We start from the raw sequence: 72089 nt of genomic DNA, 5'->3' as shown, positions 1-72089 counted from the left end.
AATCGAAAGAAAATTATACTGAAGTTTAAAGTTTTAAGATATAAAATGACGTAATACTCAAATTTTGAAAATTAAATAAGTGCTAATGCTAAACAAATTTGGTATACTAATAAACTCGGTAGAATTAAAACAATCTAAATAAAGAAGCGATAAAATTTTTAAATCAAAACTATGCTTAAAAATAAAATTTAACAACAAACTAATTACTTTAAAATTACTAATATAAGGATTTAAAAAGTCTAGTTTGGTAAACGAACTTTTTCTGCTTACATAAACTAGGCCTTAAAGATTGAATACATAAGGCTTCCAGAATATGCAATTGAAAAGAGTTCTCCGCTCTCACTAAGACTGAAAAATTATCCTTTTTATAATTTTTAACACACTCAGGATTGTCCAACAAATGTTGCCCAATCGCCGAGAAGTATTTTTTAGTTGGTTTCTCAGAACGGCCATCAAACCACTTTTTCAAGACTTTCGGAACATGTTGATCGATTCTTACATGAAACCTTTGAGATGTTTTTCCCACGTAGTCACTACCACAGTGACACTTCTCACTACTTCTCGGCGATTGGGCAACATTTGTTGGACAATCCTGAGTGTGTTAAAAATTATAAAAAGGACAATTTTTCAGTCTTAGTGAGAGCGGAGAACTCTTTTCAATTGCATATTCTTGAAGCCTTATGTATACAATCTTTAAGGCCCAGTTTATGTAAGCAGAAAAAGTTCGTTTACCAAACTAGACTTTTTAAATCCTTATATTAGTAATTTTAAAGTAATTAGTTTCTTGTTAATTTTTAGTTTTAATGATATTTTTGATTTAAAATTTTTATCGCTTCTTTATTTAGACTGTTTTAATTCTACCGAGTTTTATTACTATACCAAATTTGTTTAGCATTAGCACTTATTTAATTTTTAAAATTTGAGTATTACGTCATTTTATATCTTAAAACTTTAAACTTCAGTATAATTTTATTTCAATTTGTTTACATTCCGATTCAATAGGAAACTATTTCTGATGAGTCCTACTTTGAAAGTACTTAAACAAATTTAAAGAAAATGAAATGTATTCTGTTATATATTTTTAATAAGAATATATTATCAACTTTATGGTGTGAAAAGTTAAGATAAAAGAGACCCATTTATACGTAATGTGTTACATTTTTTAATGGTAAAAAATAACATTGCCTGGGTTCAACGTGCATGCATACCTTATCATGTCCCCACTGTATATAGGGTTCGATTTCAAATGGTGAAAGATTTGAAGGAAAATTTTTAGTTAGTAAGTTAGTCCTGGTTACAAAAATCAGCTGGCTGCAAAAATGTGAATAACTGAGCAAATTCTTGATATGGTTACTGAATAAGCTTAAGTTGCAATGCAAGTGGCAATTACAGTTTGTGCAATGCAAATGGCATAAGTTAAAATAAATCTCTTAAAAAAGTCATCACAAACTTTTATATACCACGTTACTAAAACAAGTCTGTTCACACAAGATTGCATTTTTTCTTTAATAATGAGTTCTGATGTTTTTTTACCTTAAAAAAAACTCAACTACTGTTCTAATGATTTGACTTTATTTATTAGTATACAACATATATCACACTTCAATAAGTAATTGAAAAAGTTTTGAAAACAAGATAACATTGAATGTTTAAACATATTTTAAAGAAAAATTTATTTTTTTATAGATGATTGAAATATTAAGTAAAAAATTTACAATATATTTATTATTTGCAGTATTTATACTTCATAAATTTTAAGGAAAAATTTAGGCCACAATAGGTAAGAGCTGATTGCATAGGGGTTTCAATGAGAGCTTTAAAACCTCTATAATTGAATGTTATAAGCTTAAAACCCAGTGGTTGTAGCATATAAAAAAAGTCCTTTTCTACAAAAATTAAAATAGACTAATTTATAGAAGCTCAAAGCACAACCTTTATTTACAAGTTTTTCAACAATATGAAAGTTATAATTAAGTTTTGAGACATAATAATTTTTATTAAAATTTCTAAAAAAAAAGATTGAACCCAGTTTTCTCATTGTCAATTTTCTTGTTCATTTAAATCAGAGTGGCCACTAAACTTGGCATCCTGGAAAAACAGGGAATTCAAAAATTTGAGCTAAAAACCTAGAGTTTTGAACATTTTTTGCATGTTAAGTAGTGAAATTTTGATACAACACAAAAAATCTATTATATAGATAAATTTTTATGTCGTCATTATTTTTTTTTATTAAAAAAAAACATTAAAGTAGCTATACAGTGTTTTTTATTGTTTTTATACTTTTTAACACACTTTTTTACCTTAAACTTAACTTTAAACTAAAAATAGACCCAAAAACAAGTACTTTCAAAAACCTCAAAGAAATTTTGAAAACTTGAAAAATTTTTTCCAAAAACAGTGGCCACCCTGTTAAAAGTTCATTAAATTGTTTTTTATTAGTAAACCGAGAAAACATAAAGTTTCCAGTAACCTATCCTTCATTGGTTAAATTCTTGCTGTAGTTTTTTGTATACTTGAAAGAAGTTTGACTTTTTATTCAAGACTAAAAAAAATTGGTTTTGTATGTGGCTTGTATGATACAACAATTATTCAAATCAAATTAATTGTCAAAAATCAATATAACATAGTTTATAGTTTTATACATTTAAAAAGTTTATTGTTATTAGCATTTGATGTAATGAGAGTAAAAATATATCCAGTAGATTTAGCATATTTTCAGAACACTTGTTTTAAACTTTAAGTAGCCAAAAACATGTTGGCTGCATTGGTGATTTTCATTATCACCACATGTCTGTTACTGTATGCTATCTTTTTCAAAAAGAAGACAAACAACACTCCCATCTTCAAAGTTCACCCAAACAAGCCACTGAACATTGAACTTGACAAGCTGAAAAGAAAGGAGCGGCTCAAAAGAAAGTTCAATAAAGATGAGTTGGATGACAGTTATGACGTCATAGTGATAGGAAGTGGAATGGGAGGTCTGACTTGTGCCGGGTTGTTGGCACGAGCGGGTGAAAAGGTTCTGGTGTTGGAAAAAATAAAGATTGGAGGTTGCACACATACCTACACTAAACAAGTTTGTTGATGTTTTAGAAGTTTCAAAACTAATATGTAAACTTTTTTAATGAAATTGTTTTAGACATTTACTATCTAAGGTGGAACTTAAAGTTTTTCTTTAAATACAAAGTTATGCAATTAGTTGTTTCTACTTTTGGTGTTCAAGTTAAAGTTTTATATTATGAAGGTCAAGTTACTTTGTTTAAAGTATTATAATAATTTATGTCATAGTGCGTTTCAACATGTTTTACAAAAGTTAACATTGCCTTCAAAAAGCCTTGAAAGTTTTATATATACTATAAAATAAATTTTATAGATCATTTGTGTTTTATTTAACTTTTGAGATATTGTCAGTTTTGTAAAAAGTTTTTAATACAAGTATTGGGGAAAACAATTATACTTGATTTTCTAAGAATTTTGAAAAAATTTCTTAAACTTTATCTTCTTAATTCATTCAATGATAAATTTTTAAAATTTTATTACAATACAATGTTTCACTCGTTTAAAAAAACGAGATCTTCAGTTGTTTAAAATCTGTAAAAATTTATGTGATAACAATTAGGAAGACATTAGGCTAAACTTGAAATAAAAGAAGTTAAAAAGAAAAAATGTATAACAAAAAACTGAGTAAAATCTAATTAAAACCTATAGTTTAAAGTTACTAGGGTATGATGATTTTAATGTTGCTAGGCTAAATTTAGGAAAATACACGTTACTTAATAATTATACAATCTTAAAACTTAAACAAATAAATAAAAAATATACAATAAAAAATAATTCTACTAACATTTAGTGGCCTTGTGAAATCTGTAGATAACTAACAAAGAAAAACATCTCTTTAACTAAACCTTTAAGTTAAGTTTACTTGTTTAAAAAAAAAGTTTGGCTATTGTATTATGATGTAATTTAATATTGGTTTAAATACTTGTACAAATTAAAATAGATATTTTTTTATCAAAACGCTCTTAAGTTTTGAAATAAAGCTTCTTAAAGTGTATACAAGAGCATATTAACTCGTTCCTTTTATTTAAAGATGTTTCCCCGTCAGCGTTTGCTATTTCCATTTTTTCATAGGAGCAGGTCCTGCAGATTCTCTGCGGTTTCCTTATGTGTCCGATGTGGTGTAAAATTTCCCATTTGATGTTGTAGTTAGTGTTGTTGCGTTTTAGCTTCCAAATATATTTGGATAGTTCGGTTCCGTTCTCCTTGTAAATTTTTATATCTCTTATGTGGCTATACCACCTTTTCTTGAAAGTTCCTCCTGTGCTTCCTACGTATTGCTTTAATTCTTTTTTCGTCGTGACCGTAGCTTTATTCATTAAGTAATTTAACTCAAATATTAAGTAATTGCTTCTTAAATTAAACAAAAAAAATACTGTAAGAATTAAAAAATGAGAAATAAAAAATATGAGAATAAAATCTGTAATTAACAATTTTTATATGATAAGAAAAAACACTTTTTTTTTCCTAAAATTGATAAATATCCTGCACTAGGATAAGTTGTTATTTAGTTAAGATTAAATTGAAAATGTTTGACAACAACTACTTGAAAATTTTAGAAGATAGATTTGTTTTTTTTTTTTTGATTTTTCTTCTATTGAACATTTAATATATCCAACTTTGACCTTATATCTCAAAAACTATTTGAATTTAAAAACTGTAAAATGTAACTTTTAGCTTCTTCTAACTTTAAATAAGATCAACTTGTATAAAAATGCTTTAAATCATTTTGACTTAACTATTTTTTTACAAAACTGATTATAATTTAAAAAATAAACAAACTTATATATCATGTGAAAAGTATATTATAGTATATACTCAAAGCTTTTAAGTCTATCTTATAGTTGCCAAACTATTACTATTGCAAGTTTATTGTCCATATGATGGACGTAGGCATCAAAACCCAGGCCACTTAAGCAGAAAGACACATAAAAAATAAATCAAAAATAAAAATAACACAAAAAGTTCATTTTGTTTAAAACAAAGATAAAAACATATTTTAATAAAATGTACATAAGTTAGCTATATCATATTGAACAAAAAAATTTTTTTGAATATTAAACCATATTTTTAAAAAGTGGAAAGTTTTTACTATTTTCAATAAGAATTTTTTCATAATTTAATCTTATTTTATGATTGTTAGAGTAATAGATATTCATATTTTCATAATTTTACCAAACAGGATTTTGAGTTTGATGTTGGGGTGCATTATGTTGGCAATGTGGAACCTGGCTCCCTGAACAGATTTCTGCTTGACAACGTAACTGATGGAAACCTGAAGTGGGCTGACATTGACCAGGTACTTTGGTACTATTATGTAAAATTTTTATATATTATACAAATATTATTTGAATCTAAAAAATATTAAGTATTTTTTTACACTACGCTTTTATCTTAACCAGGTATTTGACACTTGTGTCATAGGAGAAGAGAAGTTTGATCTTTTGAATAGCTATGAGGGGTCAAGATCATCTTTGAAGAAGCAGTTTCCTGATGAAACTAAGGCAGTTGATGAGTATTTTGATATACTCTTCAAACTAAGGAGGGTTGCTGCTCAACTGGCTATGTTGAAAGTTAGTTTTTAAAAAAGTTGTGACTGTTATTTTTTAAGGAGTTTAGTCAAAACAGTTTGTAGACGTTTAAAAAGTAATTTATTATGAAAGTGGAAAATAAATCCATAAAATATTTGTCTTTTGTTTTACTGAAAGGTTTTCAAATACTTTAATAAAAAAAACAATGTTATAAATGTGATTTTTACAATATAACTTCAAATATTTAAAGCTTTTATTTCTAAAACAATGTTTCACTCAAAAAAGAAATCGTCAGTTAACAATAAAGTCGTATTTAAATAGAAAGATTTCTAAATAGAGTGACTTCTATAGATAATTCTATAAACAGAGTGATCAAAGTATATAAATTTCCATGTTAGTATATTTACAGTTAAAAGAATTTTAGTTACTAAGTTCATTTAAATTATGTTACTATTTTCTAAATTTCTCATTTAAAAATTCAAAGAAGTTTTGAAATAAATACAAAATATCTACATGAGTCATAAACAAAACTTATATAACTTAAAGGTACTACCAATGTGGCTGCTAAAGTTACTAAAGTTCACCGGACTTCACACTTACATGATGGGTGACTACATAAAGTATTCTCAAGTGTCAGTGCAGCAAGTAGTCGACAAGCTCACCACAAACGAAAAACTTCGCGCTGTGATGGCTTATTGTTTTGGTGATTACGGCACCATTCCCTCTCAGACACCATTTGTTATGCACGCCATACTTATGAACCACTTTATCAGGAAGGGAGGTAAGTGTTATTAATTTAATTTTTTTTTTCCTATATCTTATTCAAATACTTTGTCATACTGTAAAGTTGAACTTAAAACTTTATCATTCAGGGTTCTACCCGGTAGGAGGAGCGAGTGAGATAGCATTTCAGATGATACCTGCCATTGAATCCGCTGGAGGCGCAGTTGTGTCAAAAGCGCATGTAACCAGGGTACTGACTGATGCGTGTGGAAGGGTACAAGGTGTAGAAGTTAATGGAAAAACTGTTGTCAAGTCAGTTAAAAGTTTATAAATTACTAAATAATAAACTTAAATAATTTTTTGTTTCTTAATTTATTTTTGGGTTGTAAATTGTATTTTCTTAATACTATGTAAAAGTTATTTTAAATCACTTAAACTGTTTTTCTTTTAAATTCAATACTTGAAATAGTTTATTTAAAGTATCTTAACATTATTGGTACTTAGATTCAATTTAGAAGTGTCTCAATAATAAAGTTTTAGTTTAAAATGTAATAATAATATGTTTTTTATTGTTAGTTACAAATGAAACTTTTTTTAAGTTTTACTTTAAATATTAGTTTTTCTTAAATACAAAAACTAAATTTTGTTTGTAACTGTATGATATATTAAATTAACCACAGATGTTTTTGTGTCAAAACTTTATTCCGACTAACGGCGTTTCATAAGTTTAGTCGGAATAAAGTTTTGACTCAAAAACACCTGTGGTATATATTCCAATAAGCTTAGCTTATCAGGATCTCCAGGATTTAACGCCTTTTAACGTTACATCTTATATGAAATTAATTAATTTTTCTGTCTTTAGGTCAAAAAAAGTGGTTTCAAATGCAGGTATATTTAATACTTTTGACAAACTGCTCGATGAAAAGTTGGTTGAAAAATTGCAGTTGAAGAAGAATTTTGATAAAGTGAAGCCTGCTACTTCATTTATGCAGGTTTTTTTTAAAAAGCTTATAATAAATCCAAGCAAATTTATGCAAAACTAAATTCTCTTTTAAATGAATATGTTAATTGCATGGTTTTTTAGTTTTATTTTAATGGCAATAGATATTAGTTTTATATTTTCAAAAGTTATGAAGGAGAATGTACCTTATTTTCTTAAGGATTAATAGCTACTAAAGTTAGAATCAGTTAAATTGAAATAAAAATATGTAATTCAAATTGTAAATAATTAAAATATATAGGCTTAATTAAAACAAAAATTTTTACAAGCTTTTTTTTTGTTTAAATCAAAGTTGATTTCTTTTAAGGTTTTTAAGGCTAGTTTTTACAGAAATGTTTTCAAAATAGTTTGTTATGAAAAGAAGTTAAAGTAATTAGAAAACCAAAGCCAAGCAATTTAAAAGGAAAATAATTGTTTAAGAAAATTATTTATATACTATAGAATTTTCTTCAAAGCTACGTTGAAGTAAACAAATGTTTTTAGATACTTTAGTTTAAGTACAACTTGATATACTTTTTATAAGTTATAATTTTTATGTTAAATTATATAAAATTTCACTTTCAGGTGTTTGTGGGATTGGACGGCACATCGGAGGAGCTCGACCTGCCGAAGAAGCAGTTTTGGGTGTTCACCACTCCCCAGCTCGACGAGGAAGCGAGCGGCTACCTGAAGAAGGACAAGCTGGAAGCGGTGAACGGGGAAATTCCCCTCCTCTTCATATCGTTCCCCTCCGCCAAGGACGACACTTTCAACGCGAGACATCCGGGCAAGTCCACCTGCGCCATCGTCACCTTCTCCAACATTGATTGGTTCGAAGAGTGGAGGGGACTGCCCAACAGGAAGAAGGGTTCGTTTCAATAACACTACATTTAGTAGAATGTTAAAGTTTTATTGATTTTTTTAAAATTTGAAATGAAAGTTAAAAACAAAAACTTTAGTTTATAATTAATACTAAAGGTAAAAATTAACAGTTGTTTCTAAAGTAATGACTTATTCTCATGCAATTGTCTGTTTATTAAAACCCACACATTGAATGAAATAGTGTTTCCTGTTCCCTATGCACTGTTGTTGAGCAAGTTAGTTTAGATAAAATTAACATTATTTGTTTCTAAGTTTAATTCTACTTTTTTTGATAAAAGTTAAAATGTAGTTTTCTAAGGAGTTAACTTTTAATGTATATAAAATCAAAAAAAAATTGTGTATAAACAAAAAAGTACAATTTTACTTAATTTATTTTAAACTTTTAAGTACTTTAATTTAATTAAGTACTTTTTATTAATTTAGATATAATACCCGATAATAATTGAATTAAAATTTAGATTTGTACTTAAAGACAATTATTGTTTTTTATAATTTACTATATTTCTCTCTAGTATAATACAAACGAAGTAATAAAACTTTTAAATTAAGTATCTTTGATTATTTTTGTGATTGCTTTTAAATTTTTCTACAAATTTGGAAATCTTTAAATTAAGGTTTTTTTAACTGTGGAAATTTTTGACTTCGTAAAAATGAAATAAAAAAAGTTTTTAAACACTGTTTTCACAACTATGTTAGTTTAATATATTTGTCATTACAATTAGTTTTTAATTTTATAAAATATTCTACAGTTTCGATAATTTCACCAATAAATAAACAAATTGTTTGACTATTAGAAAAAATGCAAGTCACTATGAATTAGTTGCGTATTTTACGTATATTTCATACTAGCTTTATAATATTTTAGTTTTAAATACCAATTCAGTAAGAAACACATTCTACGTTTAAAATTTATTCGCATGACGACGTTTTGACTTTCAATAAGTCATTATCAACAAATTACTGTGCAAAAATAAATAAAATTAGTGATAAACAACTAAGTATACAAAAAAAAAAATTTCTAAGTGATACATTATATAAAAATTTTATAAATTAAGATTATAAACTCTAATACAAAAAAACATTTTACATAAGTACTAACAAATTGTTACACTAATATATATCAAACTAATCAAAAATTCTTAATGTATGGGTAATACCCGGTTTAATTAATTGTTTATTTAAAATTGGATTATAGCGTTTAATTAGTAGAGCTTCACTTATTAAGGTCTCAAATTTATTTCTACATTCTTTCAAAATTCCAAAATTATTAGCAGTTATTTTTTCATTTTTACAAACATTACAATTGCTAATATGGTCCGATACCGATGTTTTGCCCTTTAAATGTTCTTTAATTCTTTCTACTAATGGTCGTGAAGTGAATCCAATATATTGGATACTCTTATCATAAGAGCATTTGTACTCATAGACCACGTTTGATTTTAATTCATGGGGTGTCTTATCTTTATTACTAAAGTAATTGCTTACTTTTGTTGTGGTAAAAATTACTTTTTTTATTTTAGTATTAGTCTAAAATTTTTACCATAAAATGACTATCCAAATAATTTAAATTTACAGCATTAAACAGCAATTCGAAGTTTTTAATTCCAAACTTTTTTTTTTTAAAGAGAAATGTTAAAAAAATAAATTCACTTTTTATTTTTTAACTCTAGATTTTATAAATTTTAGTTTTTTATTACACTTTATTAATAAAAGCGATATAGTTTTTATTTGCTTTTACCGTAATGTTTTATATATCTGCTAAAAAATGCACTTATTAGATCAATAAGTTTTTTGTATCATCTTTATTTAACAAAAATTGTATTTTTTGTGAAAAGCTTTGATATATGACTATAGTTGAAATATTTTTTGTATTAGTTCTACCTTACATAAATGAGTTTGTTGAATATATAAGTGTTTAGCAACAACTGACTCAAGTTACACTCTTAAAGATTTTTCTAAATATTAGAATAAAATCGTTAAAAGTGTACTTTAAATAACAGGAGCAGAATATGACGAGTTGAAGAATTCGTTTGGCGAGCAGGCTTGGAGCCAGGTGCTGAAAATCATGCCTCATTTGAAGGACAAAGTCGCTTACTTCGAGGTTGGAAGCCCGTTGACCCACTCCCATTATATTACCTCGCCCAATGGAGAAATATACGGCATTGACCATGACATGGGCAGGTATTGAAATATAATAGTTTGTTTTACAACAGTAAAATATATTAAAATTTATTATGCGGATAATTAAACAATCTTGTATGATGTACCGTAAAGCTTACTTTTTAATTAAATTTAAGAAAAAATAAAAAGTGTCAAAAAGTTTTACAAAGTTTATTCTGCGTTTCTTAGTGATATATTATTATTATAACTGTTAACACTATAATACTTTGCATGGCCTAAGCTTTAGTACCTAAATCTAACTTTTGAAAAATAAAAAACGTATAGAGAGATGATTAAAATATAAAATAGAAATAGTTTTTAAAATTGTGTTTTTAAGTGAGCTAATATATACAGTAAATTTTAAAGTCCTGATTTTGTTGTAAACTTTTGTAATTTTTTATTTAATATTTTGTTTTCTAGTTAAGAAAAATGTGTATTTGTTTTAGTTCAAAAAAAAAATTAAAGTTCAAACGTTAAGGGTAGTCGTTTCAACTATAATAATATAAAGGTAAAAGTTTCTGACGTTAAAGGTTACGTTAAAAGTAAATATAGATTTAGTTTTTTATTTAGCTAAAAGTTTATAGATTTATATGCATAATTTTTTATAAACTATCTATTAAAATAGTATCTTAAAATCAAAGTAGTTAAACTTTAAAATAAAGTTAGTGAAAATATACTTTATATGTGAAATTGACTTTAATTAAAAAAGTTCTTATAGCTTCCGCATAAGTTTTCAAAACAAAATCTTACTAGTATTGTTTGTAAAATACTGCAGAAGATAACTACTTATTACTTATGAGTTAATTCAATAAAATGGTAGGTTTTCTTATGACCAAGCAATGAAGTTGAGACCAGAAACACCAGTTGAAGGGTTGTACCTGACTGGTAAGTTTTTATTTGTATATTATTCTAATAGTTTTTAATGTTAGGTAAGTTTTTGTATATAGATAATGCATTATCTAAGTTATTGCAGTTTGAACATATGCAATAAAAATAAACTGCAGTTTTATAACCGATATCAATCTTTTTAAAACGATGCCTACTTTAAGAAAATACAAAAGAATACTACTCTTTTATGTACTACGGATCTAATACTTATTGGTTATGTTTTGTTTAGTAATGCAACTCATAGAATTTAAAGTTTACAAAATGTGTAATTAATAAGTTTAGTTGTCTAATTCAATATTGTTTTAAAACTGTATAAAGTAACTTTAAAGCAATAAGAAACCCTAATTTTGTTTAAACATATCTTGATAAAAAATGTTCAGTCATGAAATGAAATAATTTATTAGCAATTAAAAAGTCGTACAATAAAAACTCTATATACTTATTTAGACTAGTCAACATTTAGTATACATTTAGACTTACAACTCGTAGCAAGTGTCGGAACAAGTATAACCTTTTTAAAGCAAAAAAAAGTGTTTCTTCTGAGACATATAAGTCATTATGCGCAGCCCATAAGCTTTATATTAGTGCCGACAGTCTATAAGCAGTTGTTATTTTTTACGCTATAATCACATCATAATACAAATCACGCAATTGTCACAGGTCAGGACATATTCACTTGCGGGTTCATAGGGGCGTGCTTCGGCGGCCTGCTCACCGCCGGCACCATGCTCAACAGGAACTTGCTGTCCGAAATGATGGGCAAGATGCCCGAGTACAGGAGGCAGCTGAAAGGTTCGAGCAAGGATCAGTAAGTGCGATGAGGTTGGATTTAGCAACGGAAATTGTTGTCAATAAGAAATATATGAGTTTTGATAGTTGCAACTTTATAACTACTTAAAAATATATTTTTTATATTGATTATTTCTTCAAGTATAAGTATAAGTGTATACTCACAGAAATTTATATTTATCTTAGTTGCTAAATTTATTTTTTTCAAAGTCTTCAATTAAAAGTTTAATTGTTTTTAACATAAATAGTTTAGTGTTAATGTTTATGCCTTATATTATTATTATTGGATTTTTGAGTTTTTTGAAGTAATTATTTTCAATGTCATTTGTGTGTCTTTTGTATCAGTGAGATTATAATACAAAAATAGTAATTTTTATTTTCATGTAGTACTCAAACTATTTTTAAGTAAGACATTGTTTACCATTTTTTTTGTTTTTTTCCCATTTATGGTCTGTTACTAATCATAAATTAGTCTTAAATATTTCGAATTAAGTTTTTACAAGTCTTTTAGTTTAATTTATTTTAAATGGAGCATCATGTATTTTATATCATTAGTAAACAATTTTATATAATTGACATATATTTAACTATTTATATTACTTGTACAGCTAAGCCTGTTTTAAAACAAACATTTAACAGATTTAAAACATTAACAAATATATTTATTTACTAAACACATATATACTTTTTGTTACTTATCCTTCAATTAGTCTATCTTTGTTGCTGTACATATATTCTTTTGCGGCTAACTTTTTTCTAACTCTCCGAAATTAATTGAGAATAAAATATTTCGGTATTTGTACATATTCTTTTTAAAATTTATGCAACTAGTTCATAATATAATTAAGTTTAAAGTTTTGTAATATATTTAAAAGGGTAGCTGTCAAGTTTGCACGAGGGGACAAAGTTGCACGAAGACACTTTTGCACAAGCAGACATTTTTACACGAGTTGATTTTTGTTTAATAACCATTTTATTAATTTTAATTTTTTATTTAATTTTTTTTACTATCACTGTAACCCCTAACCCTCACCCTCGATCGGTAGCTTTTTTAAATTAATTTATAATCATTTATTCGTATTTCCTTATTTATTTTCATAATAATTTCTACTAGTTATTTTTTTATATTTATTTTTACTATCACTGTTACTCCTAACCCTTACCCTCGGTCAGTAACTTTCTTGTTTTGGTTTTTTGGTAATTTATTTATATATTTTTTCCTGTTTTTTTTTGTATATTTTTCTATTTTTTCTTACTCTCGTTCAAAAATGACCCTCTGTGCAAAATTGCCTTCAGGTAGTTTTGTTTTCGTGCAATTTTGACCCGTTCCCTGTTTAAAAATATGTAGGTTTGTTGAAAATTTACTTTTATCTACTAAATAGAACAACTTAAGTTAGGTCATTGAGTTTGATTATTAATTATACTTTATTTTATTTTAAAGTTTTTAAAGTTTATACTTAAAGCGTAGGTACTAATAAAGCTTACAACTAATTTTCTACTTTGTTATTTCTAAATTTAAAAATATTAAAAACCTGATAAATAATGTTAACCATTCGTTTATTACATCAACTTAGAATGTTTGAATTTTTGTTTTGTGGTAGTTTTAGTAATTATCAAGATTTTTAGTAATGTACTATCTATCGTACAAAAAGTTTTATATTGGAATTTTAAATAGATTTCATCTAAACTTAATTATAATATAATGTTTAGTTGACAAGTATATGATTTAAGAGCATTCTTATTTGGAATATTTAAAAAAATATTGTCCAGTTTTTAGACTACAATATTAACACTACATAAATTCGTTTCGAAATTTTTCTATGCTGTTATGTGATTTCTTTACAAAACCATACTTTTTGCTATTGTATTAAAATACGGTCCTTTACATAGAATTTTTATGTGTGTAGATAGGTGTATGCGTGTACAAGAATTTACACCAGAAGTAGTTATCCCATTTTAGCAAGGTAACCGGGTTAAAATAAAAAAGTTTTTAGAAGTAATTACAACATCCTTACTTGATGCTATCAGTTTTTTTTTGCTGTAGTATTTTGAGATTTTATCAAAGTTGTAGCTTAAACTAGAAAAACTATAATTTTATAATTCAGTTTTATGTATATGTTTTACTCAGAAACTAACAGATTTCTGACTCTGGCGCGTTGTAATTTTAGACTCTTTCTACAAACATTTTATATTGGGTACGGAATTAAACATTACTAAGATGTTAAGTAATGATTTTCTATTTTCATTTGTGATTGAAAACATTACTTCAAGTATTTTTTGTACGTTAAGCACAAAATATACTTTAAGTTTTGAGAAACTTTTATTTCAAGTTGACGAAATCTGAAAAATGTTCTAAAGACATTTATTATAAAAAAAAAAATTCATCTTTAAAAAAAAAAAACTAAATAAGTTGTTATCCTTGTATTAGTAAAAAAATTCAACAATGTTTTTAAAAGTCTTCAAAATTTTTAATCACTAAAAAAGTCGTCCAAAAAACTACTTTTAATTCAAAAATTAAATTTTTGTTTTGTTACGTATTTGTTTTTATACGTTATATTATTGAAAACAAAAAAAAATACTATTAGAAGAGTTATATTTTCTTGTATACTTTCATAGTTTTTATTTTGTAAGTACTATAGAAATTTTGATTTAAGTTACTGATTTTTATTTCTTCTAAATTTTTTACAAACTAACAATATGTTTTTTAATTTTACAACTATTTCTTGTAACTAATTTTGAAAATAATAAATACTCTATAAAAATTTTCTGTTATAAAGTTTTACATTTTTTTAAAATGTAGATAATGTTCTTAGCAAGTAATTGAAAAGTTTTTTTTTTACTTTAATTGGATTGTTTTTCCCGGATGAATAAAATCAATCTTTTTGATAACCTAACTTGCTATATATAAATCAATATAGTTATTTGTCTTAACTAAAGAATATTGCTTTATTTACTGTATTGTAAAGTACTAATATAAACAATAATATTAGTGCAATTTAAATATTTTGTTCACTACCAGGTTTTGGTGGTAAAAGAAACTACGACCTTGTCAAGTATAGTAAACTAGTAGACTGCACTTAATAATGTTGCTTACCTATAGTGTAGATATATCCTACTATACATTAATGAATAAGAAGTTTTTATTAAAAGACACATTTTTCTTATAATGTTTTTTGTTAACTACTGTAAGTATAACTAATTTCATACTTTGAAGTTTTATCAGTTTTCCTCAATTTTACAATTTCAGATTTTATTTTAGTTGGTTTCGTATATTATTAGTTTTATAAGCCTATGATTTATAATTCTTTTACCGAGTTATATACTTGTATTAAAGAAATTACAATAAAATACATGTTTAAGAGTCTATTAAAATTCAAGTTTTTATTTTACAACTTAACCTTTAAATAAGAAAAAAAATTAAATCACTTTAATATATGGTCTTTACTCACACTATTTTCTAATTACTTTAGTGATAAAACTACTCTGAAAAACAAAACATAACTTAGTTTAAAAGTAGAAAAATATTTTTTATACAATTATAAAGTAATGTAGATATGTTTGTTAAAAAACAATCTATTTTAATAGATTAAAAAGTTTTTGGTTAAAATGAACTAAAAAGACATCTTCACAAATCAAGATTATCCATTAAGGATTTAAGTTGACATCCAATCACACATTTTTCCAGCATACTATATCAACCTTCTACTCTTACATAGTTCCATACACAGTATTAAGCTGATATTGTGCGTTTCGTTCAACAAACTTTCGAAATCCTCCATTCTTGTTGTAAACTATTGCCTCCAAATGATCCGCGATGAGAACTTTCTCGAGGATTTTCGTCAATTTTTTAGTCAATGCATTATCCTCGTAATCCTCTTTCAATAAGGACTTTTACCTGTTGTACGTACTCAAAAGTTGACATTTAAATAACATTTGTCTCTGCAATCTTTCTGAAGTATTCGTCTGTTTGCTTCAATAAATTCTCTTCAAACACTTCTTTATGACAGTCTATTCTGTAAAGAGTTTTACAAAAGAGCTTTACTGTTTTGTTGTCAACATCAGTACCTATTTTCTGATGGTAAGTAAAAGTATTTTTCTTCTAAAACAATTCCGTTTCAAATGCACTCGAATCAAATTTTTCAATTCCATACTTCGGTGTTTCATCTTGGAAAACATAATCAATTCTAAGTTTCTAACATTTGAAAAGCTCCGAAAACGAATGAATAGTTTGCTTATAAGTTTCCCAACTGGAGATCAGTACTTCCAAAAACTTTACATATTCAACAGATCGTAGTTTAGGCAAAATGTTATCTTTGATGTGCCTGCAAATTGCCTCGTACAAATTATACCACATGTCGTCATCACCGCCACTAAACTCTTTGTCAGAAAAGTTGCCTTGTGTCTTGTCTTTGGCTCTCTAACACGCGTTTATGCCTGAAATCTCTGTACTAGTTCACGATGCCAGTGTTACTTGTTAAAAGCTGCCACGTCTCCTACTGTGAAAACGATTTCGTTGAGCCGTTCATCATTGCAACTTTCATACGAATTTCCTGCCATCAACCCTTTGTGAATACTTTTAGAATAACTAGTAGCTGTTGAAATTGATTTGTTTTAAATATGTTTTACAACTTGATAAGGTATAACAGTTTTAGTTTAAAAATATTGACAAACTTAAAAACATTTTATGTTTGAAAAAAGTACATAGTGAATAGTGTATTACAAATATAAATAACATGAAGTTAAATTATGTTAATATGTTTATAAATTAAATGGACGATTAAATTTCCTAAATGGTATTGTTTTTCTTGCTTTGATAAGTTTAGTAAAATTATTTTAACTGACTATAACTTATTTTGAAAAAATAACTATTTTCTTCGTATTTTTATCATTTTAGTGAAGTGCTATAAAAATTAATAAACTTAATTTGTGTTTTTGTTTGTTACTGCTCAGTCGAAAAAAAATTGTTAAATGTTAAAGTAGTTATCATTTAAAACTAATAGCTAAAAGTTAGAATTAGCTTTATATTATCTAAAATCAGCGCTAAACTGTATAAATGAAAATGTTTAAAAATCTATATGTAGCAATAAATTAAAAATCAAATTTATTTTCTCTAACATTTCAAATGATAGTAAGATTAGTGTAGAACATGTTTAACTATTTTTATACCTACATGGTAATTTAAATTTATTTTGATGACCTGAAAAAAATTATTATTTGAAGTTACACAAAACAGCGTAAATTATAAAAAATTTCTTTGTTCAATTTTAAGAGAAATAAAAAAAGTTAAGCACATACAGTTTAAAAGAACATACCTATTCAACTTTACTTATTTTAAAATACAATAAGTATATCCTAATCTTAATTGAAAACTTTTACAATCATCAATTCATGTAACTATCAAAGCTTTTTGTTTTGGTAATTTGTTTGTAAAAGTTTAAATGTAACGTATTTCACTAGAATAAAGTGTAATAAAACTATCTAACTTAGAATTTAAAAGAAGATCACATGATGAAAGTTGTATCGTTCCGAGGTAAGTTATTAGAGCAATTTTAAATTAGAGTCAAGATTTATCACCAATAGAATCAAAGACTTTAATAAAAATTTAAAAAGTTAATAAAAGCTATAGTGAGTGTATAAACAAAAACCTCTTCAAAACACTTGAATTAATTTTAAAAGGATATAATGGTACTAAAGTATAGAATGATACAATAAATATTATTAACTTAAAACTATAAAACATCTTGTATGTTGCGGCTCTAAGTAACAAAATCAATGATTTGATACAGTTTTAAGTTTTTGACAAAATCGTAGCCACTTTCATTAAGGTTTAAAGAGAAAAAAAAAAGAACCTAACTTTTAGTCTTCTTTTAGTATCTACTACGACTATTTATAAGATATGTCCAAAAAATTGTTAACTATAGATATAGATTGAAAACTTTTAAATGATATCTTATTTCTAAGAGCTATAACTACTTATAAAAAAGGTAAAAAACAACAAATACTTAAAGTTATGTTTTAGTTTGCTTTTAAAAAGTGTGGGTATTTTTTTTTTTAAAATTGAAATAAAAATCTCTTCTCATTAAAAATATATTCTAAGGTTTGAAAACTATTCAAACTATAGCTAACATTTTATCCTACAACTAAAAGTTGTCGTAAAAGCTTTTTATTTTATACATATTTTCGAATACTTAAAAAAATAACTTATGAAAAAAGTTGTGTACAAAATAATAGCATATGACAATTAGAACTTTGCATAAAATATACTAAAAAAAAAATTATCTAGATTTTAACAGTTTTGAATAATAACTTATTATGCCAAAAATTTTTTGAGTATAAAAATATTAAAAGTATAGTCAAAATTTAGATACCGATATAAGTAAGTTGAACAAATTTCGTTAAAATTTTATTTTAAAACTAGTTTAAATTTAAATAAGGTTTTTTTTAAGCATATCATTGTAAGTTGTAACTCTTTTTTTGAGTACAGTCGTACTTTAAGTTAGCTTAGTTTTATACAACCGATGAAAAATTAAAATTAATATAATTGACTTTACTTAGAATAAAAATACTTAAATTTTTTTTATAATAATTATTTTCAATACTTAAATTATTTACTCAGCACTGTTTTATAAATTCACTTTTACATTAAACTACAGAAAAAACAAAACATTAATTTAGCTTTTAACAATACTTTTGTATAAATTTTTTGAATTTTTACAGTAGTTTTATAGATTTTTATGACATTAACATTTTTGTTTAAATCAGCGGTCAGCAAACTGCATCCCTCGAGCAAAATGCTGTTCACCAAGCAAAAATTTGCAGCTCGTCCAGCGATTGTTTTTTTTTTGCTTAAAACATACTTTTTCATAAAAATCAAAAAAAAAAAAAATTGCGTCAGAATCTTAAAAATAGGATCTTATCTTAACAAACAGATAAAACTAGTGTTGCTAAGTTGTTTCTTACTTTATCACATTTTTATTTTAGCATAACACTTTTATTGACTAGTACAATCGATTTAGATAATTACGGTTCACGGAAAACCTTTTTCGTATATTTTTCATTTTTTTAATAAAAAGATGCAGATTCTTTTTTTATATATTTGTTTTTGTGTTGAATTTTTTTTTTTTAACTTCAAGTATTTGGGTATTGTAATTTTTTCGTTGGCTAAGAAACTTTGGATCACATTTAGTCGTTTTTCAATCTTGTCTAATGAAGTTGGCTTTCAAAAGTTCTTTGCATCAGTGATTTTAGTTACCCTGGATATAAATGTAGCAATTTGTTCTAGAATGACTAAGATGAAATTTACTTTATTCATTAACATTTGAGGAGATACTTACATATTCTACATCAGTTTTTCTGTGATACTATTAATAAGTTTATTGTTCAACGTTTAGATTTGTTATTAAATGTTTATTAAAGAGCTTTATAAGTTATTGAGATAGTAAAACACTACTTATAATCTAAAAAAGGCTCCTGTTTCAATCTTTTTTTAATTTTCAACATAATAAATTTCAAAAGTTTCTCTTTTAAAATTATGCTGTATAGTTTTTAAATTTTTTTAATATAATTTGTTTTAGTTTGAGCAAAAATAAATTATTAATTTTTATTTTCTAAGAATCACTGTATAGTGTAATATCTAAAATTAAACTAAACTAAAATGTAAATATTTATATATATAAAATATATGAAGAATATATATAAAATATAGTAAGTATTATGATTAGATAAACTAAATCACCTTACACAGAACCCACTTGAAAGGCTTTTAAATAGTTTATTGCGAATATTTTAATTAAAAAAAACAGTATATATGTTTCATAAAAACAATAAAAACAATACCTTTAAAAAAAGTTTATCATTGTAGAGGGAAGAGTTAGTCTGATGCTTTTCTACCATTTTTTTTTTTTTTGGTTTTTTGTGTAATTTTTGTATTAATATTAAGTAAAGTGCAATTCAATTACTACAGCTGAGCATTTAAAACAATTGTTTTGTTTCTATGAAACATATGCACTGTTCTTTTTAAATTCAAATTTTCATAATAAACTATTTATTGCTTGACCTTCAAAAAATGTTTATTGTTGCAGAGGGAAAAGTAAGACTGATATTTTTCTGCCTTAAAATATTCTTTTTGTGCTGGCCATAGGTTTTTATCTAGCATTGTTGAATTCATAGAGTTTTCTGAGCTGTCATTAGGACCCCTACACTATCAGGCCACACATTTTACCATAAATTTAGTACATAATGTTTATTATGTTCCATTTCAAAACTTTGAAGTAATTAAAAGCTGGTAACCATACTTTCAGGCTAACTATTTAAATATTTCTTGAAATATTTACAAAAATCTATTGAAGAGAATTAACAAAAAGCTTATTAAAAAATAGTGTTTGAGACTTATGATTTTTGTAAAATGTTTTTTATTTGAATTTTTTTAATATTTGAATATTTATTAAATACTTAACAACATTTCCTAAAAGTTTGAGGTATTTGTTTATAAATGTAGGAGAAGATAAATTTATAGTGGTTTCTATTTATTTGCCATTTTCAGGAATATTCCTTGCTATATTTATGAAACTCTGTTGCAATCAAGTTTATAAAAACTGATATGAAAAAAAAATACTGCACTAGTCATCTTATTTTGCACAATTTGTCACTTTTTCATATAGTTAAAGTTAGGGTTAGAGTTAGGGATAGGGTCAGAGGTAGGGTCGGTGAATATGTGAAAAATGACGAGTTGTGCAAAAGTGACGCTGTGCTAAAGTGACTAATGGTGCAAAAGTGACACAGTGCAAGAGTGGCCACTCGTGCAAAATTTCCACCTTGCAAAAGTGATGAATCATGCAAAGTTGATAGTAGGTCCAATGTAAAAAGGTGAAGAATAATTTCTAATTAAAAATCTATGTTATCCTACAGTTTTTAAGCAAACTTTCTCATTCTCTCAATTTATTCTTTACTTAAAAATTAACAATTTTTTTATAAACTTTTTTAAGTTTTATTAAAAATGCTGTTTTTCTTTATAAAAATATTTTTTTTATTTTGTCTTATTTGAATACTAGTTACACTGCTGTTCCATTTAGTTGAATACTGAATTATGTAGAATAAAGTTACAGTTAGGAGGAAATGAGTCTGATAAATATTTCTTAGGCTATGTTTAGCTATATATATATATGTATATACTGAGTTTGAGCAGTGAAATCATTCTAGCCCAGCCTGCTGCAGTAAACATGTTATGCCAGAATAGACATTTATGTTGATTTCTTGTGTTATATAAAATACTCTTATAGTAATGTTACATTTTATGAGTATTTTTTTATTTACATTTTAAGTAGTTAAATCTCATTTTGTTTTATACATTCTTAAAGTTTATTCCTGTTAGATTAAATTTTGTGTAAAAGTTTTGACAACATTTAAAGTATTTTCTAAAGTATGATGTTTTTTTATATATTTGTTAGTGTTTGCAATATGCTCATTCAATGTCATATCAGTTTTATATAGAGTAGCCCTAAGTATTATTTAATATTTAATATCAGCATTTGGTATAAGTTAAGTTTAAATTTAATCATGGTTTTTAGTGTGGTTGTAATTTACAATAGATATCTACATTGTCATAAAATTCCAACTTTTTTTTTAATAATTGTTAATATTGGAATTTATCTTTTTATGAAAGGATTATTTCCTAAAAGTTTGAGGTTAGTTGTATAAAAAAGAACATTTTTAGTAATCTTTTGAAAGTCTGGAAAAATTAACAATGAAAAATTTCTTCTTCATATGCTAGTATTGGAAACTTTTTATAGAACTGACTATTTCAAATAGTTAATTTTTTTCTTTTACTTTGTAAAAAGTGTCTTATAGAATAAAATTTTAACTTTCATATAATGGCCAGTGTTCATTTATAAAAATCAATTTGTACCTTCTTATGGCGTTAACTTTAACCTTTCTTTTCAAGCTTAAAGTACAAACTACATAAAAAAAAATGTTTTTACAGAATTTTTTTTTATATTTTTGCAAGTTTGCTTTTTTATTCAAGTACTTATCTTTAATTGTTTTGCTTGTCAAACTTGTATATGTTATTGTTGATTTTGAAAAGTTTTATATTACTTATTTCAAAAGTTGCTTAGTTAACAAGGTTGTCTTTAAAATAGTTGAATAAATATATGGACATGGTTGGTGCTGTAGTTTCAAGCTTTTCTTGTATTTTAACAAATTTTATTTTGTTCAAGTTTTTGCTGTAGTATTTAAGTATTAAATAAATTCAATTTAACTTTACAATTATTTTATTATGTTTCTTTTTGATATTATAGGGATTAGCAACTGAATAAAAATGAAGTGAATTATTGATTGATTTAGTTTGTTTATATTTTTTTAGTATACTTAATCATATTATGTGGTAAATGGAGTTTTGTATTGCATAGAAGATTTGCTTTGTGTGGTTGAATATAAGGTTTAATTCATACCAATTCATTCATCAGACCACAAGACTTTGGTAGACTGAGATATGTTTTGTTCTTATTGAAACCTTAGTCAGTCACTGCAAAAAAGCCGGTAGCTGTCAATCCACAAATGGTTTATCATTTTTCACCATGAAGGTACCGTTTGCTGATATTGATACATAAGATTTGATCATACCAATTTGTGGCCAAAGGAATCTTTATTGCTTGATAGTTTAATTAGTATTTTATTCTTTGTTATAACTTTAAGATTTGTAGGAGCTATTTAAGTACTAGAGCTAGATAGAAAAAAAACTATTATGTTTTAGTGCAAAGGTATAATTCTATATCTAAAAAGTTAATTTGTACCAGGGTTACTACACACTCAGGTTACTTAGGATAACTCCAAATATTCTGAAACTTATGAAAATCTCAGGATGACTCAGGGTATTAATTTTTTTAACTCAGGATGACTCAAGCCAGTTTGGTTTTTTCTTTTTAAACTGATGATAGTTTTAGATTTCTGAAAATATAACACCACATTTTTTTCTAAATTATAAATGAAATCTAGTTGGTTTTGTATCAATATTTGTTATTTTATAACCAATTTTGTTGAAGATCCTGATTTTATTGATTTTATTAAGTAAACATTTTTTTTAAAAAACTTGAAAAAACTCAAGATGACACAGGACAGTTTAAGGTAACTTAGGCTTTATTTGGTCACTAAGGACAGTTTTTAAGAGTTAAAAAGTTGCAAAATTGTTGTATTATTCAAGCTTGTATTGATTTTTTAAACCCAAAATATTTAATATTCAGTTTACTATTTATAAACAATTATTAATATCATTCAAGGTCTAGAGCGTTTAAAATAAATTAACTATGACTTTAGTAAATAAGGTTAAAGTATAAACTATTAGTTAGTATCTAAAATTTTCAATTATCATTTGAGATATGTAGTTTTTGTGAAAAGTTACCAATGCAAAGGATAGAACCATAGTTTATTCAATAAAGCTTTTCTAATAAAAATTTAAGTTCTTTAAAAGTTTTTCTACTTTTCAGTTTTTTGAGCTGAAGACCATAAATTTTCAGGATGTTTTTTTTGCAATACTTGAAAAAATCTCATAGAGATACTTAGTTACAACAAATATCTTCTTTAAATAGAATTCTCAGTTATAAAAAATAGTTTATTTAAATAAAATTCTATTGAAATAAGATGTTTATAACAGGGTGGCCACTCAACCTGGAATGCTGGAAAAACCTGGAATTTTAAACAATTTTTACATGTTAATTAGTAAAACTTTGACTTGACATAACAATCTATAATATAGATAAAAAAATTATATTGTCATCAAATTTTTCTATCAAAAAACACATTTAAAGAAGCTCTACAGTACTTTTTCAAAGTTGTTATACTAATTAACAGATTTTCTGCTTTAAACTTATCTTAAACTAAAAGTTGACCCAAAAATGTGTACTTTCAAAAACCAGGAAGAAATTCAGAAAATTTTGAAGAAATTTATCAAAAACCAGTGGCCACCCTGTTATTATAACTTGGATCTCATTTAGGCCATATGGGGGTGGGATTCAACATTTTTTTATAAAAACTAACACTAGACCTTGTACAAAACTATAATTAAATGCTATAAGATATATTTCACAGAAAAAAACGTTTTAGATATTGTATGTAAAAAGCTTCCAATACAAACATGTGGGAAAATTTTTTTTCATTGTTGATTTTTTTCTGAATTTTGAAAAATACACTAAAAATCTATGTTATACTTCATTTTAATCAATTGTACTCAAATTTTTAGGAAATTTCTTTGCATTAATAGAAAAAACCCTATTGTAAGAATTATAAAAAAAATAAATTTAAAAATTATATGAGAAATTTCAATAATGTAAAATTTTTACTCAAAAAATTCTTATAATAGAAATGTTTGTTATTTAATTAAAGTGAGAAAGTTTCAAAAGATTGCTTAAGAATTGTAGGAGAAAATAGATTTTTAATGAAATAGTTTTTTCTGCCTTTTTACTTTGGTCCTTTCATAAGCAGCCTAATTAGCTACCATTGTATATAAAAAAGTTGTTTGAACTTTACAAAACAGTAACAAGAAACTGCTAACTAAGTTAAACTGAGATCAACATGTTGAAAAAGGTGACTTAGCCCCCATTAACCTTTATATATTTTGATAATGAATAAAACATAGTTTGATGAATAAATTCCTTAATCAATAAGTTTGGAGTAAAAAAATTACAAAACATAATTTTACACACCAAAAAAAAGTTTTTTATAAACAAAACGTTTTTAATATCAAAAGAATTATCTAAATTTATAAATGTTAGACTGATAAAGTTCTAAGAGGATTGCTCACAATATGTGGGAAATATATTTTTATTGAAATTCTTATGTCCTTATATTATGATAAGCCTAAAATATTGTAGTGAATATACATTTAAAGCAAAAAATAACTCAAACATATTTTCTTTTCAATAATATGTTTAAACAAAATATAATATTAGTATATTTAATTAACTTCTGTAAAGATCCTGTCTTACTTAACTTTTTTATATAGTCATGAATTTTAAACTTTTATTATGTTTTAGGCAAGTTATAAATTGCTTTTTTTTGTAAACTAAGCAAAGATTCAAAAATGTCAGCAATGGACTACATTCATGCCAAAGAAATCAAAAACCCTCCACCTGCTTCAGCAACCATTTTCAGATTGAAGCACATTGCCAACCCTGTGGTGAACAACAGCTTGAACAAGGACAAACCTTCAAGCGCATCTTCCAAACAAAAGTCCCTGCCTCCAACCAGACCTAACACCTCAGCTCTTGCTTCAAGGTTTGGTGCATACAGCAAATCTTCCTTTTTCACCAGGCACAACCCACACCCTTCCAGAGTGCGCCACATTCGCGGTTTGAATGGGATACCAATTTGTGTTGTGAATGATGAAGGATCCTTTCCTTCTCCCAGGTACAGCCTTGATCCTTTGCAGTTAAACCATCAAAAGTTTTTGATGAAGAACAGACTTCAGAGGAGATCGTTAGGGTTGAACAGCTCTCTTTTTCCTGTTGACATAATAACAGGACTTCAAAGCTACCCATACAGAGAAAAAGCCATACCAAAGTTTGGTTTGATTCCAGTGACTGAATCTTGGCGGGACGAACTGAAAGAGTTCTGTTACAAAGCTGGTCTGATTGAACAGGAAGATCAGCTTTCAAAGCCTCAGAAAAAGCCAAAATCTGCTGCTCCAAAGAGGCAGACAGTTTACTCAGCCAAGACAGGCCGTTTGGTCCCCGCCAAGTCAAGGTTGTCAAGTAGGGCAAGCAACAGGTCCCTGCCAGCTTACAACCCCCTTGCAAACCTCAACCACATCTCAGTTTTTCCTGATTCTGAAACAGTGATGCTGCAGATGCTGTGTCAAATACTGCAGACTGATTCAGTGCACGACATTCAGCAGTGGCTTGTTTCGGCTGGTGACAGGGAAAAGTCTATTGTGCTGGATCTTATCAAAGAGGGCATAGGGGCTCCAGACACGAAGGAGAAATCTGCAGACGACGTGCTTTCAAGGGCTGGCACTGCAGCTTCACATAGGTCAAAGCTTGAAAGCAGAGCTGGGAGTGTTTTGAACGGTGGCTTGGTGCTGCCTGACATAAATGGTGACAGATCAAGTACAAGGGCCAGCTCAAGGGCTAGCAGTGTGAGGAGTGTAAGGCCACTCGGTTCACTGCCGGCAAGTGCTAAGCCTGAGCTTGTTGTTATTGAAGAAGATGATTTTGAAGAGGTTCCTGTAGAAGAGTGAACTGTAGTGGTTTGTCAACATAAAAGTATCAAATTTGTCTAACTTGAGTTTAAAAGTATTATAATATCCCAGTTTTATGAATTTAACCTACTTTTTTTTTAGTCATTGTATAATTATTGTTTTGTTTTGACAAATACTACTTTAGTAGTTTGTACAAACTTAAAGTAAATAAAGATGAATAAGACTTTTGAAATACTCCTAAAATGAGTTAGTTGTAAATAAATATGTTATTTTGATTTTTTTTAAATTTGTTCTCAACTAACTATGATATATTGAAACCTTTTTTGTGCCAAACAAATTTACTTTTCATCAATGTACGTTTTGTTTATGCATCATCATTAATTTAAATTCTAATTTTTGTATTATTTTCAATCCATTTTGTATTTTAAATTGTGTGTGCAGAAAATAATTTCGTTTTAAATTGTTGTTACTTTTTCATGTTTATTATCATGTTTACTTGTGTACTTGCGTTCCTAATAGTAAGTTAGTGTTACGGTGGATGTGCTGGTTCTCTTTTTCATACTCTGGTAGACATTCTAGCATTTTATTATTGATTGTACAGAACAGATTTTATTTTATTAATAGTTATGTTTGAAAAATTGTGATTTTTTTTTTAAAGTTTTTTTGTCTCTTAAAGTAAAAAAAAATGTTCTTACTCTCATAATATTTACACTTTGTATTAGCACTGTTATATTTCAATACACTGTCTTAATGTTCTAAAGTCTTGCTGTAGCTTAGCTCATAGTAATTACCTAAACTAAATTTAAAGTTTCACTGTCATATACATATTTGCATAGAAACACTACCAATTTTTATAATTTTTTGGGGTAAATTTTTCATTTTGAAAGTATCTAGATTTGCACAATTTTTGTTAATATCACATTTATTAGCAATGTAACTAATTGAAATATTAAGTATAATTAGTATATGAACTAAAACTTAATTGTTTAAGTTGTTATATTCCTTTTTGTTTTTAAACATTACTTTCATGTAAGTTAATTTCAAAGTATTCTAAGGAGAATTTTTATTTTCATTTTTACATAAATAACCTCATCTAAAAGTTTTAGGCTATATACATGGTTTTTGTATGTTTGGATTATATATAAATTGAATAATAAGTAAGGTTTTAACTGAAAAAAAATGTGTATTTTACTTCAACCTGTTAAAAAAATTGTTTACAAATCTTAAGTTTGAAATATAAAAATTCCAAGTGTAAATATATGTATGTAAGATAGATCATAGATTTTCATTGAAAATGTTTACCAAATATTTATACCTCAAAAATTTTCACAAAATTTCAAGGTCTTTATTAAAAAATAAAGATAACATTTGTCTTAAAGGGTCATATTGTAAAGTCTGCCTTATTCTACTCAAAACAAAAAACATTTTTCTGAAAACAGACAGAATTTATATAAAGTTTTTTCAAATATGGTACTATGGTATTATACTTAGTTTTTCTAGATATTAGAATTTTATAACCTTTTTATTACATTAATTAGTTTCTATTTAAATAAAAGTAATTTATTGTAAGTTAATAAGAAGTAAAAGTGTTAATCACTTAAAACCACTTGATTATCAAATTAAACTAGATAAATGTAAGTTACTTTATTAGTATGGATATTTTATACTATATTTTGTCTTTAAATAAAACTGTTGTTAAAAAGTTGTAACAAAACTGTTTGCATAATTTGTACTATTCATTTCATACTTTTGTATACAGAAAGCTTGAAAATTTTGTTTAAAAGTCTATCATTCTATTCTTGTATGCGTTGAAAAAGTTCATTAAAAAAGGTTGTGTGTTAATTTTGATTTTTGGATTTATACTTTTCTGGTTATTATTGAGAAAGTATTGTCTTTATATTAAGTAAAAGTTTGTTTCAAATCTTGTTTTTTGCTTTTTTTGTTAACATATACTTTAAAGATTGAAAATTTAAAAGATGTATAATCAGTTAGATTTCTTCAATATAAATAACAGTTTTCTGTATTTATGTTGAAAATTCAAGTATAAAATTAGCAAACTTTTTGGAAGAAGGTATAGTTGATAAAATTTTATTTTACTATTACTTTATGTTTTAAGTTTTTATTATTCTTTATTTTCATTTTGAAAATTATTATGTTTATCTTTACTAAATCGTAAAATTTTTCAAAGACTATATTTTAACCCTTGTTTTTATGTTTTCGTTTCAACAGTATATATAATTTCATGTAACCAGAATACTAGTAGAGGTTTTAATGCTTAAATATGCATATTTTGTTTTCATTAATTTAAATAAAAAAAGTTTTCACATTACACAGTATCACTGTTAATTTACCATTTTACAGAAAAAATCAAAAAGCAGTACTTTATTTGTATTTTGTGTGTCTTGTAATTGTGACGTAACAAATGGAAGGCCAGAACGAAGCGTCCGACGAGCTTTTCTCCCTCATCGAAACTGGCACCTACCAGATCAAGAGCAAGCTGAAGGGGCAGCCCCTAAAAGAAGAACTTCTTCTATCCACCGATTTCCACAGGTTGAAAGAAAACGTTGGCAGTGAAAGTAAGGAAGAGGAGAAAAAAGCTGCCAAGTTTTCCCGGTTCAGGCCGGAAGAGGCTTTTGAAGCCGAAATTCATCAAGTCGATTTCCACAAGCTCATGAAAAGAACTGAAGTTTGTTTTGTTTGTACTTAAAATTTTTTTTTAATAATGTATAGACAATTATTAAAAATTGTTTTTACATTGTTTACTGTATAGTATTCTTGCTTATTCGAACAAAATAGACTTCTACCTAGTTAAGAAGACTTCTGACTTTTTTTAAGCAATAAAAGTTTAACTAATGAGTTTTATTTACTTGTTACAGCATTATTTTAAAAATTTTGTAAATATTCTGTTGAAATAATCACTTTTTGTAATTTTTCTCCAATTAACAAAAATCGCAGTTAGTTTATGTAATACAACTAAATAGGTTTTGCACAAGTTGTACAGTAAAAAATATTACTCAGCATACACCTAATTCTCACTCCAAAGAAAACACACGGCGTTTGTTATTTTCACAGGACCATTTTTTATTTTTGTCAACAGTATTTATTTATTTTCACAGGATAAGCCGACACCCGAGCTGCAAGAAATCGAAAGCGGCCTGTCCGAACTCAGCTGCGACGAAAAAGCCCCCAAATCGAAGCAGGCGGTGAAGGGAATAACCAACGAGGAGCTGCTGCTGGGTTGCGCCGCGGTCTACATGTCGTCGCTGGGCGAAGTTGACGACGAAACCGCGCTGGAGGCGCTGACCTGTGAAGGCAGCAAGACGCTGTTGGTGGCCCTCACCATGGGAACCGCCAAGCAACACGTGTTCGCTAGACTGCAACGTTATGAAAACACTGGTTTGTTTGTGTTTAGTTTTAGAATATTGGTATGTGTTTTTGAACGCAAACAACATGAAATTACCGTTTATTAGGGGTATTAATAGACAAAAAGGTAGACAGTTGCCAAATTGTAGTAATTTATTATGATAGTTTTTGAACAAAAGATCAGAACATAGTTCTTTTGAATAGTGCGAAACAAAACATAAATGTTTAAAAACCCTTTTTTAAATTAAAGAAATTACACGATTTAGATAAAAATGTTATATAACAATTAAAGTTTTAAGGAAACAACGAAAATGTTCTTGTAAAGCTCATCCACGAAACCGACTCCCAACTGATCGCCCATGTGCCTGGTCATGTAGAACTCCACAGCGTACATGCTGTTCAGTCTGGCACCACTCAACAGCACCTTAACACTTTCAATGAACAAGTTCTTGACGAACCTGAACCGCTTGTCGGCTTTTCTCTCCGCGCCGAGGTTGCTGAAAACCGCGTTGTACAGATTGTGCGACATCTCAAAGTACTGAGAGCCGGTGTACTGGAAATCGTTCACTATGCCGCAGTCCATGGCCTCTCTGAACTGATCGGTGTACGTTTCGACCAGCGCTGCCGATATGCTGTCGGTGCTGACTCGTTCCGGTGTGTGATCCCTCAAAATTGTTAGTATTTGCGCCAGCGCTTGCATCAGGCTGTCGTCGATTATTGTGTCGTACTTTTCCTGTAAGTAGATTCTTTCCATTGGTTTGAACACCAAGTTCCTCTGAAACGTCCACTTGCCGTCTGCAAAGAAATTTTTTACATCTGAGTACCTTTTCATTTTGGTTGGACACAATTTTGTAAAAATTTAAATGGATTTAGGTTTTTGAATACTATATATAGCATGCCACATAATATAGATTAAAATTTTGTGGTCTAATCATCAATTACTTTTTTAGTTAGTTAATGTTTAGAGCTTGATTATTTTAATCTATATTAATGCTTTTTATGTTTTATAGCTTTATCTACCTGGAATGTAGATCAAATTATGTCGTTTTTAATTTTAAAGCTAGATATTAGCTAAAAACACAAATTAGAACGTCTTAAATTTTCATTATCATAATAACTTAAAAAAAAAACTGTCTTAATCCTTTAAGTACTACTTTTTTAGTTTTTTGATTTCAAACGTACTAACATTGTATTAAATTTTCAAACACTTTAGTTTATTAAAAATGATCTCTGGCATTAAGCGTCTGAATAAGCTTAAAGTATTTTTTCAGGTTAGAAAATTAGTTTGCATTGTCAGTTTTTTATGTTATGCAATAAACTGTAATGTACTGGGTGGGCCACCTTTCTGTAAACTCCTAGAAGTAAAACAATTTTACGCAGCTTTTAAACTAGCAGGAAGGTTCAGAAAGACGTCTTCATCATCCGACAGCGACGACTACCTGACGGAAGAGGAAGAGGAAGAGGAGGAAGTTGAGGAAGATGATGAGAACGTGTTCAGCGGAGTCTTCTCGGATTACGAAGGTTCATCTTGCGATGAGGACAGCGAGGATGAGGATGGTGAAGACGCGGACGGCGTCGAACTTCTCACCAGCATGATCGAAGGTTTCGTCATCAGCTGCAAGGAGCGCAAGGATCGGCTTGAGAAGTTTGTTTCGTTGTAAAATTGACAGTTTTTATAAAAATAAGAAGTTTAATAAATTGCGAAATGGAAAATTTTATTGTAGAAATTATTTAACAAAATATATACATTAACGTAATTTAACTTTATTTTTAAGTATAATTTTTTTTTTAAAGGTGGTTTAATGATAAGAAAAGTAAAAACTTGAAACCAGAAGATATTCCTGATGATTTAATTGGTTAGCTATAATAATTTTTTTTTATTATTATTTCATATAACTATGTACATGGTGCAGGTATTTGGTTTTAGTATTTTGGCTTTTAACCCATTTAAGACGACAATTCATTTAAAAAAAGTACAAGTTAGAGAATTGTTTTTAGCTAACATGAATCTTTAAAAGGAGATTTTACTTTATAGTTATTAATCAGCTGTAACAGTTTTAGTTTATTTATTATACATACATTTAAACTTCATAACAACAAAGCATATGCAAACAGGAGTGGAGCAAAGACTGGTGGCAGCCATGACGTACGAGATATCGCCTGAAAGCTGCAAGTACACGGAAAAAATAGCGGTCATCTCCCTGCTGGCCACCAGGAGGTGGTACCAGGGAATGGGGTTGGCCAACAAAATTGTCAGCTTGTTGTGCGACTGCCGGGTTTGCGGTGATATCGACGTCATAATAGTCAATGTTGATGAAGGGGCGTTGGGGTTTTACCAACGGCAAGGTTTGTTGTTTGGTTCTGTTTTTGTTAGTTTTAAAAGTTTTAGCTTCTTTTGTTAATATTTATTGTTTTTAATTGATCGAGAGCAACTTTAGTATTTACTTTTAAAGAGACTATGGTAGACTGTGGTGAGTGAAATGTAAACTTTTATTTGATGTTGGTAAATTATTAGCTGCACAGTTTATTGTAATAAAAATATTTTGATATTAACTTTTGAGGTTTTATTCTTTGTAATGATGTTTTAAGTGGGTTAACATTACTTAAAATTATAATAACTATTTCAAAGTGGGATTTAAAATTTATATTTCAAAACTAAAAACAAACAAGCATCTATTAATTACAAAAGAGACTTTAAAACAGGTGGTCTTTTATTAACAATTATTAAATTTATTTTTTAATAAATTTTTCATAAATTGAAAATACAGTCTTTATTTTTCAATACTATTATTTTTTCCTTTCTTATCAGTGTCCTGAATCAGTTCAATAATTAAAAGCTATTTTAGTGAATGTTAAGTAAACATTTAGCATACTATTTTAAACTATTAATCATCTAGAAATGTATAAACTAATTTTTAACAGGATTCACAGCAGATGTATTAATAAACCTGCCATACTCCACTATACACAACGGTTGGTATAACACCACCAGAATGATTAAGTTCCTGTGTGATAAAGTCAAGTTGGAACAACTTAAGTGTCACGAAATCAGACCTCTCAAGCCTTGTGACTTGTATGACATGAAAGTTGAAATGAACAAATTAAAACAAAGTGATCCTATTGTTAGTTGTTTTGTTGAACAGTATAATATAAAGTCAATATCCTAACAAACTGATAACGTCACAAGCATCATAAACAATAAACATCTACTTCTCAAGTAGAATTGACAGTAACATTTTACAACTGACCAAACTGGATTGTTTTCTATAAATTTTACAATTTTCGACTCTGTCTAAAACAATTTGGAATTTTAATTTTTGAATGTTTAGAAATGATGTTTTTCTTAAATTTAAAAACAATGTACTTTCCGCAAATAGTAAAAAACAATTCGGGTAGCGATTTGCACTTGACAAATTGACCACTTAAAAGATGCTAATCACTCAGCTAATTACTCTCCCCCTTTTCATAATAGAGTTCAACTACTTGTGCTGGCCACTCTTGTTTATAGCAAGTGTGTAATGATTGCTTTCAAAACCAATTTAACTTAATTTAAGTTATGTTTATACTTATTGTCCTTTACAGCTTTTGTTTGCTTTTTTATTAGGAGCTTTAAGATATAATTGAGGCAACATGTTTTTAAGTAACTAACTTAATCTATTTGTAGTAAACTTGCAAAAAGAAAGTTTTTTACAAATTAGATATTAATTTGTATATTCTTAATAGTAATTTAATTAGTAAGCCCATTAAAATTATTTTATGCCAGTATATACTTTTAATTAATAAGAATAAATCAATAAATTAAAAAAGTTTTGCACAAAATTTTACTGTAGTGAATATTATGAACAACCGCTAATATTTTAGTTATTTAACGTTTAAGTATTTTTTAAACTTAATTGTAAGTTTATTTATTGCATCACAGGTGTATATTAAGCCAAAATAAAAAGCTTTTACCTTACTTAGTTCTTATTTTTCATTTTTTTTCTGTTGCTAGTGCTTCATTGTACACGTTAAGAACTTTTGTTAGGCCTCTTAACAAACAAGTTTTTAACACTGAAAGCTTATTATTACATTAATCTTCTAACTCAGAATTTAAAACACCTTGTTGTCAGCAATTTAAAATTTGAACATTGAACAACCAATACACGAGCAGGCGCACGAGAAGTTGTCCAAGTACACGGACCAGCTGAACGAGGAGCTGCTGGGCCTGAACACCATGGTCCGCGTGAGAGACAACGAGATACGCGAGCTGAACCACCAGGTGGCGGTGTCGGCCGACCTCATCGCCGAAACGAAGCGCGAGGCGCAAGCTTGCAAGGAGAAGCTGGCGTCGATGGAAAACGGCGGCGTGATGAAGAAGTGCGGCCGGCTGTCGAAACGCATCACAGGTTCGTGATTGTGCTATGGAGTTATTTTTGACTTGAAAACCTTATAAAAATTTTCTAAAGTAAAGTTTATATTTTAAGATAGGCGCGGATACGTTAGACAAACAATAACATTTTAAAAACTTAATTAATTTTTTTAAGTATGGTTGATTTAAAATGAATTCTGAGTAGCTCTTCTGAATTAGAAATATTTTCAAAGATTGCTGTCCATTTATCACTTAATACTAATTTCTTAAGAAAAGATCTTAAAAATTCTTTACGTGTTATATTTTTGTAGATACCAGTTTATAATTTAGATAACAACTATTTCGTATGTTTTTGGAACACAATATATGCTGTTTTGAAAACGATACAAGATTGCTGTTGCTTATAGTCTTAATTACGAGCTTTGTAAAGTTTTCAGGCACTACTAGGAATTTTTAAGATTAGAAATTTTTAGAAAATCAAATGTTGTTTCAGGCAAAGGTGCTAGAAAAAGGGAAGAAATGGCAAAGAGGCTTAAACAAGTATTTAATGAAATTAAACCATTATATTTTCACATGGAAAATATTTCGCCTTATACTTTCGTGCCTGAAAACATTACAGTAGCTCCAGAGGAAACAGTACCAAGTTAGATTAGATTTTTTTCAGATTAATATTATGCTAAAACTCGTTTTTAAATTAGGTTATCAAAATTTAAAAGAGAAAAAAACAATAAAATTATCTTGCCATTATTTTTGAGCCTCTTATTTAAACAACGAGTCAATTATAAATACAAAAACATTAAATTCATAATTAAAAAATTTTTACATAGCAAAGTTTATGTTTTTATAAGTTTTATCGTTTAATTTTTTATAGAAAGTAAAAATTTATACTTATGCAAAACCCAGTATTTTATTTTGAAGCATCATAAGTTTTATAAGAACTTTTTAGCACTCTAGCCGATTATCAACGTACAAGGAGAACTCCCGGTCTTTGTTTTTCAACTTAAAAGATCTTTTTTTATTAAAATAAACCTTATTTGTAACAAACAACTCCAAATATTATTTACCTTTTATATATTTTAAACAATCAAGTAAAACTAATTTACACTGATAAAAAAACTATCCAACCAGGCGAGGCTCAACAAAAGAAGACTCATTCGGTAATGTCCGCCGACGACTTCATAAAGAAGCTGATTTCCAACGACACGTCCAGGAGCTACATAAAGTCCTTGCTGGAAAACGACCGGCAGGCGTGCGAGGGCTGCGTTGACGAAGAAACCGCAAAGTTCTTGAAGGTGACCATGATCAAGCCGTTGGACGATGAACTGCCGCCTCCCTTGGACGATTTCTATAAGCACGAAGAGAAGCACGATGAGAGTGAACAGCCGCCAGCCAGTACTACTTAGTAGAGAACAAAACGAATTTAACTTTTTGTTGTAATTGAGTTTTCATGTCTGCCATATAGTTTGTTGTGGAAGTTTTGCTGCATTAGTTAAAGTACTGTATAGTAAAGTTGAATTTTGATTTAAAGTCCTGCTTCTGAAATTGTCATGACGTTTAGCCAAGTTTGTGTTTGAATCATAATGTTGCTTTTTTACCCGTGACAAGTTATTTTTAAAGTGCAATTTCTTTGTAAGGACATTTAAGAGCATCTAATGTCGTTATATAAATAAACTTGCTTTAATTTTTGTTTCTTATGCTTTTTATATGTTAACTTTAATGACTATACTATTTAAAAATGTACATAAAGTTACAAATGGTTATATTTAGTTAAGCTAGATTTTGTTTTACTAAGAAAATGTTTAGGCTATATATATAAAATAAAAGCTTTTCCTGTAACATTTTAAAACGAGTCGGAAAAACTTTACGTAACTTAAAAAGCTTTACAAAATAAGTTTGAAATATATTTAACTTATAACATTTATGTGATCAGTTTGTTCTATTCACTGTTACAACATGCAGTATATTTAGTTCACATTATGCCTTTTTTTTGTCAAATGTCAAACACATATTGCCATGTAAAACTATTCGTTCTACAGCAGCTTTATATAATTACTGATACAATGCCTCTCATACAAGTGCTATCCGATGATGAGGATGATAATGTTGCTGCCGGAGATTTGAAAGTTTGTACCTTGTTTTGTGAAACATTCATAGATTGTTTGTATAAATAAAAATTAAATATACATGTACCTTGATGTTTACTTAAATGTGATATCCAATAGGTATTAATGGCAAAGTTAGTGCTGACAAGACATAAAACATTGAGAGTTTTAAGAAAAAAGTCATTTGTTTTTTTTTTAAGAAATTTGTGCTTGAAAAACCTTGACTGTGATAAGATTGAACCATATTAAGCATTTGGTTTGATCCAAAAAACCGTAAAAAGTAGTCTTATAAAATTAAATTTGGTTGTTTTGGGTATTACAGGGTATTACAATACTACTTGAGTGTACGTAAATGTTTTCCGTTTAACCATATAGCAAATTTGAAGTGCACTTGATTTACTATAAATGTTTATTGTTATATTAAATTTATTGTAAGTCCTTGAAATTTATTAAAAACATATAGAAACATAATTGTATTTTAGCTTTTGTACAAGGTTTTTTTTACTATGTTGTTTTGCTTTTTCTAATACTGATAATAAGATATATACTAAAAAAAAAGAATCTAGATAAGTTTTTATTACTAAAAGAGTATAAAACGTTTTTAAACTTTTTACAGTCTCAAAATGTCTGTATCTTTCAAATGACTAAAGTTATTTGATTAAAATTGAATAGTAGCTCAGTATTTGAAAAAAATTGTGAAATTTATTAAGAAAATAAATTTCAGCATCCAATAGAAAAAGAAACTAAAGGAAAATTAAAAGTTCAAGTTGGAAATGAAGGTCAAAATGAAAACATGAAAGTATTTTAAGTTATTATAAATTTAGTTTTATAGATTAAGTTGATATGTTTAAAGTAAGCAAATAAATTTTCCGAAGAACATATTTTTTATCTAAAATGACTCAAAAAAATCTCAAATCCTTTTTTAAATATTTTGATATAGACTGATTTAGCTTTATTTGATTTCCTTTATATTGTAGGTTTTAGAATCTCTAAGATTATGTTTTTAATATTTAACCAACATATTAATCAATTGAATCTTTCAATAAAAGCCTACATGGATAGCTGATTATACATAAACGATTTTATTATGTATTTTAGGTTTTTTTAAAACTTTAGTAATAATATTTCAGAACGTGAAAACGGCTAAAGAAACTTTGAAAGAAAATGAAGATGAACCAAAAAGTAAACTTTTTATTTGTGTATGCTTGAATGTTATATATTTAAAAAAAAAGGTATCTTAGTTAAAATAAAAGTTACTTTTTTAGCTATTTCAGATGGTAAATAATTTATATTTTGAAAGGAGTTAACAAAGTTTTAAAATAAAACAAAGCATTCTGTCAATTATTATTTTGTTGTAAACTTTTTTTTTTTAAAACTATCAATTTTTTATAAATAAAGTTTTTTGTTTTATAGCTTAATTATCTAATGTTAGATCTTATCTTTTTAAACTTATAAGTAAATTGTTTTCTAAGTAAAATAGATAAATGTAAAATATCAATTTGAAAATACTTTAAAACCAATTAAATAATTTTAAATTACTAACTGTTTAAACTGATTGTTAGTAACAGAAGTTGAAGTTATACCTACAAAAGAAGAAGGTAAATGCGAAGAAGAATCAAAGGAAAATGTAACACCCCCTAAACCGTCTACAAAGTTTGTTGATCTTGAAATAAAATAATGTAATGATTTTTTTCTAGTTTAGATCTCTTTATTTGTTTTCTTAAAACCAAAACATATAATAAAACAATGTAAGAATATTATAATGTTGAGGTTTTTAAATTTCTATCAAATTTGTTTCTTTTAGCAGGTCTATATACAAAATTTAATTATCATTTTTCTTCTGCAATGTTTTAATCAGCTAGTGAATTTATTTTCTGCGGTTTTACCAAAACGTCAGTAAAAATTTTAGAAATTTCACTCAAAAAATAAAATAATATTTACTATTTTGCTGCAAAAATTACTTTTAAAGTTTTCAAAGTGTAAATTCAGTTATCAATGATAAACACAGTAACGTGTGGGGTGAAGATCTGTTGAAGAAGTACGCTGAAAAGATGAAGGATCAGAAGAAAGACGAGGAGAAAGATGAAGACACGTTGAAAAGGGAGGAAGAGGAAAGGGTTAGGAAGGAAAAAGAATTTGAAAACAGTTTTCCTAAGTTTGTTGTATTTTTATCAATTAAAATTCATTTACTTTATTTGTTTATAGAAATAAAATCCTACTTGATATACTACTTAATTAATTTTTAAAGTAATAAATTAGAAGAAAAATTTGTAGTGAAACTCTACTTGATTAAATTAAATGTAAATAAATAAATTACTACAAAAACATAAAATGTTTTTATGGTATCGTGATGTTTTTTTGTATATTCTTACACTAAGAATAGAACATATCATACTTGTACTAAGGTTAATTTTGCTAGTTTGGGCTTGGTTATTTTAACAACTTCAAGTCTTATAGTTGTTTTTTTACTGTAAGTTTCTTTTTAATTACAGCAACATAATATTTGTTTCTACGTTTAATTGAAACATCAAACATGAGCTAAATCAATTATAAAATGTATTTAAATATACAATTATTTTTATGAAAAGGAAAGAGCAAACAACTATCTAATGTACCTGTAACTTGAAAAATGTTTAGAAAATTTTATTGTTCATTTTTCAAACTAATACTTTCTTAAAGTATTGTTTTTGCTAAATAGCATACCTGAAAAAAGTATTAATAATTAGTTCTATTTTTTTTTGCGGTTTTAATAAGTTTTGGAATATGAATCTAAAATAAAAAGAATAAAAGTGTATTTTATTTGGCAACAAAATTTTACATTATTTATTTATAATATTGTGAAGTAATACTTCAATTAATAAACTTTTAAAACTAATGAAACTTTAAAGGTTCAGAGTGCCTTGAAAATTTATTGTATTAATTATTAAATTGTTATCATGGCTTTTGAAAATTCAATGATATTGCCATACCTTAGTAGTTCATAATAATACTTTCTGAACAGAATGACAAAGAAGTCATTGAGAGAAATTTGTGTCAAGCACAAACTTTATACGACTCCATACCTTAACGACACTCTCTACTTACACTATAAAGGTTTACTGTGTTATGAGTACTTATACATTGTTTGTTGTATATAATACTTATGTTACAAATCTACATTGAACTGAAAAAATTTATAACATAAAGAGATGTTTAAAAACACAAAACTTTATACTATTTTTATACAATTTAAAAGTTAAAGGAATTAATAATTAGTTCATGATTATTTATGAATATGAAATTTAAGGTTGGTGGAAAATAGAAAACTTAGAAGAATACACAGGACTTAAATGCTTGTGGCTTGAAGTTAATGGGTTGAAAAAAATTGAAAACATTGAAAAGCTTGTTAACTTAAGGTAGTTAGACCTAGAAACTGTTGCATAAATTTTCTACAAAAGTGTGTTATTTTATTGCAAATTTAAAGGTTTATGCTATCTATTTCAATGATTTTAGATTATAGTTTTTTAAAATAAAATTATATTTTTATTGTAGTATTTGTTATAGTTTTAAAAAATGTTTTATAAAGTTTGCATAAAGTTTAGCTAAATTTTATTTAAGAGTTAAAATATAAACTATCTATTTCTTGAGGATTAACAACAACAACCTTGTTAAATTTATGTGCTACAATAAGACACTCGACTTGTCTCAAACTTACACAATTATTCTAACAGATGCCTGTACTTACAACAAAACTTGATCGATAAAATTCAAGGTCTTGACACACTACGGGATCTGAGAGTTTTAAACTTGTGTAACAACCAAATCCTTAAAATTGAAAATCTTTGTAAGTAGTTTTACACTACTAAATTCGTATGTTTTAATTTTTTTGTGAATAAAAACTAGAAATATTTTCAAATAAATCAGAAAAACATCAAAAATTTTAAATATTTCAACAGCGTGTTGTCCTCTACTAGAGACGTTGCAGATATCAAACAATTTCCTGCAAAGCTATGAGGACTTGGAGCATCTGACCGAGCTGGATAATCTCAGCTGTCTGGATATTTCTAACAACAAAATTGAAGACGAAAATGTTGTGCAAGTTCTGGAAAATATGAAGGGACTGGTTTGTTGAGTTTTTATTAAATTAACGCATAAGTATGTTTCGATTATTAAAATTATATTTTTACTTATAGATATTTGCTGTATGCACAATTTAGATGTTTGATAAACTATTGATTTTTCGTGAATCTCTTTTTTATAATGTTTATACAAAATTAAAGGCAATTGTTTTGTAAAATTGCTTTATTTTGTTCTTAGATTATGGTATCATTTATCAAACATTCATGCTACTAATTTTATTGCTTAAAAGTCAACAATTTTAGTACGTGTCAAGGAATGTTTATATAATAAGTAAACTAAACCTCTATATATATATATAGAACTAAAATACACAAAATAAACTTTTGCTTGGGACAGCTGTTTCTGCGTTTAATATGCGTCTTGACCTTTTTACATATATGTATATATATAAAAAGGTGTTTTTTTATAGTTTTTATAAAAGAAAATAAACTGAATTAAAAAATTTATATTGTTTGTTACCGTGAAAATTTTAAGTACACCCAGGAATTTTATAGTTAAATAGTGATTAGTAAGATATGAATTTATTTATTAAATAAATAAGATAAAAAAAAAACTGTTTAAATAGCTTTAACTTGTATTTAGTTTTAGCAAATAAGATCGTATCTGTACAATAAAGTTTGTAATTTTTGTATAGAAAGTACTAAACTTGAGTGGAAATCCAGTAATAAAGAAGATTAGGTTTTATAGAAAAAAGATGATTGTCAGACTGAAGAGACTCACTTATCTAGATGACAGGTCAGTTACTTTAAGCTTGGTTGTAATTGTTTTTGATGTTAAAAAATAAAGTTTTTGATCTCAATATATATTATGTAGAACTCAAGCTTTTTAAGCTTGTTAATAACGTTTTTTATGAGGTTAAGTTTTTATATCTCTTTGTTGTGACATTGTTACTAGCTTGTGCAATATCATATATTGTTATTTTTTGAAAGCGCTGACATTCTGTTTTGATACAGCTATGAGTTGATTGTTGTTTTAAATTTTCTCCTAGGTAAGTATGTAATACATAACTTTTATTATTTTTTGTTTTATTGCTTAATTTTAAGAATTGTACTTATCTCAATAAGTTATGTCTCTGTTAGTTTGATTGACACTTAAAACGTGCCTAGACATTTTGAAGTGTTAATAAAGTTTTCAACTTCTTGATAAATATGGTTGTTTGTTTTTAATTTTTTTTCTTCTACTTTTTTAACAATAATATTTGTCTTGATTTTTGCTACTGATCCTTTTCAGACTGTTTGTTTTAAACTTCATATTTCGAAGTACAACAAATATGTTTTTAGAAGCTAAAGTAAGTTTGTTATTTTTTTTCATATAAGCTGCATAACAATTCAAATCTATTTATAAAATTAAAGTTTTTACTTTAACCTGTTTGATAAAAAAAAATATTTTTATTTTGTGGAATGATTTGAAAGTAAAAAAAAATATTGTTTATAGTCTCATACAAGAAAACTGTAAAACATTTTTGTGAATCAGTTTCGCCAAGTAACAAGTCTTGAAGGCAAGGTTATGAAAAGTTGTCACTTATTGTTACAAATTACACTACAAAAATTGCGTTGCTACAAGGGCATTGTGAAAATATCACCGTCAATTGTTATTGTTATCTCCATGCTAAAAATACTCTCCCATTTGTTCAATACAAATGTTTCGTGTTTAAAGAAGCAAGCAAACCGCAACACTTTTCCCATTTGCATGGTTACTAGAAAAAGCTTTTTTATTTACAAAGAACTTGTGCTTATTGAAAGTTGCAGTTTTTCAACTTTTCTATTTGCTGAAGGTGTCAAAGTTTGTAAAAGTTGAAGTGTCATTATGATAAATTGTTCTGTTGTGTTTTGTTTGATGGCTACAGCTGGTTTAACAATTAATAAAAACAATAGAACGTTTGTATTTTTTGATCAAGATAACAATAACACCTTGTAAAATAAATAACTTTGTTTGACTAGCCAGCTTATTTTATAACTTGTTTCTATAGTGATAAATTAATTTTCTTAATAAAACCATTACTAATCATCTTTTATTAGTTTCAGCCATTTATTCTACACAAAAAAAATGCTTTATATTTTTAATAGCTTTATTTGTTTTTTGGTTTTAAGATATTAAATTAAATTGAATAATTTATATACTCATAAAAATGTTTATATTTCTTAAAATATAATCCTTAAACAGTTTGTTATAAAAACTTAGTTTTGATTTTTTAAAATTTAGAATAATTTGAATAGTTACCAACACAGTTTCTATAAAAGTTTTTTTAATTAAACTAATATTTAAATTATACAAAATACATATAATTATTTAACCAAGATCAACTATATACTTACAGTAAAAGCATATTGTTATTTTACTTACAAAAAATAGTTGTTCTATTTCTTGAAAACTTTCTTATTTCTTTATACCTTCATCGATATTTTTTATTAATTTCAATATTTAAAAGCTATCTTGTAAAATAAAAATTCTTTATACACAAAAGTAGATATTTGTAGTTAAACTTGTCTTCCCTTAGTTTTTCAGACTACTAAGTAAATAAGCGATTTCAAATTCAAATAGCTAATAGTTACAATTTAAAAAACTTTTTAATTGACTATAGCATGAGTCGTGAGCCACTTCTATCACATACTAGAAAATCTTACAAAAAATAACACTTACTTAAGTATGCTAAACATTATAGACCACATATTGTAAACATATACTTTCAAGACCGGTTTTTCCCCGTGATCGAGCGTGTGCGGAGGCGTGGGATGTTGGAGGCAGGGAGGCGGAAAGGAGGGAGCATGAGGAGTGGAACAAGAAAGATCGCGCCAAAATCGATGTTTGCTGAATTTTTTAATAAAATTATATTTTGCCTCTTAATTAGAAATTTGGACTTGTTTTTGTTTTACATTTTTAATGCGTTAAATAATTAATTTTCTATAACTTGATGCTATTTGTTACGTTAAATGATTAACTTTGCCGACACGTTTATTTATTTCAGGCCAGCATCAACTATTTGAGACACATTCGTGAGAAAGCTGAGGAAAAACGCAGACTTGAAGGCAGGGAAAGTAAGATTTTTTCATGTTTAAAAATATTTCTCAATGTAAAGTTGGACAGATAAGTTTGACTATTTTCATCTTGTCATTATACAATACTTTCTACGATTTTTTAAACTAGCTTCTTAAAAAAATGATTTTTGTGTTTCAAATTAATAAATACTGTTTTTACTAGTTTTGTAAAAATGTAGCACTATTTTCTTCAAAAATGTTAAAAATTAAAAAAAAGCATATTAGAAACACTAACAACCTGCTTTTGTAATTACTCTAAGTATATTTGTTAACAGCTTTTTCTTAAATTTTATTATTCTAACAACTTGTAGTGGAGAAAAGCACTGTGGAGCCGGCTAAAATGTTTGATTACAAAATAGAAGGAGTCGATATGGATTATGACGTAACAAAGAAAACGGTAAGCGATCCAGACGACATTGATGATTGTGAAACTATCAGTTCTGGTTTGTTAGTTTTAATATTAAATTTTATTAGTATTGAAATTAAAGTAGTTTTTTTAAAGCTGATCACTAGAAAGTACACAAAACCTGATTTAGACTTTCAGGAAAATAGAATAATTTTTTGTTTATAGATTCATTAAAGATACCTAGTTAGATAACTGCAATAGTGTCTTAAAACAATTCAATATTTTATTTTATAAGCCGACCAATAATATTTAGTTTTAACAATCTTTTATAGATGTTTTTGCGATAAGTTGAAACAAAGCTACGATTAAAATAAACTGTAATACAGACTCGTACAGTTCTGATAAGGAAGATGCAAATGAAGAATTGATAAATCTCGATGACTTGCCTGATCTCGAAGAAATTGATGTGTCTCAATTGCAAGAAGAAGAAAACATCCTCAACAATCAAATCGTTTGTTTTTATTATTATTTTTTAATAATCTTTATGTACTTCAATATACTAATTAACGTACTTTTCAAGTTTAGCGGTTTTATAAATTACAAAACCTGCAAAACATATTTTTTTGTAGCGAATATCTATAAAACTTTTCTACTGTTAGTAGAAAATTAAAATACTTCGCTAAAGATGCATTAGTTTGTAAATTAGTGCCAACATGTCAATATTTTTGTACAAGGTCACTAAGCCAAGAATCGAAATAATAGATGACAAACCGACCACATTCAAGCCTAAAATAGAAATTATTGACGATGATGAGCTAGAATGAAATGTTTATATCAAATGTTTTATTATTTTATCCTACACAAGCACTGTTTATTTTTAAAGTTTATTTCAATGTTGCTATTTAATCTTAGCTGTTTTCAACACTGTTTTATATACTTTTTACTGTGAAATATATGTTACGGTATTGTCTACTGTAATTATTAAGAGGTTAATTTTTATTAAATTATATTATAAGTAATATTAGCTTATACAGCATATTATTAAATTCTAAAAAAAAACTGTAGTAATATTACTCATAGATGTATATAAACTAAAAAATGATTCTTAATTAAGTGTTTAGGTTTAACTGAATTTTAGCCGTGCACTTTATTTAATTTAATTTAATTGATTTTTTGAATTTAAAATTAGTTCATTAAACATAGTTTGAAAATAATTTAGTTTTAGTTATATGTTAAGTTTTTTAATATTATTAAAATCAATTTTTTAAACAACCTATAATTAAAGTTAATACAATAATATATTTAATAAATAACTAACTTTTTTTATGAAATGGCATAAAAAAATACTAACGTTTTCAAATTTTTTAAGTTCAGATCCAGTAAAATTTAAAAAGTTTTTCTTTGAAAGTATTGCTTATTGCATTGACTTTTGTTAACAAAGTTATTAGTATTCCAGTTATAATTACACACAATTGGATAGTTTTAGTTATTTTTGTTTGAGTTACATCGAATGTTGTACTTGGATATTTTAACAATTATCCCTGCTGGTTTTTGCTTTATTATAGTCACAATGCTTACACCTAATCTACTAAAAAGTTGTGTAATGGTCAACAAAAAAAGTATGTTATAATATTTATTTTAAATTTTGTGTCAGATAAAAATACTCCATATAAAATACTTGAAGGTAAAAATTTCGTTATAGATAATCATCTAAAAAATATCTTGATTTTTAAAGAAACTGGTATATATCAAAAAATACTTTGTTTTAATGAATATCTATTAAGGTCTGGATTTATAATATTGGAAATAAATAAATTTTAAACTAACACTCGTATAAAAATTACATCGCCTTGTAGCAAATTACATAATTTTGTCTATATGTTTCAAAAACTGTTAATAATTACTTACTATATGAGATACGAAAAGTTTGGATGTTACTTTAAATTTATAACATATGGTTTTTTGTAACTATTATTCAATGTTCTGTAGGCTAGTAAACTTTTTAAATAACTTCTCAATTTTTTATAGCTTATTGACGAATTAAATAAAAGAAGTTCACTTATCATAAGTAATTTGTATTGAACATCAAACATAACAAAGGTGTCAATAAAACCAAACAAATGCACAAACTAAAAAAATTCAACCAAATAATCATAGTTAACAGATTAAAGACAGAAAACAAATAAAATAGTCACCATCAAATTTACTAACGAAAAAGTCTATTTTTCAAACTACGTCTATACCTTCAGCATTTGATAGATCGGTCCACTCTCTTATTTATCAGTATCCACCAGAAATTAATAGAAATTTCCAGTCAAATCATTTAGTTCTTCGCATTCGAGTGAAAGTGAGTTTTTCACGTTGGATCTGACTGTTTTAACCATTAGTAAGGTTTCTGCTAATCAACTGTAGAATCTATAATTGCTTTTAAGTTAATTGGTAGATAAATCTGAAGCTCAAATGTAGAGGTACACAAATCTTCCACACAACAACTTCGCACTTGAAAATTCGGTTTACTAACTTATCATCAGAAAATTTATTCAGTTCATCAAATTTGTAACACCTTTGTTTGTAATTTTCGGGTTTTCTATTTCTTTTATGGCTTTTCTAAGTTGTTTTTGATAGTTTTGTAAGCTTTTACAGAACTTATCTCCACGAAGATTGTTTTTTAATAAAACATCTCAGTAATTAATTTTAAAATATATTTCAAAATAAGACATCACTAACTAACTTATTTAAATGATCTTCTAAAAAGGTGCGTATAGTTTTAAATCGTTTAAAAGTGTCATCGACGGTTTTTTTTAACCTTAAAATCTTTAAGTCGGATGATAAAGTAGTGTATTTAAGTGCTCGGCATATTCTTATGAAAATTTTATCAAGTTTGCTTAAAATTCGTTTATCAATTCAAACAAGTTTATTGAGTTTCGAATATTAACAAATGTTTTACCGATGTTATCACCTCAAATTAGAACATCCAAAACTCTTTTTTCAAATAGATACTTTTGTTAAATCATCATTATTATGACAGTTACTAAGTTGTTCTGATTTTAAAACTTAACAACGTTTTCAGGTTTAACTTTATTTTTTTCATGTTCTATCAAAACTTTTTTTAGCTCTTTAATTTGAAAATTTACAACAATAACTTAATTCTAAAAGTCTATTATCGTTTTGAAGTCCTGAATTTTTTCTTTATCAATAATTTTTTTAGTTTTTTCTCTTGTTAATACTAAATTAGCATCAGTTTTTGACTTCCAGGCTTTTTACTAACTTCATTCTTACTGTTATCAGAAACTTTTGAAGTCGTTGAAACTTCCAAATATGTAGCTTAAATTTCCATTTTTCCACCTGTCTTTTTTATAAAACTTATGTTAATTTTAGTTCGAACTTTTATTGTTTTTTACACTAAATTTAGATCCTTTATCACTTTTTTGCAAATTATCTACTTCTGTTCAACTTTTTTAATAAAATTTATAGTAGTTGGCACATGAAATTTAGTCTGGTCATTGTTTATCACTGTATTACTTCTTTTCAAAAGACGGTCTTTGACTTTATTTTCATCATCAAGTGTTACAACAACTCTAGGTTTATGCTTCTTGGAATTAGCATCACTGTTCGCGATACTACCTCTTTCATTTAAATTATTGTGAGAAACACTTGAATTTGTTTTAACTGAACTTTCTTTTATTCTAATACACCTTACAATCCGCTTATAACATTTATTCACAATTGGTTTTACAACTAAAGTAATTTACTTATTACTGTTTAAGGAAGTTTAACAGAAAATTTTATACTCTCTAAAACATCTGGACTCAAATCACTTGGATAAACATTTTCATTTGTTAGGTTTAAAACTTCTTGATTTTTCTTTGAAGAATAAAATTTTTAAGCACCAAGAGCTACAAATGTTCCAGCGGGCCAAGTACAATTTTGCCTAATTTCAAATCAAATTTAATTGACAACTTAATCATTATAAAGTTTCTGGAACTATTTTGATTTTTAAAACATTTAACAGCGAACTATTTTAAAGCTGTCCTGGACATAACATTAAACTGTATCCTGGTGTATGACTCGATAACCAAAAGGTTTTTTCGTACACCAGGTCCTTGGACTAAATTTTCGAGCGCTTTTTTTTCTCTTAATAATAAAACTGTATGTAAAATTGTAGTAGTAAGTTTTGAGATTTGTTTTTGTTGTAAGTTACAACAATCAAAAATCGATTTGACACATTTTATTGATGAAACCTTTTAAAGTTTTCTCTCAGTTAAGTACAAATATATTTTTTTAAAAAATTCATACATTGTAGAAAACTATATTCATAACTAAATAAATCTTTTTTAGTTTAGTGTTAACTGAAAAAGTCCAGCATAGTCTTCTTCTAGACTTCCCTTTGATGAAAAAAAGTTAAGTTTATTATAAAAATAAGTTTTTATATTATTTATTTTGCTTTAAAGAAACGCGTCTAAAAACAAATCCAACAACTCTAATTTAGTTTTTTGTGATACTGTTAACTATTACAAAACTACTAAGTTGACTCGGTTGATTCTATACTACTGATTGGGATAACTTTTTCTTAGTTTATATTAACAGAGATTTAAAAAAAAAAATGATAGGATCAAAAATTTATTTACAGAATTTTTCAAACAAAGACTTTTATTGAACTATCTTTTAGAAATTGTAACATTAACTACAGCATGGAACGAACTAAAAAAATATATACAAAATAGATTCGTTTAACTACATATAAATACTATTTTGTTAATCGGAAAAAAGTTAGAAATAATAAATTTTACACTTTGATAATTAAAAAAATTAAAGTAATATAGGATTCACAGCTTAAAAAAGTTTTAGAGGCTTTTTGATACAAAATAATCCTATTTGAAACTACTGATAACTACGAAATATATTCATGGATAAATATTAAAACTTGTTGATTTTTTCTACATAGACAAGCCTATTGTTTTTCTATAAAAAAGTAATCAAAATAGGTTGAAAACTAAAGCTTCAATTAACTTATTACTCACTAAAATACTTTTTATGATTAAAAATGTTTTTTTTTTGGTCGTCATAAGATTATAAAGCAAGTGTAGTTGAATTTTGTTATTTCAAATAAAACTGTACTTTTAGTTTAAAAAAAATGTTTTAACTTGTCCAAATCAAGAGTTTTGACTCCAAAAAAGTAGTGTATCATTAAATATTTATACTTTTGTAAGTAATTACTTAGATCTAAGTGTTAGGCAAACTAGAATTTTAATTAAAGGATGTAGTATAGTTGTTTAATAATTAAACTTTTCTGAAATGTTTTTGAGGGTAACCAATTTGTTATGGTAGAGATTTTGAAACAATGTTTTATTTGTGATAAATTTGTAAAAAAATGGTTTTGTTTATGAAATATTTTAAACTTAAAGCTTAATTTAAAATAAGAAAAATATTATTAAAAAAGAACACTTTACTTCAGTTTTTAATTTACTGATCACAAAATTTCACCATAAAACAAAAAAATTAAGCTAAAGTAAAAGCAATTTAAAATTTTTTTATAGTTTGCTTAGTACCAAAAAGTAAACCAAATTCAAAATAACATGACATTTAATCAAGTCGTTGGATGTACGAATTATAAGTAATCAATTTTTACTAAATTTAAAATAACTTTTACTTTTACTGGTTGTACTTTTGGTATAAATTTAATAGAAATAACATTTATACTTTGAAATGTATGAATAATGAAAAAAAATCAGAAACGACTACAGTATATGTATAAAAAATCTTTATTTTATAGCGAAATTATACCCAAAAATAACAAAGACAACAGTACTTACTACATACTATAAAGTTTCTTCAAAAATGATTCTTATAAATAGATAAACACTAAAGTTTTATTTTAGCGATGACTTCAGTCTTTTTCGTTGTATATACTATTTTAAACCTATAGAAACTGATTAATTAAAAAAAGTAGTAGTTGTTAAAGTAACAGCTAAATTAACAAAACTAAACTTAAATATATTAACACACGATAGTATATCGTTTAGTGCACAAAATTAAAAATAAACAAAGACCACTCTTTGAAACGAGTATCAAATATTTTTATTAGGATTTGTTCTATACTACTTTTGTAGATAGTATTTCTTTTATAAAAATTATTCTAAAAAGGTAAAATAATTTTGTAATAGATTGCATAAACGTTTAAATCTTAATTTTTAAATTTTGATAATTGTATAGAATCTTATTTTCTTGTTTTAAGTTAAAATTTGCATTTAATACAAAAAGTTTATTAAGTAAGTGTATTTTATATTAAAAAGTAGGTATTGTAAGAAGTTATAAATCACTTGTGCTTTGAAAACTTAATAAAACATAGTTTTGCATTAGTACTTTTATAAAACTAAATGAAACAATAAAAGCAATCTTAAAATAAAAGTTCATAAAAATTAAAAAATATTCATATTTAACTATATTGAAACACAATATTAATACATAAAATAGTAATTTATTCCATTTTGGTATGCGTTTTTACTTGTTTATAAATTTTGTTTGCAAATTAAAAACAATATCAATTACAAGATATGATGTTATTAAAAAAGGTTTTAAAAAACAAAGTGACTAAAAATTATAAAAACTTTGTGACCAGTTAAAACTAAACAGTGTTAACTTCAACTAAGCTTCCTTTGTTTTGCAGAACACGTAAAAGTTTTTAGCTTTTTCCATAATAAAAAGAACCTTATTTAAAACCATGCTCAAAATGCTCCCAGGTACTTAAGCATGCTTGATACACAACGACAAAGCTATTCCGTATTCCTCCCTCGGGATTACTCTTAAATCTGCGGCAGTTTCCACCCTCAGTTTGTTTCTTGATTAGAGAAAACATTTAATCTCATAGGTGTTCTCACAGATTAAAATCTTGGGGATTAGAGTTGAATGTGTGAGTGCAACTTTTTGGTTCACAGCTGATAACCATGCTGCTGGATTCTGACGAGTTTTCTCAGCCAACTAACCCATCACTCAGTGTTGATTGCTCGTAGGTAAATATGAATGATCCATTTTTAAGACAACTCACGAGCTTATGTGACCCAACTTCTGTTGAAAACACGGCTCCGCATTTTGCACAGCGATTTCAAGTCTGAAGTAGTAGACATTAAGAACATTTATCTATGAATCTGAAAAAGATTAAAATATTATTAAATACATTCTTAAACTAAAGTTAGTGACTATTTTATTGTAACTGTATTTTAATTTAGAACAGTGGCCGTCAAGCTGATAAAATCTGTGCACACCAAATTGTGAAAAATAGTTTTTGTGAACCTTCCAAGTTAAGCCGCTAGTGGTAAGAAAACGTAATCAACTTTAATTTTCAGTATAAGGAGACTGCAGCAATTTCTGCTCTTTGTTGTTTGAAAAAATCTGAGAGTATTAACAACTTTTGAATTTAAAACTTATTAGAAGTACAATTAATTATATTTATTATATTAAAATGATTCCATATATTATAATATTTGTCAATTGAAATACTGAATAATATATATTTTTTCAATAATGATAATATATTAGTAATTTTAAATATAGTGCTATGCTTAAACTAGAATATTTGATAACGTTAAATACAAATTGTATACTAATCTTTTCCATATTGAAGTCTTTGAGGTTTACTTTCAGAAGTTTATTTAGGAGGATTTGGAAGGAGAACATATTTTAAACTATTGATTAATTTTCATTAAAAGTATTAGAAGGTACAAAAGAGGTCGTTTTTTAACAAAATTGAAAAAAAATAGAAAACAAAGTTATCAGAGCTAAAATTAACTTCAATTAAAAAGAAACAAAATAGTAAACTAAACAAATTTTGTTTTGCGTCACCTGAAAAGTTCATGCACCACAAAAAAAGTTAGGTGTATCCCAAAAGTTTCGTGCACCCCAAATAAATTTTGTGTAAACTAGTGAGCACCAGTGTATTTTTTGATGACCACTGATATAGTTAATAAACTGTTTATTTTATCTTGAAGAAATTAACCTAAGAAAACACATTTGTAATAAGTTTTTAATAAAAACAGCTAGGTTGTTTTGCTTTAAACCCTTATTTATTAGTTAAAAGGTAATTTTAGCTTTTTTAGATATTGACCGAATAAATTAATATTATTGTATGTTATTGTGAAAAAATTGTTTTGTCTGAGAACTTCATAAAAAACTATTTTAGTTTGGTTGTGTTTTTCAAATAAAAGAACGTACACAAAATACAATGAGTACAACTCATACCACTAATCAGGGTTGTCAAATGTTTTTGGCAAATTTTCTCCAGGTTTTAAAAATTTCCTCCGGGTTTTTAAAAATACACATTTTAGGCCTATTTTTAGTTTTAAGTTAAGGTAATAAACTGTGCTAAGTAGTATAAAAACATTGAAAAGATACTGTAAAATACTTTAATTGTATTTTTTATTAAAACTTTTTTTGATGATGACAAAAAAATATATTTATACCAGGGGTCGGCAGCCTTATGTAACTCGCGGGCCAATTTTTCTAGGAAAAATTGCTCGCGGCAGCACTAATTATAAAAAAACGTTTGAGGGCCGCATTAAAAAACAAATTTTTAGTAATCAGTAGAAAAATATTGTTAAGATCAAAAGTAAGATAATTTAAGCAATATTGGAGGCCTAATAAAGAGTATTTATTAATCTAAGAGCCTAACTGTAAGTTTTTATTACAAAATATTTAATTTTTATTGTTTTTAAAATGTATATTTTCAACTGAAAAGGAGCTTGCTGACCGCAGACTTTGAGGGCCAAATTTGGCCCGCGGGCAACAGTTTGCCGACCCCTGGTCAATATTATAGATATTTTGTGTCAAACTAAGTTTTACAACTTAACATGTTAAAGTTGTCAAAAATTCCAGGTTTTTCCAGATTTTTTTAAAAAATTTCTCAAATTCAGCGTTTTTCCAGGTTCCCAGGTTTTTTGGCACCAGGGCTTTGAGTAGTAAAGGGGCCATAAGGCCATATTGTGAAACTTACACTAGATATTCTCGAGTTGATATAAGAGTAGTTTTTATTTTCAAAGGGGGCTTTATGATAAAAAGTTTGGGAAACACTGCTGTTTCAAAAAAGTTTAAAGTACAAAGTTCAAAAAGTTTTTATAGCATGTAATTTTACAACTTTCATCATGGGCTCACTGAATTAGGTATAATAATACAGTAATTTTTTATTGTACTTATGAAGTAAAAGAATAAACATTACCAACTATACTTACAACTGTACTGTAGAGCAGTTGTCGTCAAAGTGTACACAGAATTTAGTTTGGGGTGCACGAACCTTATGGGTGCATGAATTTTTCAGGTAATGCAAAAAAAGTTTAATATAGTTTATTATCTTCAAACGATAAGGTTTAACAGTAAAGCTAATTACAACCCTGATAAGTTATTCAAATTGTTTTTTTATTTGACTATTGACCAATTTGACCATTTTGTTAAAAAACGACCATTTTTGTACCTTTCTAATACTTTTAATTATAATGTAGAAATAAAAATGGAATTATTAATGTAAGAACTTTTTTCCTTTCCAAGCTTGCCAAAGATTACTAGATATTTTTTACTAAACATTGTATATAAGGTTTAATGGTTTTAATAGTAGTGGCGGATATGTTTTTTCATAATGGTTTAAGACTTGAGCGGTATAAGTAAAATACTATTGCTAAAACAAGCTCAATAAAACAAAAAATATATTAGAATGGACAGAGGATTAACTGTTTAGCTTGTTTATATATTCCCAATTTAGTTTATTGAGTGTTTCCATTTAAATTTGATTGTTTTTTTTTTAATCAACTAAAAGCACGCTATGAATAAAAAGTGTTTACATGTTTTTAACTAATAGCAGCACACTTGTTCAAGTGTAGGAGTACCCAATATATATATTTTTTTATTTCAAAGGATGAACAAATATTAATCAGCTTGGTGACCATTGAGCAGCTGGAAAATTAAGTTAACAAATAGCTAAATTTCAAGTATTCTAAATTACTTAAACTTTAACCTTTTAACATACCCTTAAAAATAATATAGTTATCTAATAGCAATAGATAATAGGCAAGTTACAAAAGATTATAATAACATATGTTGTACACTTAATGTTTCAAACAGCATATTATCAAACTAAATAAAAATCTAAGAATTGACGAAATATTTAGTTGATATTTTTTGCCAAGCTGGAATTCTTAAAAATTATTTAGAAAAGTTGTAAAAAAAATTATAGACATGCAATAAAGAATTGTTTTGCACAAAAATTAAAGTTTAACATACTTTTATTTTTTAAGCTTATTTTTCTGTATCAACACTGAAGAATACTATAAAGTCTAATTATTCTACAAATACAAGCAAAGATAGTGACTCAAATTACAAAACTACATTTATAGTTGAAGTTTTCTTTAAGATATGAAATCTACAAAAAACTAGCGGTAAATTTTAATATGTATACACAATATTGAATTTATTTTGGACGATGAAGATATAAGTACTGTATGCGTTTGGTAAATGTAACATAAAATGGTTTCTGAAAGTTGTTAAAAATAGCCATTAGTTGGATCAAAATGATAAGTTATATTAAACATTTGTTAAAAAATACTACCATTTTATTAATATATAAAAGTCTTTAGAATGAAATCAGCTTTATATTAACTGTAAGCAACAAATTAAATTCCATAAAATAAAGTATACATATGTAAGTATGTAGTAAGTTAGTACTTCAAACAATTATTACTGTATTCCTATTGTCATGTTGTTTTTATTAGAATTTTATTAGCGTAGTACATTAAGGTTAAAATTAATTTTAAATATAGTTATACTAAGTTTTTAATTTTAAAGATGTTTTTGAAATTGCTATATGACTAGTTAAAGCTAATATAACCTTTAAATTTAACCGTCAAAGTTTTTAAAGACATTAATATAAATAATTAAAGAATTAGATGTTAGTTTGTTATTTCAAACGTAAACAACTTTTGATTAAAACATTAGAGAATGTTACACAGCAAAAAAGACAATAAACTATTTAAATTGTTTTGAATTTTGGTGTTTGATCATTATTATTTCAAATTGTAGTAAACTACTTAAGCTAATGTGATTAATCTTTTAAAAAGATTGTGCTAAAATTTTAAGCTTTTATTAATCATTATTTGTAATAACTTGTAATTTTTACTTACTTTCATGTTGCTTTAATCTATAAACAGCACTTTAAATGAAACCACACTGTTCGAACTAATCGCATATAAGTATTATGCATGATTAAAAATGTTTTGAATTAACATCACTGTTGTTTTTAATCTAAATCTTTTAAATCTGTTTTATTTAAATCTTACTTGATGTTACATGGTTATGTTTGTACCTTTTTAAAGCAAGCATGAGTACATACTTGGATTTTATTAAAAATTTGAAGAATAGGTAATTTTACTTTTGAGTTATGCAAAAGCTAAGGGACAGTAAAATTTTATGTAACCGTAATTATTTTCATTGAAGCTCTTTGACATTTGATAAAACCTTTTTAACCTTATATGCAAATTTTACAACATTTTCACTTGAAATATTTAAAAGCAAAATGTAAAAAATCTGATAAAAAATTTATGAGCTAACTTTTGGGCCACCCGGTCTTACAAAATAGCTTGTGGCTGTGACAGAAATAGCAATGAGTTCTTGTGACGAAACGTCTGAAAAACTCATCGATTTATCAAAGTTAGCATCTGAAACAGGCGAGTTTTTTAAGCTGCTGGTGATTTTTTATTCAGCGCGAACAAGTAGCGGTGTCAGAAAGAAAATATTTCATGAGATTACACAAGTTTCAAATATGCGAGCGCGATTTGGCTGGCGCTGCAAATTGACAGCCAAAACACATCAATTTGCATTAGAAAAATTTCAACACGGGTGATGTTACACACTCGCGTCTAGATTTTAAGTTTTGCTCATGCGGGCCATAATCCTTCTCAATACCCCCACATGTTTATTCGTCGACCCATCCTAGCGTAAACCGATTCGTGTTGCTTTGAAGCCAGTTAAAGTATCGAGTGTTGATAATTGTGCACACTCGAGTGATCTCACGGGGTTTACACTTTAACTCTGCCTGTTTTGCTAGGAGCTTACGTACAGGAAAAGGTATGTTTTATTTTTGAGGACGGGATATTGCTTTTATTTGTACGGGCTTTTTGGTCGGTGATGTGGCTTTTGTAGTTTTTGATGAAAAGCATAAGTTTGAAATGAAAAAAAAAAGAATGTTTAACAAGTTTATAGTTGTCATTATAATGTGTACCCAACCATCTGCTGGATTTAAAAACTCATTTATAAGAAAAAACTCTGAAGATAAAATACAAGATATTAATTTTTCTAACAGTTATTTTTTTTTCATAAATTGAAAAAGTAATAAGAATTTGAGTATGGTATTAAGATTGGGGTAAGTATAAGTGATGAAAAGTTTTAAGCTGTTTAATAAACCTACTTACTTTTTCTAAATTTTTACTTAAGTTTTGGTAAAAAAAGCGGAATAAAGAGCAGTCAATTCATTGCATAAGATTCACAGTTTTCTTTTAACATTACAAATAAAAAAATGTTAATTTTATTAAAATGCCGTTTAAAGTTGTCGATTGGTGCTAAAAGATAAATGGTTTTCAAACATCATTCAAAAATAAAACCATTTAAAGATAGTTTTCATAAGTAGAACAGATTCTGAAATCGATTACTTCCTTTATTTATTTAAAACTCTATCGATAAAACGTTCTTCCGTGATTTAAACGATAAACAAATACAGCAGTAGCAATAAAGCAAATAGATTTTACCAAGCGATTATAGAAGAATTGAGAGAGGCCACGCGTTACACAAGCACATAAGCACGCATATAGTTGGATGAATCAAGCTTTATAAAAAATATTTAATTTTAGTTGTAGTATAAAAATCTTAAGTTTTTTATAAAGCTTGACAATATTTTGCAAATTTTGATAAAACTTTTGAGAAATAAAGAAGTCTAACACCTCAAAGTTTATTAGTTTCATACCAAATTTTAAGTTTTGCAAAAAGTAAATATGTAAATCAATTTTTTATATGAAAAATTATTAGCTATATTTTTTGATACAACTTTACTGTTTAATAGTTATGTAAAACTTATAAAAGTTCTATATATGTGATAAAAAAATTAAACCAATGAGAAAATAAAATTAGTTGTTATTCTAAATTTTGTAAATGTGGACTATTAACAGTATTACACAACTGTTCCCAAATAGTTTTATTGTTTATAAAAAAATATTATTAAAAATTCTCACCGGTAGTTTTATTGTTTAAATAAAGTTTGCTGCAAAAAATATTCTGGTAAAATAATAAAATAAAACAAAAATAATATCTTCATAAGCGTTTATTACTGTTTTAAGTGGTGGCCTGTATATAAAAAAAAGGGATATTAAAAAAAAAGAATATTTTTCTACTTATTTTTGCATTTTAATCCATGTCTCAATTAAATATGCAAACTTTGCACGTTGACAGTAAGTTTATAACGTATAAATTATTAGGGGATTCACTTTCAAAAGTGCGCACTTTGAATTTAAAGTTGACTGATTCAGCATATATGTTCAATTTGTTGTGCTTTGTTAAAAATATATCTGAATTAGTTACCTGATAATAGTGTAACTATTGTTTTTTTGTGTTTTTTTAAGAAAAATTGTTTAATGTGGAATAAGAAAAAAAGATTATGAATTAGTTGTAAGATATCATATAACCCACAGCTACAAACAGCCAAAAATGTAAAAATTTCTTAAAAACAAAATAAATAAACAAAAAGCTGAAAACTATGGTAGTCATAGTTCTACTTTTATTCTTTTCCAAATTTTTATAAAGTATATAGTAATAGTGAAATTTCACTTATATTCAATTTTGTAACTTTTCTGGTATCTATTCAATTATGAAAAGCTAGTATTTAAAAGACTTTACATAAATAATTTGTATTGAGGATAGCTTTAGGTATTCAATTTTTGGTTGCTAAGATAATTTTTATGAATAAAAAAGGTATCAACTAGTTCAAAATAATAAAAAAACTCAAAATTATTGTGTGTATTAAAAATATTATGTTATAAGTTCATTTGCATACTATATCTATAAATATCATGTTTCTTTTAAACAAATTACTTTTCAAATGTTCATGTTTTAATCAACATAACTCTAATTGGAAGTGTTAAGTACTTATAAGATTGCTTCTTTATAAGTTATTGTATTTACAAAAAAGGACTAAAAAATATCATCAAGTTAAAATACAGTTTCTTTCTTAATTTTTTTGTTGACAAAAATTACCTGTTACATCCAGAATAAGTACGCCGCAACTGTGGTACCTCAAGGTATGAATATAAAAATACTTTATTGGATAAAGTCCTTAATAAGAATGGTAAACTTTATAGAGTTCAACAGAATTTCGAAAAGTAATTATATCTGAAATGATTTTCTATATCAAAATAATGTAAGAGAAGATTTCATAATCACAGTAAGTATTTGTGATAACGGCAAATTTTTATAAACTAAAGTTATTTTTCAATGTGCACATCTGTTTGTATTACTTGGAACAAATACATTATTTTCTGAATGAAAATCTAATTTATATTTTAAACACAATTATAATAATATTGTAGTATTCAAAAACACGCTTTATTATTTCTTCAAAAATACAATAGATTTAAAAAAAATTAACTCTAATAAAAACATGCTTTTACAAATATCTATTTATTGTATATATTATTTTTTTAGAGTAGAAAAAAATATACAATCTTTTTATAGCTGTTCTATAAAATCACTAAAGCTATCACTAGTAAATTGTAATAATACAATCAATAAATTTAAAATTTTAGTTTGTAACCTAATTACATAAAAAGTAGTTTACTTTAATGCTGCTTTAAACCTTATGATTGAATATAAAAGTAGATAATTCAAGGCAGCTAGACTTATTTTTCCTAGTTTTAACATTATTAACAACATATAAACCTTATGATGATTTATAAAATGATTTTTTTCATAAGTTTAAGTATAAAAACTGAAGCTACTTTTAGCACGACGCTCGTTATAGCCCATAACAAATTTATGAAACATTAAACACAACACCCTTGGTTCTTTGAAAAGATTTTTATAAGTTATTTTAATTTTCTTAAAAAAAGCTTGTACGTTTACCATTTTTGTTAGTAAGACATAATACATAAGGTTAAGTAGTAGATGGTTTCCAAAACTTTTTGTTAGGCCCCCTTTAGATAATAAAAAAAGCTATGACCTCCTCCGATGAGATTTCTTAAAATACCATGATCAAATACGGCTAAGATGCTTTTTGGTGGCGTTGCGTGGTATTTTTTTTAGGTGGTGCTGAAATTAAAATAAAATTGCTGAGTTGCCTCTGCTCAAGTCGCCTCTGCTTGAGTTACCTCTGCTGGAGTTGCCGGTGCTCGTGTTGCCTCTGCTTGAGTTGCTTCTGCTCTGCTTAACTTTGTTTTCATTTTTTGTTTACAATAGCTTGTGGATTGATACTTGGGAATTTTCAACTTAGCTTACTTACCGCAAGATATTGATTTTGTGGTAATTTCCGGCAGTGTAGAGAGCAAAATGGTCGTTGTCTAAGTTGAAGTTTTATAAGAGATTTTATTCTTAGAAATAAATAAAACGTCATAAATACTCATTTTTTTCTTTTAAAGTTTTAAAGTGGTGTATTTGCGGCAGTGCAACACCCCACGCGACACCCCTGGTATCTAGTTTAAATTTCAAAACAATTCTAACTACGCCTATGAATTTTTTTGCTCTTCATTAAAAACTTTAAAATATCTAGTGTAGCTTTCAAATTGTTATCTCATACCTTTACTACCTGAGGCCCCTTTACTACTTACTACCCCCCCTTTACTGCTTATGTCCCCAAGGAGACTATATGGTCAATTTTCGGAAACCCTAGTGTAATCTTTAGTCGTAGTTCAATCAAAAATGACCTGAATTCAGTACTTAAACAAATGCACTTAACATTAACTCACAAAGAGAAGATAGTACTGCTAATGTACTAATATCTATCGACGGCAAATATTTTTTAACACAGAGAATGCTAAGTTCTATTTGTATTCTTTTTCAAGTTTGGAATTCTTTTGTCATTCAGACATGTAAAAAGTCCATAAAAAGTCTTAAAATTTATTAAAACCTATCCAGTCTAAAGTAAACTTATCGGGGTTTTTAAGAAAAATTAAACTGAAATCAAAGAAGTTTAATAATTTTTATTACTGTTGTTGTCTTTATACAAGAAAGAACTATTTGATAATAATTATCTTTCATAAAGCCAGTTGTAGTATATACAAAATCTATTATAAGTTTTTCACTTTGACATATTTCATACGGCATTTGAAAATTTATTTTCTATAAAACTGTTAAAATTGTAGGCTTATATAATACTTTGGTGGGACAACAAATTTGTGAAAATGTTGTAAATCTTTGGCATATTTTATTAATTAAACCAAGGACCAAGGTTAAAAAGTTTCATAAAAATAAATATCTTGGAAAGTTATTCAGAATTTTGTTATGTATTTTTTAGTTTTAGTCAAACCATGTATTTAAAATCTGTTTTTACAAACATAAGTATTATATTTTCAACTTTGTTGTCAGTAGAAAATAAACTGCATATTTATTTAAAGACCTTAGAAAAGTTTTATTTTAATTTAGAATTAATTCATTTATATTTTTTAAAAGTGGAGTTAGTTTGAATTGAGAAAGAGAAAAATTTAATTTATTCCATATTAGTAAATTTGATGACAAAACAAACCATCAACGCTTTTTGACAGAACAAACTAAGCATTACTATAAGTTTGATTTCAAATACTTAGAAGTTTTATTATAGACTGTATTTCCAATAAAAAAGTTTCTTGAAAACCCACAAATAGTTTTACAGTATAACTACTTAAACATACTAAATAAAAACATTATTAGAGTGATATTATTGCGTCATGTGTTAGCGGTAACTAGTATATCATCGCTATTACTATTGCATAACCTGTAATTTAATATTTAACTAGTAAAAGAAAAGTTGTTAAAATAAAGAAGAAATGCTTTTATTGGGTACTATCATATATTTTGACTAACATAATAAACATATGTAGTGAGTGTTTAAAAAGTTGCAATTTTAGGTTGCAATCAAATTTGTTTTAATTTCTTTGTTGTGTAGAAAATCAATTGTTGTTTTTTTGATAAAATAACTTTATAAGTTATGTGTATCATTAGTTTTGTATCGATAGTAAAAGTAGTTTTGTAAAAACTTGCTGCAATTCAAATTTCATGGTCTTTTTTGTTTTGTTTTGAATGTTAATAGAATCTAAAGCTATTATACTAAAAGTTTTACATCTTAAACAACACACACTCGACAAATAACAATGTAAAACAAAATAAAACTCTTACATTTTATACTCGGCTCATCGTCACATTTGATAGTTGTAGGTGTAAACTTTGTTTGTGAAAACATTTAGTATGATTAACTGTATAATAACCTGAAAACTAAACAAATTGTTAGTTAGGGTTACTTTATACAAATTTGATAAAGACAAGTATGATTTGAGCTCAGAAGGTTTTTTGTGAGTGAAAATTTCAGTTTTTTCACCATATAACAAAATGAAAAAAGTTGTCTGTTGTTGAATATACAAATTTAAATTTGTAAAAGTAAACTAATAAGTTAAAAGCTATGTGTATTTGTGCAAGTGAACTACTTTTAATGCTTTACAAATGTCTTTTTATGTATCTTCTTACCTTACTTTGTAATAAACAGATGGTTCAAATAACAATCTAACACTTTAATATATTTGAGTATGACAATACAAAAGCTACTGAAAAATAAATGTTGAAATAAAGTAAAATATTCAAACATAAGAAAACACAAGTCTTTGGATACAACAAAATTTTTCAGCTCATTTGGTGTCTTACATTTGCATTTTCAAAATCATAACAAACAAATTTTTCTGGCGTTGTCATTTTGTAGCGTTATTTCGTTTTGTGTCACCGATCTGTGAAATGTAGAGGGTTGCATTTTTAGTTGGAAAAAGTAACTGGTTTCTCTAAAGATACTATGTAATTTTGTATTTTTAAGAACTTTTTAATTTATAAATTAAGAACGGTTCTAAAAACTTTTGACGACTTAATGTAAAACAAAAAAAACTTTAATATGAAACTTTGTTTTTTTATCTCTAACTTTGTTAAAAATGTTTGTTGATGTGTGGTTTTTCATTATAAACTAAAATTATTTAAACTTTATTTCTTTAGTTGTAAACTTTAAAACAAATTTTTTATAAAAATCGCTATCAAATTAACGCTTAAACATTGACGTCAAAAAAAAGTTTAATATGTAATGTTTTCAAATATGTAGTACAAAGTTGTGTTTTTTAAACGTCTAAAACATTAAGCTTCGAAGTAAGTAAAATTTTATAGTAGTTGTTAATATTCGTATACAAAAAAAAAAACGTTTGTAGTCGCTTAAAAACATTAAGTTGCAAAAAGCAAAATTTTACCCAAACCTTTTTATATACCTTAAAAAAATAAGAAATTCACAGTTTTTTGTATAAAGTATAGTATTAAAGTATTTGTTTACGTATTAGTACACAAAAAATACTTGTTTAACGCTTAAAATCGTTAAATTTTCTAAATTAAAGCATTTCACAAATAAATGTTTATATATCTTTGCAAACATAACAATTTCACAGCTTTTTGACGTAAGTAAAATACTAAGGTAACTGTTTACACAACTTTAACTAAATATTTTTTGCCCGCTTAAATTTCGCAACTAGCAAAACATTTTACCAAAAACTTTTGATAATTCTTTACAAAAAGCAGAATTTCACAGATTAACGCGCGCGCATCACGCCACTCTTCCCACTCGCAAATCATCGGGTGAATTACCTCATTTCACTCATCGCCACACCACCACCCCAATTTTCCGCACCACCGCCGCGCATTGACGTCACACTCGAAAGCAGACACCCGCGGCTCGGCTCAGGTCTTCAAAGCGCTGTGGGACGGTTGTGTTTGCTGACAAACAAACTGTTACACTCGGGTGGGCGCGTGGGAACCCCCAATATCCGGATCTACCCCCCCTCACCCGTCGTGCAGATTCTCACGGAAGCGGCTGCCAAGTATCAATTTGTGTCTTTCGTTGTTCTTTGAAAATTAAAGGTGAGGCAACCGATACGGTGCTCGTCTCGCCCAAGGAGTTACCTGCCGTTAATCACTTTAAGAGTCTAAAGTGCTCGCTGCTCAAACGCTCTTTCCCATGCACACAAGTCGCTTAGTTCTAGCTGCTGCGCGCCGAAATATCGCGTTTTTTTTTTGCGTTTTTAAGGGCCACTTAAGCGCAGGTGGCAACTTCTGATGCAGCGTTAATTTTGATGAAATTAAAGTTTTTGCAGCCGGGTCAAAGCCGCTCTCGAGCGCTTTTCGGTGTGAAAGTAAACTTTCGGTCGAGGCCACTTGACAAGTCTGGTCGAGAAGTATCGTCTGAAGGCGCTTGAGCCGACCGATTAGCAACTGTCTTTTAAAACCCGTGCAACTGGCACCCAGTGTACCGCCGTTTTGTGTTCTCATGCGGTATTTTGATTAAAAACTTTTACTGTTGCAGTCAGGGTGGCATTGAATGTTGCGAAACAATGACACAGTTGGGTTTTTGCGTTGAAAAGGTTGAACAATAGGTGATTTTGCAGCTTACTGAAAAGCACAAAGAAGATTAAAATGTTCTGATGGTTTTGCGGCGCGCAAAGTCGACCTTTCGTGTTTACAAGTTGCGTTAAAGTTGATTAATTGATGAGCACACTGATTTTTCGTCAAGGTGCAATTTGAATAGCTTTTGCTGCAACGTTTCAAAAGTCTAGCTGCAAGCTTTAAATTAAAACAACTTTGCATTTAGATAAAAAAATAATTAAAACAAAACAAAAGTTTAAAATTATATGTTTCTATGATTTTGCCTTTGAAAATAAAAAGACATTGAAAGCTAAATTAAAAGTTTAATAGAACTACAAAAAGAAAGTTTATTTAAATACACAAGCTAAAAAAATCAAATTGTCTTTTCGATTGTTAGTTTACAAAAACAGTTGATGAAAAACAGACTATTTGTATTACAATTGACGAATTACACTTAACTCAAACAAAAAAATCTCTAACATGGAAATACTGAAACCCTTATAGTTTACTTTGTGACGGAATACACAAGACAAATGTTTGTTAAACCCGCTAGGCCAATTGTTATCCTGAAAGTAGGGGGACGGGCGAAAACAAAAGTGACTCATCTGTATGTCGAGTCTGTGGGGAGGTCTGGTGCAAGCACGATCAGACGGACCGGTGAGCCAAGAAAATTGCCGGGCCGGCTTTACAACGTCTGCGCGGTGATAATTTGCATGATCGATCGTTTTTCCTGGTCTTAAGTTTTCGTTTCCGCGTTTGTTTTAACAAGTGTCTGTTTTTTATTAAGGTACTGATGGCTGAATTGTGAATTGAAATTATTTTCTTAAAATTACAGCTATCATTTTCGAAGCTATTTTTGTAAAGTTAAAACTAATTTTACTAATGCTGATGTCACACCACTGTTTTCTTTTTAAAATTTATTTTACTGGTTTAATTCTGTTGCGGATTATTGAATAACTGTATTACAGTATATAACTGTATAGCTATAAAACAATGTGATGATATTGGAATTATCAAGTTGAACTTTTTAAGGATTTTTCCCCCAAAAAGTTAAATGATTTAAAAAAACAAAGTTAATTTGATAAATATTCGATTAAATTTAAAATTTTCATCATCACATTAGGTTTTTAAACAGTTAAACTGTTTAATAAATAATTAAAAAGTCCTATGATATATTTGTAAATGGTGTGATTCGTTGTAAACTTTAAGTTTGCTTATGTAATTCGACTGTTTATATATTTATCTAGTAATTTTTTTTATTATAAAATTAAGTTTAGCAACTTGAAAGTTTAGATAGAAGTTATTTGAACTTCGTATAGCATATATACGCTTAGCATTATTGATTTTTAACATTATAAATGTATGTATATTTTCTATCGTATTTATGATTAAAAGAACATAAAACATTTTAAACAAAGGCTAAAGATTCATTATGTTCGAAAACTTTCAACTAACTAAATATGTTAAATCTTTTAAATATTAAGAATTTTTTATGTTTAGCTTTATTTTGGACCGCCGCTTAAAGCAATACATCAAAACTTCTAACTCAAGTGTCTAGTGTTGCGTAATGCACTAAATATATAAGCAGAGCTGAGATGAAAATCAAACTTTGTGTTTTCTTTATGTTTTAAATTCGTTAGCTAAAATTATTGGTTAAAAGTTCAAAAAAAAAATGTTGAACGAACAAATCTTTGTCATTATTTAAATGCGTAAAACAAATATTGAAAAAACAAGTTTAATGACCTTTCAAACAATAAATGTATACTTTTGAGCTTAGAATTAGTCGTCACTTCAAAGCAAAACTCAAACATTGTTGCAAAGCGTATTTGCCAAACGCAGCTAAGCACAAAAGCGAGCCAAATAATCAGTTAATTATGCGCGACGAATAATAGAAAATTGGGGCGAACAACAACAAAAAATGTAACATTTGCGCCGAAAATTGTTATAATTCTATTTGCACAGCGGCCTGTTAAGCAAGCGGAGCACAAAAGGTTTTCCTCACAAAAAAAAAGCCTTAAAGACGAAGCGGGCCGCAAAGGTCTAACGAGAAGGTTTTTAGTTTTTAATTAATTCATCAGCTCATCCGAGTTTCCTGTATTTGTTGTTTCACCAGCAACTTAATAACGGCGATATAGGAAACATCTAACTTGTGGCAGGTCTATTTCGGTTGCGTTGATTGTGACGTAGCATCCTGATAACTCGATACTTTTTGCATTAAGAAATAGCGGCGCGCGCAACCACGGAAGTTTTTGTTTGTTAGTATTAGCTTATCGTGATCAGCTTGCTGTTTAATTGAAAATGTGCTAGTTAATTTGAGTTTGATAGTTAATTTTTTTTTCCTTGTTAATTTAAACGTGTAATATTAGTAACAAAGTTTCAATGTAATTAATGTTTGCAAATACTCTATATTTAATTTTTTTTCGAAATAACCGTAAACTGCTATATTACTATTTCTAAATACATTATAAAATCAAAATGCATATATAATTTTGTATTTTATCAGACAAGTATAACAACAATATTGATTTAATGTGATTAAAAAATAGTTTATTTTGTTTTTTATTACTTAGATGGAGTTTTTAAAAACTATGACATGAAAATGATACTCATCTAAAAAGAAGATTGAAGCTTTATTTTCGATTGGTTAAGTTTAATACGATCTATTAACTAAAAACTTACCAAGGTACTACCAGAAATACTTAAACCTGTTTTTTATCATAAATTGGCCAAAAACTGTAATAGTTTTATTTTGTTTGGTCTTATTTTTACACTCTAAACCGAACTTGATAGTCATTTGACAAAACTTTAGCTTAATCCGTTAAATCTATAAATTTTTGTCAGAATTTAATAAGTTTTAGCTAAGTTCAGTTTATTAAATCGTACTATAATCGTAATTAAATTTTAAAGCGTATAAAATTAGTTAGCCACTATTTTTTCTATACTGTTTCTTAATAAAATGTTAATGACTATGTACAATCCTAGACTAAAAAATTCAGTTATAACCTAGGGCAATTTATTCAAATCGAGTTTGAAAACACAACTCTTAGAATTTATCTTGCCATATTAGGGTATATCAAAAATTAGTTAGCAAATTTTACTTAAAATGTTCTCTGGTAGCACAAAATCTAGATGAATTCAGATGGATTTTATGGCTCTTTGTCGTTTCAAGCGGTCAAAGCTTAGATATTTCGAAACTTTCGATGGATGTGAGAGAGGAAGACTGAGAGAAGGAAAAAAATTCTGGAAGTGGTTAAAATCCAGCTAATATGTATTCGATTTCATAATTGACAAGCCGATAATTTTAGCAAAGATGTACTAATACTAAAGTGTGGTAAAGTTATGTTCGATTTTTTTGGCAAAATAAAATGTATGGTTTTAAAGGACTTTACCGCACAAATTTTTAATGTACTAGTAGTCTTTGCTAATTTAAAGGGCGTCAAAAGTGTGCCGTTCTGTACTACGTATAAAAGTATATTTTTTAGTAGAGTGCTTCAACAGTGTAACTTTAAAAAGGAAATCGTAAGTCAACAGTTTATGTTTTAGTTTTACTGTGGTAAACAATCAAAAAAGTGTTTTTTATTTAAAAATTTGGAAGTTTTTAAGTTTTTTCAAAAGGTAAATTACCTTTGTTTAACAATAAAAATAGAGTAGTTTTACATACTTTTTGATTTCTTACTCTATTTATTAATTTAAAATAAAAACAAAATGTTTTAGTTTTTCGGTATAAACTAAAAAATACTATTTTAAGTAAATATAATATGTAAAGCTATTCTTAATTATTTGTATGCTGTATTAGTTTAGTGAATTTATTCAAAGATAAAAAAACTTTGCTTTTAAAATGCTTAAAGCATAGCTTTTATTCTAAAAATCTCTTTTGTTTCATTGAAATTAAAAAAATAAAACGCAAAATTGATTCTAAAGCGCTAACTGAACGCTTACCGAGTGCTTATTTGTACAGGTTAAGAGTTAGCCCCTTCTCAATGCGAGGTGTCGAGATGTTAAGCCGTCGTGACACGAGTTGCAAATTTTCACCTGCGAACGTTTGCGTTAAAATAAGTTTTCGGCGCGCGTATGTTCCTTTTAACTATAAAGTCGTTATAAATGCTTTATATTAGTGATACAAATTGCTATTAACCATACTACGTGCTTTAAAACACGTAATAGATGTTTTAAGATATAGCAGGGTGTCGCTCAGTAACAATTTTCGGATAAAATTAGAGAACAAATAGTTATCAGACTGTTTAACTATTCAACTTGAAGAATATAGTTATTACCCGTATCGACTTTTTAAAGGTAATGCTTTAATTTTAAGACCGCTACTCTTATGTTTTTGTGATTATATATTCTTTTTTGAGTAAGAAAAGTATTTAAAATGATTTATAAAAGCCTAAAAAGTTTTTAAAGCCTCAAACTTTTTTTTTTTAATTTATTGTCGCTAGAAAACGGCTTTATTTGTTATAAACTGAAAGTTTGTAGAACATATAAAACATAAAATATACAAAAAGGTTAACTGTATAATCTTAAGTTATTAAATTATTAAGTTATTTAAAGCCGTCGAAGCTAGTTTAAGATAAAAAGCCGTTAAAAAACTCTTCACCGGGTAAGCTTTTTTTTGTCAAAATTTTTTTATTTTAAACAATTCAAAAACGTTTTTGTCTGGTTTAAGTTTTTTAATGTTACCAATTATCGATGTAAAATTAATGCATACGATTTTTCGCGACAATGAGTTAAAAGTAAAAAAAATCGACTTCAGTATCTAAACACTTTTTTATTAAAAAAAGTTAATTTAAATGGTACATTTCAAAGTTTTAAACTACATATAGGACTCTATTTCATCTATTACAAAAACTTTTTAGCTTAAGCATTTTCGGTCCGATTTTATGTGTAACTTAAATTTGTTACAAAAAAGCAACGATATAAAGTTTTTTAAAAACTTTTAGTATATTTAGAACGCAAGAGTCGCCAATCGAATTTAACTTTACAAAAGTTGTAGATCTTATACTTTTTTCCTGGTGCGTTCGCCACGTAGGCATTTTCGAAATACTTTTAAGTTTAAGTGATTAACTTCGAATAAATCTCACTCAACTCTTACAGTGTACATATTAGCAGTAGCAGGTGTTATGAGTTGAACGATACTTAATAATTTCAAAAAGTTCTCGTTAAATTTGTGTACAAGAATTCTTTAACTGTTCGAAGTTAGTGAAAACCATACAGAGCACTTAGAATGATTTATTTTTTTGATTTTTTATGATTTGAATATAGCAAGTGATACTCGAAATAAAAAAAAGCTCGCTAGAATATTAAAGCGGGATTTAAGAGAAATTATTTTCGTTTTATAACGTAATGCCTGAAAAAGCCTGTGGCTAATTTTGCATGCAGGTACAATTTTAAGTAGCTTAAAAGTTTTGTTTGTGAAATTTTTTCAACATACTAAAAGTGATCAACAAGATAGCTGTTAAATTATAATTTTTATTTTGAGCTATGTATTTTCCACTTTTTCGGATTTATCTTGTAGATGTTTTAACAGTAAACTTTCATTACACTTTTATTGAAAAGTTTAGTTTATTATTTGAATTATGATATAATGTTAATAAGTAAATAAGCTTCTAGTTAGATAAATAAAGCTACTTTGAAATATACTAAGGTGCAGAGTTTTTTGTTTTTTTAAGAATAGTATAAAAAAGTTTTAAAGTATTTACACAAGCAAAGAGTCTTTTTTATAATTTACTGCCAGTTAATATAAACCCATTAGAGGTTTAACGGCGAAGTTTTGAAATGCAAGTTAAAATAATTATATCCGCTAGCTGGTGATATAAACTAATAAGAAATATATTTTAAAACTGTTTAATTAATAGCATCTAATAAATTCAGTTTTGAAAACTTTTTAAACAATCACAAACACTTTTACAAAACCGCTAAACGACAAATACTTAATATATTACTTAAAACAAGTTTCTTACATGAATGACTTAAAAATAAATTAAAACAAAATACACCTTGCGATTTAAAAAAAATAAATTTAAACTTACAATGTTAATTGTTTAAACATAGTGTTTAAAAATGAAACAATTTAAACAGAAAGTAAAGTTTAAAGACTGTGAAGTTTAAATTTTCTTTTAGCAATTACTGTATTTGTAATATACCGTATACTTACGCTAATGAAATAAACGGTATACTAGATATAAAAACTGCAAAAAAGCCTTAGTAATGCATTTTTTTAACAACAGATTTAGTTCTAATAAGGTACTTAATATACTTAAATTCAATTGAAAACTACTAATACTAATAAAATTAGTAATTAAGGATCAAGTTTTTATGCTAATATTTAATTATACACAATTGTTTTTTAATACAACTAAGTCATCAGAATTATAGCAGTCTGATAGTTTTAAAGGATTTATATTAAATAAATGTTTGAAACAGTTGATAAAACTATAACTAGTTTGTAAATATTTTTGTTTACTAATAAGTAGTTTTTTATTTTTCTTGTGTTTTATTAAACTTTGATAAAAGGGACCTGCGAAATAAATTGTATGAAATATTTTAAATGGCGACAAGCGACTTCGAGACGTAACTGTTAACTCTCAAAAACTCAAATTTTTAAAAGGCTTTACGTTTGACATCTATTAAATAATATGTTAACTTACTTAATGAATTGAAAAAACAACAATATTGAAGAGATATTAAAAAAGAGAATTAAAAGTTTTTTTTTTTTGGCTTAAAAATAAAAGGTTTTAAAACTTCAGCAAATAGATATAGTTTATAAATATATGCGAAAACTTTTCAAAAGTTCTTCAAACAGGTCCATATAGTTTCTAAACTGCTTTTAAGAAAATATTTAGCTAAATACAGTGTTTTGAGTTAATCTAAAAAAAGGGAAAAATTAATTAAGTTATTAGTTTTTAGTACATTTTAGTAAATCTAATTGTTTGTATATATACTTTTACAAAATCTAATTTTTAATTAATACACTTTAAGTGATTTTAATTAGCTAGTTAACTTTGTAGAAGTTTTACACGGTCAAGGGAAAAATATTTAATTTTTAAAAATCTGAAATCATATGTTTTAAACAACTTTTTCTTTACTTATATTAAAATCAAGAAAACTTGTCGAAATAATTTTCACCTCACTTGAGGCTCCCGAGCGCCGAGTTTTAAAATTGAGAGCGAATTACGTGTGGGATGAGATGGTTTATCTGGCCTTTTTCTTAAGCATTAGTTATTAGCACGAAAGGTGGCAGTGCCGAGTAGTTGTTGAGAAACGAGAGAGAAAATTCGAGAGAAGAAAAAAGCAAAGCTCGCCGATGGGTGGCGTCGAGAGCGGTTTTTAGCTCATACGCAACGTTGCGTGACGATAGTATATAAAGGCTTGCGCGCACCATTACTTGTTTAAACACAGAAGATAGAAAGCTTATGCGCTGTTGAAGTCGTTTGTCGTCGATTTTTTATACTACATATTTCGTCATAGAGCAGGTCTCTATACTCAATTCTACTACAAACGTTGATCGTATCTATCCATCCCAGAAAAATTATAATGCAACAAAACAACTGTCACAATGCAGCACTCATCTCAGCTCTCGCTGCCAGAGCACAAGCAACCCAGGCCCAGCAGGCAGGCCCTCCGAGGATGATGTTAGCAAGCAGAGACCCTTCTGCTTCCAGCACCCCCAACAGTCAGGTGAGCAGCCACGGCTCTCAGGAGCTGTCTTTTGGAATTGGACGCCTGTTGAACAACAATGTTCATGTCTCAGCTGCCCAGCAGCCAATGCTGAACTTGCCAGTACCACCAGCCGTGAACACGTCAGGAATGAGCAACTTTCCAGGGGTCTTGCCGGCAGCTCAGCCCGCGCCGTCTGCCAGCCAGATCAACAGGATGATTGCAATGTCAGCTCAAGCCAACCAGTTGCCAGTGGTCACCAGCCACAGCGCGACCCCAGCTTCTGCTTTCCCCCGCGGGTTCATGGGTGCAGCCAGCACTGCAGCCAACCCAGCTGCTTTACTGGGACAGATGCCCGGATTGGCCCCGAACTGGCCACAGCTCACCGCGGCAGGACTTCCCGCAACTGGACTCAACAGCCACGGACTTCCAGTTGTGCCCAACAACACTTATGGTTAGTATTTTGAATGGTTTTGTTAAAGTTAACTCACAAGCTTTTCCAAGCTTTATTTGTATTTTAATGTACCCTAAGTTTAAATTTAACTTCAGTTTTAGTTTTTCTTAATACTTTTGGACATATTTTGTGTTCTTTTAAATAAGATTTATTTAAGCTTTGGTTTTATTAGATATATTTCATTTATTTTCCATTTAATTTTGAAAAAGTTCAGGGTTTTAGTGTTTATTTTTTATTTAAGTTTAGCTTAAACAGTATTAAGTTGTAACTTTAGACTAATTAGCTTAATAAATAAGTGCTTAAAATGTTATTATGTTAGTTTATACGTATTATAATATAATTTTTAAAGCTTAGACCACTTATAACTTGTTTAAACCACAACTAATCTAATATTTAAAACTTTTTATGCTTAAATAAGTTTGTTTCATTGTATTGAATTAAATTTGAGTCAATTCTGTTCAAGCCAAGCGTGAACACAAAGTTTTAAAGCGCTAATTAGCTTTGAGTGCCAGCATTGTAATTTAATAACCCAAGCTTATTTCCTTTATTGTGAAAACAATCAGTTTAGCAGTTGAGCTTAAAAGGGAGAAAAGCCTCAAAGTTATGATTGCAATTCTAATTATCCGCTGTAAAAGTTGCTAATAAAGCAAAATTATTAAAAACAACACGAATGTAACTTTTGCGTGTTGTTTCAAACACTCGATAAGCCCGTTGTTTGTCTGCGCACAGTAGCCAGTTTGTTTAGCAAATAATCAGATGGCCTCCCGTGATTAATCTCTTATGCACATAGGCATAAAACATACCAGCCAGTGTTTGATTAAT

The 72089-nt window shown here is 27.2% G+C and overlaps 5 protein-coding genes across 6 annotated transcripts in view; all 5 read left to right on the top strand.

The window, feature by feature from the left end:
- Positions 1 to 2718: 2718 nt before the first annotated feature.
- On the top strand, positions 2719 to 12435 carry LOC145837906 (all-trans-retinol 13,14-reductase-like). Its single transcript, XM_082945394.1, has 10 exons — positions 2719 to 3076; positions 5240 to 5356; positions 5460 to 5630; positions 6135 to 6369; positions 6461 to 6623; positions 7174 to 7303; positions 7876 to 8158; positions 10173 to 10353; positions 11153 to 11217; positions 11881 to 12435. The coding sequence occupies exons 1-10, from the start codon at positions 2753 to 2755 to the stop codon at positions 12030 to 12032; spliced, it is 1821 nt and encodes a 606-aa protein (XP_082801520.1). The 5' UTR covers positions 2719 to 2752; the 3' UTR covers positions 12033 to 12435.
- Positions 12436 to 25038: 12603 nt separating this feature from the next.
- LOC145838525 (protein TBATA-like) lies at positions 25039 to 26429 on the top strand. The gene has a single exon (XM_082946134.1). It carries the CDS (start codon positions 25082 to 25084, stop codon positions 26234 to 26236), a length of 1155 nt encoding a protein of 384 aa, XP_082802260.1. The 5' UTR covers positions 25039 to 25081; the 3' UTR covers positions 26237 to 26429.
- Positions 26430 to 28564: 2135 nt separating this feature from the next.
- On the top strand, positions 28565 to 35612 carry LOC145838473 (uncharacterized). Of its 2 annotated transcripts, XM_082946072.1 has the most exons (9): positions 28565 to 28883; positions 29314 to 29593; positions 30956 to 31205; positions 31355 to 31416; positions 31676 to 31906; positions 32483 to 32682; positions 33711 to 33945; positions 34402 to 34551; positions 35037 to 35612. In XM_082946072.1, exons 1-9 carry the CDS (start codon positions 28620 to 28622, stop codon positions 35309 to 35311), a joined length of 1947 nt encoding a protein of 648 aa, XP_082802198.1. In that variant the 5' UTR covers positions 28565 to 28619; the 3' UTR covers positions 35312 to 35612. The 2 variants fall into 2 exon arrangements, with proteins under 2 accessions (XP_082802198.1, XP_082802199.1); XM_082946073.1 differs by lacking the exon at positions 34402 to 34551.
- Positions 35613 to 35941: 329 nt separating this feature from the next.
- On the top strand, positions 35942 to 44648 carry LOC145838263 (dynein axonemal assembly factor 1-like). Its single transcript, XM_082945827.1, has 15 exons — positions 35942 to 36031; positions 36735 to 36809; positions 37141 to 37192; positions 37573 to 37663; positions 38019 to 38165; positions 39012 to 39103; positions 39297 to 39405; positions 39721 to 39833; positions 39946 to 40112; positions 40764 to 40864; positions 42821 to 42932; positions 43095 to 43164; positions 43476 to 43607; positions 43897 to 44021; positions 44245 to 44648. The coding sequence occupies exons 1-15, from the start codon at positions 35969 to 35971 to the stop codon at positions 44332 to 44334; spliced, it is 1539 nt and encodes a 512-aa protein (XP_082801953.1). The 5' UTR covers positions 35942 to 35968; the 3' UTR covers positions 44335 to 44648.
- A 25912-nt stretch (positions 44649 to 70560) lies between these two features.
- LOC145839567 (uncharacterized) overlaps positions 70561 to 72089 on the top strand; it is a 10385-nt gene continuing 8856 nt past the window's right edge. The window contains exon 1 of the mRNA XM_082947178.1: positions 70561 to 71267. Coding sequence (XP_082803304.1) covers positions 70691 to 71267 — 577 coding nt within the window. The 5' untranslated portion in view covers positions 70561 to 70690. The remainder of the gene's footprint in view (positions 71268 to 72089) is intronic.

The sequence above is a fragment of the Thalia democratica genome, chromosome 6 (assembly GCF_965202585.1).
Source record: "Thalia democratica chromosome 6, ktThaDemo2.hap1.1, whole genome shotgun sequence".
Taxonomy (NCBI): Eukaryota; Metazoa; Chordata; class Thaliacea; order Salpida; family Salpidae; genus Thalia; species Thalia democratica.
This window is presented reverse-complemented; position numbering and strand designations above follow the sequence as displayed.

Excerpts from the sequence above, each read along its gene's own strand:
- LOC145837906 (XM_082945394.1), top strand. The coding sequence starts at position 2,753 with ATGTTGGCTGCATTGGTGATTTTCATTATCACCACATGTCTGTTACTG. Across the intron at positions 6,370-6,460 it reads CCACTTTATCAGGAAGGGAG|GGTTCTACCCGGTAGGAGGA; the intron begins GTAAGTGTTATT and ends TTTATCATTCAG. Across the intron at positions 10,354-11,152 it reads ATTGACCATGACATGGGCAG|GTTTTCTTATGACCAAGCAA; the intron begins GTATTGAAATAT and ends ATAAAATGGTAG.
- LOC145838525 (XM_082946134.1), top strand. The coding sequence starts at position 25,082 with ATGTCAGCAATGGACTACATTCATGCCAAAGAAATCAAAAACCCTCCA.
- LOC145838473 (XM_082946072.1), top strand. The coding sequence starts at position 28,620 with ATGGAAGGCCAGAACGAAGCGTCCGACGAGCTTTTCTCCCTCATCGAA. Across the intron at positions 31,417-31,675 it reads TATTCCTGATGATTTAATTG|GAGTGGAGCAAAGACTGGTG; the intron begins GTTAGCTATAAT and ends ATATGCAAACAG. Across the intron at positions 31,907-32,482 it reads GGGGTTTTACCAACGGCAAG|GATTCACAGCAGATGTATTA; the intron begins GTTTGTTGTTTG and ends AATTTTTAACAG.
- LOC145838263 (XM_082945827.1), top strand. The coding sequence starts at position 35,969 with ATGCCTCTCATACAAGTGCTATCCGATGATGAGGATGATAATGTTGCT. Across the intron at positions 37,193-37,572 it reads AAATGAAGATGAACCAAAAA|TAACAGAAGTTGAAGTTATA; the intron begins GTAAACTTTTTA and ends ACTGATTGTTAG. Across the intron at positions 39,834-39,945 it reads CCTTAAAATTGAAAATCTTT|CGTGTTGTCCTCTACTAGAG; the intron begins GTAAGTAGTTTT and ends ATATTTCAACAG.